The 59687-nt window shown below is 43.2% G+C and overlaps 1 protein-coding gene across 2 annotated transcripts; it reads left to right on the top strand.

The window, feature by feature from the left end:
* Positions 1-10635: 10635 nt before the first annotated feature.
* mob4 (MOB family member 4, phocein) lies at positions 10636-44060 on the top strand. 2 transcript variants are annotated; one of them, XM_069906349.1, is made up of 8 exons: positions 10636-10733; positions 28512-28574; positions 33980-34080; positions 34639-34681; positions 34892-34978; positions 39599-39678; positions 40597-40708; positions 41136-44060. In XM_069906349.1, the coding sequence occupies exons 1-8, from the start codon at positions 10683-10685 to the stop codon at positions 41265-41267; spliced, it is 669 nt and encodes a 222-aa protein (XP_069762450.1). In that variant the 5' UTR covers positions 10636-10682; the 3' UTR covers positions 41268-44060. The 2 variants fall into 2 exon arrangements, with proteins under 2 accessions (XP_069762450.1, XP_069762449.1); XM_069906348.1 differs by lacking the exon at positions 10636-10733 and adding an exon at positions 10832-10953.
* The last annotated feature ends 15627 nt before the right edge of the window (positions 44061-59687 follow it).

Genomic DNA, 59687 nt, shown 5'->3' with positions numbered 1-59687 from the left:
CATGTCATTGTCCTTATTCATGAATCTGCCTTTGCCCTTATTCACACATGTCAACCCCCAGGACTTACTAATTCTATATGCAGAACTTGCTAATTCTTTCTATCACTATAAAACCCTTATTCTATTATACTTGCCCAACCCTTCCTCACACTCTTATCGGAATTCATCCCTATTCAGCACTTACTTAACTTCCTCTAGTCCAGTCCAGTATTCCTTATTTCATTCATACTAGCTTTACTTCCTATATTTTATTATCTCTCACAATCCACACTTTTTCTTTAGCTACGCTTAGTAAATTCTCAACTGGAAGCTTGGTCTTTTTCCCAGCAAGTCAGCAAACGAACTGCAATCTCAGCATCATCAGACGGAGCTTGGGAAACATATATCCTTTTGGTTGTAGTGATCTGACGAAGGGTCTGTTGAATTAAACACTGCACACAAGTCATTAGGCAGGGAAGTATCATGATGGCTAAAATAACGAGTCCAACTGCTATAAGTCACCAGTAAAAAGTTCAACCGCCTGACCATTGTGACCGTTGTCATCAATCAATCTTCCACAAACGCCGCCCTAAGCAGCCAACAAGTAATCGAGAGCCAGGCGGTTTTGATAAGCTGTAGCTCGTATCTGTCGTTGTTCTTCAGCCAATAAATCCAAGGCCATCGCTGTCTGTTTGGTGATAATCTCCAAAACTGCCTGGAGTCTGATTAAACGGTTTAAATGCCAAACAGCTGTGGTACTCTAGAGCAGCTTGAGCCATTTACAACTGGAATCCCCCTTATAGTGAAGGCCTTTAGTCTTCCGAATGTATTTGTGACCCAAAGGATAATTTACAAGATGCCAAGTTGGTGGGGGCGGGGTTTATCATTACCTAACCTGTGAGTAGCAGCTTGTCTGCGAGCATTAGCATATATACCCCCTTTATCCCTACTCCAGGTATAGCCCTGACTAATGTTCTGCCTATCATTTTCCCACCATCTTCTTTGTACCATATTCTTAGCACTCATCTCTTTAATATCTGTAGAGGCCGGGACGCAAACCCAATCCACTCCCCAGGCAGTTCTGTTTCCCTGGTCCATGTTGGGATCCTAAATTAAACCATACTAAATAAGGTACCCCACTATGAATACACTCTATACCTGTGCCCTGTCTGCATTCTAAAGGTAAACTTGTCCATTTCTCAAAATAATTATCACCTCTGCTGCCCCTATTCCAGGAGGACTTAATACATTGTGTTCAATTGGGTGGTTTCCCAAAAATTGGGAACCAGCAGAAAAACAATACAGCAAATAATAAAAATAACATTACAGCACTTTTTCCCGGCGTAGCGTAACTTTCAGGCCAGAAGGATGCGAGACTGCATGCCAGGTGGAGGGTATATTATCAACGTCTTTATTTCGTGGATTAGCTTGTTTAATGCGTTGTATGTGAGTCCACCCCTTTTCTTTTGTTCGTACTGCAGTGTCTGTAATCAGAAGTACACAATAAGGGCCGTCCCATATCGGTTTTAGTTTATGGTCTTGCCACGCTTTTACATATACCCAATCACCAGGTTTAACAGAATGAATAGGATAGTCCAGGGGTGGGTTTTGAGCTAATAAATCCTTCTGTCTTAAGTCATACAGAGAAGTAGAAAGTCCCTGTAAATATTTAGATATGCACTGGTCATTAGCCTCAGGGGTAGAGGTATCAGTGTGGAATCCCATGTAAGGAAGACCAAACATCATTTCATATGGTGAGACAGCAAGGTCCTTACAAGTCCTAATTAAAGCAAAGGGTAAGCATTTAATCCAGGAGAGGCCAGTTTCCTCATGAAACCGAGTGAGTTGATTTTTCAGGGTCTGATTCATCCGTTCAACACGGCCTGAACTCTGGGGGTGCCATGGGGTATGTAACTGCCAATCTATTCCCAGGATTTTACACACACCCTGGAGTACCTGAGAGGTAAAATGTGTACCTCGATCTGAGTCAATGGTTTGAATAATGCCATAACGCGGAATAACAGACTCTAGTAATATCCGGATAATGGTCCTAGCACGATCATTAGGGATCGGGAAAGCCTCAACCAATCGAGTAAAATGATCCACCATCACCAGGAGGTATTTATAAGCCCCTGTCTTAGGTAATTCCGTGAAGTCAATCTTTATTTGTTGAAACGGGCGTACGGCTATATAGCGACCGCCAGGCATTACCTGGCGCATGACTTTCTTATTCACTGGCTGACAGATTGAGCACCCCCGAGTACTTTGCTTGGCTATGGTGTATATTCCCGAGCAATTAAAGGACCGTACAAAAGCATCAACAAGTGCCTGTGTTGAGGGGAGTCACGTGATGGAGTAGTGGCCGGTCGGGGAACTCCAGCCCTCTCTGGAAAAGTGAAAAAAACACAGTGAAAAAACAAAGCCACAAACACAAAAACAAAAATAAAGTGAAAATGAAGGTGTGGAGAAAATGGCAGCGAAGAAAGAAAAGCCAAAAGCAACGGGAAGAAGAGAAGAAGAAAAGACGTTGGAAGAAGAAGGTGAAGGCCTTACCTGTACGAGGAGGCCCGCCGTGGAGAGAGAAGCCTGCTCCCTAAGGTCAGTCGAAGCCCCGAACTCGGGACTACAAAAATGGCTCACGGAGCCAAACAAAAGTGCGCAACCGCGCGTGTGCAATGCGCAAGACAAAAATAATACTGACGGGAGGGGGACCAGCTGAGGAGTCGATCTCCACAGCTGAGATTGACAGCCACAACAAAGCAGCAAGAGGAAAACACAGAAAATAACGAGAGCAAGAAAGAAGAGAGTAAAAAGAAATCAAAGAAACAACAGATGACCAACCCAGAGGAAGAAGACCAGCAACACGACACTTCTAGTAAAAAGAAGAAGACCAAAAATACCCAACAAAATAAAACAAACAACCCAACAAGAAAACCAGAAGAGACAGAGGTAAAGGACACAGATCCTGGAGTGGACTCAGAAGAAGAAGAGGAAGAACAAAGAGAAACGGAAGATGAAGGGAAGGGCAAGTACATGGATATTTTTTTTTAAAGAATATATGGAATCAGTAAAAGAATGGCAATCACAAGAATTCAGTTAAATAAAAAGAAGAATAAAAAGTACAGAAGATGATCATGTCAGATATAGGAAAAAGAGTGGACAAGGTGGAAAAACGAGAAACAGCATAGAAATGGAAGTAGATGACTTAAAAAAGAAATTAGAAGAATCTGATAAAAAAGTTAAAGAGGCAAGAGCTGTTAGCTCAGAAGATAGATATAATGGAAAATTATAATAGAAGAAACAATATAAAGATAGTGGGCCTTAAGGAAGATGAAGAAGGCAAGAATATGAGAGATTTTATAAAAGAATGGATCCCCAGGGTCCTAGGAAGACCAGAATTACAGGAAGAAATGGAAATAGAAAGGGCACACAGAACATTAGCCCCTAAACCACAACCAGAACAAAAACAAGATCCATTCTAGTAAAATTCCTAAGATATACAAGAGAAAATATATTGGAGAAAGCAATGAGGAAAATAAGACAAGACAAAAAACCACTGGAATACAAAGGTCAAAAATTTTTTTTCTATCCAGATATTGAACTCCTGAAGAAGAGGAAGGAGTTTAATACAGCAAAAACGAGTATCAGTGAGGTTGTGAGTAGAAGCCAATGTGTGTGAATGAGAACATGTATTCTCTCCCTGTGCGCGAAATGTACATTGATTAGTAACATTCAGTGTGTCTATGTCAAACCATCTCTGTTGTGCTAGAGGTTTAGAACTCCTGTCGTCAATACCTATGTAGGCTGTTAACTGACTATAGCTGCTCTGTTCCTCTGGTCCGCATTGGAATGCCTTATGAAAACATATCTGTCTGAAATCTATGCCCTGTCTACACTGTAAAGTAACACAATTGTAACCTCTGCTGCCCCTATTCTAGGAGGACTTAAAACATAGCGAGTAATTAAGCGACATCAACAGTTAAAAAAAACAATACAACAATAAATGTAACATTACGGCACTTTGTCGCGGCGCAGTGTAAGTTTCAGGTCTGAAGGATGAGGAACTGCACGCCAGGTTGAGGGTTGAGTCTGTGCGTCGTGATGTTGTGGTTCGGAAGCTGGTTTGATTCTTTGAATGTGGGTCCAGCCTTTTTCTCTTGTTCGTACGGCGGTGTCTGTAATTTAAAGTACACAGTAGGGACCATCCCAGGCAGGTTTTAGTTGGACATCTTGCCATGCTTTGACATAAACCCAATCACCAGGTTTAATAGAATGTATAGGAAAGTCTAAGGGTGGAGTTTGGGCTAATAGTCCCTTTTGTTTCAAGTCGTGGATTGAAGTAGAAAGCCCTTGTAAAAATTTTGAAATGTATTGGTCATTAGTCTCGGGGATGGGAGAATCAGTGTGGAACCCCATAAATGGAAGCCCAAACATCATCTCGTACGGTGAGACTGCAAGGTCTTTACGAGAGGCTATGCGAATTCTAATCAGGGCTAATGGTAACGATTTAATCCAGGAAAGGCCAGTCTCTTCATGAAGTCGGGTGAGTTGAAGTTCCAAAGTTTGATTCATACGTTCGACTCGACCCGAACTTTGGGGATGCCATGGGGTATGTAGTTGCCAGTCTATTCCTAGTTTCTTGCAGACACCCTGGAGAATCTGAGAGGTAAAATGCGTACCTCGATCTGAATCAATGGTCTGCCTCATACCGTATCGTGGAATGACACATTCAATGAGTATTCTGATGAGAGTGTTGGCGCGATCATTCGGGGTAGGAAAAGCTTCAACCCATCGTGTAAAATGATCGACCATGACAAGGAGGAATTTGTAAATACCAATTTTAGGAAGTTCAGTGAAGTCTATTTGTATGCGCTGGAACGGGTGAACGGCAATGTCGCGACCGCCAGGTATTACTTGCCGCATCGATTTTTTATTAACCCTCTGACAAATGGGACAAGATCTAGTAGCGAGTTTAGTAATATTGTATATGCCAGGGCAGTGAAGGGAACGTTCAAAAGTATCAGCAAGTGACTGGGTTCCCCAATGTGTTTGTTGATGTAGCTGATCTATAACTTGGCGAGTTAGGGCTTTGTTAAGGACTTGCCGTCCGTCTGCTGTCCACCACAACCCGTCGGCAGTCTGGCGAAATCCCTTATCTTTCATTGAGACCTCATCTTCCCGTGAAAAGATGGGGGTCTTTTTAATCTCTATTGGTGTGGGCAGTAGCTGGTGCATGTGAATCTTTTCTGCGAGTGCCGCCTGTTTGGCAGCTGCATCACCCTGCCTGTTGCCTCTAGCTTCAGGACTGTTACCAGTCTGGTGTCCCCGCACATGTACTACGGCAATTTCGGACGGGAGTGTTAAAGCATCTAGGGATTGGATAATTAAGTGTTCATGGGCTAACTTCTGTCCTTTGCCAGTTATCATCCCTCGTTCTTTCCATATCTTACCGAAGGTATGGACTACACCGAAAGCGTACTTAGAGTCAGTGTAGATAGTTCCTACCATGTTCTCTAGTTCGTGGAGTGCTCTACAGAGGGCATATAGTTCACAGGATTGTGCTGACCAATGACCAGGGAGGCGACAGGCTTTGATCACCAGTCCTTGCTTACCATCCACTACACTATACCCACTATAGCGGGTTCCTGCAATGCAACGTGAAGAGCCGTCAATAAACAATCTTTCTCCTTCATTTAAAGGGACATCAGTTAAGTCTTCCCTAATTTTGGTTTGTAACTCGATAACTTCTAAACACACATGTTCTAAATCGTTTGAGGATTGGTCAGTAGTTGGAGAGATGAGGAAGGCTGCTGGGTTGAGAGTTTTAGTTGTAAGTAAGGTCAAATCGTTGCTATCCATTAGGATTGTTTCATATTTTAAAATTCTCGAGTCCGTGAGCCACCTTCCAGCCCGCTGTAAGAGAATATTGCGGACAGTATAAGGGGTGTGAACTATCATAGGGGCACCGAAAGTAATCTTTCGCCCTGTCTCAACTAAAATTGCAGTGGCTGCGATGGCTTGTACACATTCTGGCCAGCCGCGACAAACGGGGTCTAAAAGCTTTGACAGGAAAGCCACTGGTTGTCTATAGCCTGCCCTGTTTTGGGTAAGCACTCCTGTGGCTGCCCCAGCTTTGGTATTAGTATATAAGTCAAAAGGTTTGTTTAAGTCGGGTATCACTAAAACTGGGGCACGCGTAAGGCAATGTTTAACGAAGTTAAAATCTTTGATCTCTTCATCCGTCCAGTCAAGAGGTTCGGTTCCTATACTGGGAAGTTTATCATAAAGGAATTTGACCAGGTTAGAATAATTTTCCATCCAGATTCTACAGAATCCCACTAACCCAAGGAATTTCCTGAGTTCCTGGGAATTTTTGGGAGGGGAATCTGAATAATACCAGTTATTCTCTCTGGGCTAATTTTCCTGGTTCCCTGACTCACTAGATGTCCTAAGTATTTAACTTCGGATTGCACAAATTGTAGTTTGGACTCGCTGACTCTCCGACCTTTCTTCTCTAGAAAATTTAAAAGTGCAACAGTAAAATCTTTAGCTAATTCATAAGTTCTCGCTGTAATTAACAAGTCATCAACGTATTGTATGAGTTGGCAATTTTCTCTCCGAGGAGCCTCATCTAATATCTGTTCTAGGACCTGACCGAATAAATTGGGTGATTCTGTAAAGCCCTGAGGAAGGACAGTCCACCGGTATTGGTTTTTACGGCCAGTAAAGGGGTTTTCCCATTCAAAGGCAAACATGTCTCTGCTCTCTGTAGCTAATGGACAAGTCCAAAATGCATCCTTGAGATCAATGACACTAAACCATTGATTATGGGGATCAATTTTACTCATAATGGTATAGGGGTTAGGTACAACCGGGTGACGGGCAAGAATGAATTTGTTAAGCTCCCTCAAGTCCTGTACTAAGCGGTAGGTGCTGTCTGGTTTTTGAACAGGTAAAATCGGGGTATTAAAGGGAGACATATAGGGTTCGAGTATGCCATCCTGAATCAACTGGTCAATTACGGGCTGTAAACCTTTTCGGCCAGCCATCGGAATCGGGTACTGTTTCTGTCTAACAATTTGTTGAGTATCCTTTAAAGTGACTTGTAGTGGAGGAATGTCGAGGATTCCTCTATTGCCTTTTTCTGCCCATACTCTCGGATTTATAAGTTTTCGATCCTCCTTGCTCAAAACATAGAATTGTACTCCAATGCCTGATTGTAAAGGTCTGGTACCGATAGCCAATTGGTCCTGTAAGTCTCTTCCTAGCAAGCATACTCCGGCTTGGGGAAGTAATAGAAGATCCTCGATTATGATCTTATCTCCCATTTGGATTCTGACCTCTCGCAATACCGGGACTGTAAAGTCTCGTCCTCCCACCCCTGAAACTATAACTGTCCCTTCTATTCTTACCCCCTTGGGTTGGTGTAGAATGCTAGATCAGGCGGCTCCAGAATCGACTAAAAATATCATTTGTCACTGTGGGGTCCTATGCATAAATTAACTAATGGTTCTCCGTGCAGCCCCACGGTGTGTATTGGCTGAGAACCGTGACCCCCCTATTCGTAATCAGCTTCCATCAGGCCATAGGAGCGTGTGTCCATTGCTCGCAGTGGGCATTCCTTTTTAAAGTGTCCTTCCTTTTTACAATGGAAACAAATAAGAGGTCCTGTTTCTCAATCTCTCCCAACGTTTCTAGGGGGCACCCGTCGTCCCCGGAATCCTCCTCTACTCCTCCACCTGCTGGGGTCCTCACTTCCCCACCCGTGGCTCCCCTCACCGCGTACAGAGGTTGGCCCGTAATCCCTACCTTTTTTGTGATGCTCATCTACTATGACTGCTTGCATTAAAATTTTCGCTTTCCCTTTCTGTTTATCTTCCGCCCTCTGGACAAATGCTTTCTGAGCAATCTGTAGTAGCTGGGTAATTCCTTGCTCGTGCCAATTTTCTGTCTTTTGTAATTTTCTTCTGATGTCTGGGGCTGAGTTGGTAACAAAACCCGTTAGAACCAATTGTTCCCCTGCTGGAGATTCTATGTCGAGACCCCCATATTGTTGAATTGCCGTGCGCAATCTATTGAGAAATGCAGAGGGGGTCTCCTCGGGACCTTGGGGAACCTCAAAGGCTTTTTTGAAATTCTGTCCTTTGGGGACAGATTCTCTGATTCCTTTGATCAAATTAATCCTGTATTCTTCCATCAGTGTGCGACCACCACTAGTATTTTTGTCCCAATTAGGTTTTGTGAGGGGAAATTTGGCTTCTCCAGGTATCGCCTCGTGTCCCCCTTGGTGTTCCTTATCCCAGACTCTAATGCCTGCCTGTCGGATCATTCCCCGCTCATCTAAGGTAAACAGAGTCTTAAAGATGGATGTTAATTCCTCCCAAGTATACAGGTTTGGTCCCAAAAATTGGTCTAACTGTTCGGCACATCCCTGGCGATCTTCTATCAGGGAGGTCAATTCTTTCTTAAAGTTACGCACTTCAGTGCTGGTCAGGGGCACATTTACGAACCCAAGACCCTCTCCCACGGGAACCTCCCGCAGGGGTCGCATCCAGCTGGTTTCTGGTTTATTAGATTTGAGTTCCTGCTCCCTGGGAAATGAATCGAAGGGTTCTGCCCTTTCTTCCTGAAGGATCTCACACTGTTCTAAATTACAATGATCTCTCTCTCCTGTCAACGGAGATGGTAATCGAGCGCTTTGTGAGCGAGTCACCATACCACTCCGGTTCTCTTCTTTCTTCTCTAGTGGTGGGGGAGGAGGGGGAGGTGCAGAAGGGTAGGTCATAGGAGGGGAAGGAAAGATAGGAGCCGGCATAGGAGGAACATAAGGTGGAGGGAGGGAATGTAGCACATCCCACCCCTGTGATTCAGGGACAAAAGGTTCCTCCTCTCTCTTATCCCTGAGTTCTTTCTCGTTCAAAACCAGTTGGTCAATCGATCCCTTGAGCCAGCAGGCTGCATATTCCCTGCTCTCAACATTGTCCCTCTGGTTTTGATAGAGCCAGATGTTCAAAGCTTGACACATCCAGTCTTCCTCGGATCCGAACTTTGGCCAGTACACGGAGCTCCCTTTAACCGGGCTTTTAACCCATTCAATACAACAATACCTGACCATTGTCAGTTTGTCTTTCCCACGGGTCCTTCCCGTGCCCCACTCAGATAACATCAACCCAAGCGGGCTGTACGTAGCTATCTGGTTTTCACATCCTTTACCAGGACTCTCTTCCTTGCTACTCATACTTCCCATACTGATAGGCAATTAAAATTCCTCTTACCGGGTTCCAGTAGCAATGTTCTAGCGCGCTTCCTCCCGTCGTTTGTTCTCAATGCCTCTTCTCGGATAACACTCGCTTCTTCCACTGACCAGCCACCCGTCGTCTGTGAGTCCAGCTGAATCAGCTGGGGTGCACCTACTCTCGTCGTCGGGCACTCTGTCAGTGGAGGGAGTGTGATCCCAGACGAGCCCCCATTTGTTAGAAACAGAATTACCTTTAAAGAAATTGCTCGAGACAAAAATTGAGAACAAAGAACATTTATTATAACAACAATGCAAAGTTGGGTGCTTCCCCTTACCCTGAGAATACACACATACACTGGGGCTCACCCAAGTTTTATACAGTAAATTTCAGTATCAGAATACCCTCCCCCTTACATTCTTCTGCCCCCTGGATGGGTTTGGCATAGGCAATCCTTCCTGCCTACGTGCAGTTTCAGTATACTTGGAGGACCAGGGGGGGTATCCTGTCGGTGTCCCTTCATGTTATTGTCCTTATTCACACCTTCCTGATTCTCGGAGCTACAGTCTCTTGGTATGCAGAGTTGGCTCATCCTGTCTAGGGTTGACTAATTTAATATGTATAACTTTGTAAATCTGTGTAAGGTTAACTAATTAGATATGTAGAACTTGGTACTTCTGTCTAGGGCTAGGAGACCCTTATCTGATCCAGACTACCTCAACTTCCTACATTCTATTGTTCCTTACCACTCCTTATCTTAGTCTTATGGTGGCTCATTGATCTTGTCACAAAGACTAGAAGATTCTTATGGTAATCGTGCTGACTCTGCTTTCCTGCATCCTAATTCCCAAGCTCATCCTGTTTGTACTGGTTACAGCCATTAACTGATGTATGAATTTTAGTTTCCTTCATGTTCATAATTTTAGATCAGTTTTCCCATCTCTCACAGAGGTGACATCAGAGGTGTATGAGATTATGAAGGGTGTAGGTAGAGTGGACAGACAGCATCCTTTTATTCCCCAGTACCAGAGGATACCTATTTATAGTAAGGGGAGGGAAGTTAAGGAGAGATATCAGGAGTAAGCTTTTGTTTGACACAGAGAGTGCTGGGTGCCTGGAATGCAATGTGGAGGCGGTGGAGGCTGCTACAATATGAACATTTAAAAGAATCTTAGACAGGCACATGGATGTAAGAAAAATGGAGCGATATGGGTGTGAAGTGGGGAAGGTTTTCATTATTGTTGAGTAGCTTTACGAAGGTTAGTACAATGTCATGGGCCAAAGGGCCTGTATTGGATGCTTATTAACATTTGGGGACATAACAATGTACACAGATACATCTTCCTGCCCATCGCTGCACTTTCCTTCAAGACCATCTAATTTATTCTTTGCCGATATCATTTTGAGCCGGAAGGGGCAGCGCCTTTAATTACATCCGGGTTCTCGTTAAGCGGCGCTTCGCTGAAGATGGCGGCCACTGTTCTCCTGAGGAGAAACAGACCGGGAACGAAAGGCCAGGTGAGAGGCTGACGAATGACGGCTGTCGATGGCCGAAATCCGCGCTTGGGTCCAGGTGTGCAGAGGCTAAACTGGCTGCTGTGACCGTGGGCTCGGTTACGGACGAGGGCGACAGACTGAGCTGATGGCGGCTGCCGCAAGCCTGGCCTCCCATGTCTGCGCCCGTTCACCGTCTCTCCTCATTGGTCGCTTTGGCGACGAGGTGCCTGCTGATTGGATGGTAACGCTGTACATCACTAACGTCGCCTATTTCCCCCTTTCATCACACCTCTGCCCCCTTGGATCGGCCTCACCCGTCCCGCCTCAGGGACCCCCCCTCATCCGTCCCATCACATCCCAGGGACCCGTCCCACCGCAGGGGCACCCTCACCCTTCTCACCTCACCACAGAAGCCACCTACCCCAGGGATACAATCCCCCATCTCATCCCAGGGGCTCCTCATCCTCATTCTACCCTAGGGACCCCCTCACGCCCACCCCCGCATCCCCCAACCCCTCACAAGAAGCCGAATATAGGGTATAAAAGTAATAAGGTAGAAGGGCTAAAGTGCCTGTACTTGAATGCAAAAAGCATCAGGAATAAGGGTGTTGAACTGATAGCTTGTATATACATACGTGGAACAGGAACCTGACTGGCACCAGGGCAGGAATGGATTCTGAATATTCCTAGATTTCAGTGTTTTAAAAAGGATCAAAATGGGGAGAAGGGGAGGAGAGCTGGTATTGATATTGAGTAATGAGGCATTGAACAAATATTTTGTGTCAGTCTTCACGGTGGAAGTCACGTCCAGCATGCCAAAGAGTTGTGATAGGGATGCAAAGGGAGGTTAGGGCCTCGATTAAATAATTGTTACAAAAGAGATAGTGATAGGCAAACTAATGGGATTGAAAGCAGACAAATCCCCTGGTACTGAGGGAAATGGCGGGAGTTATAGTTGATGTGTTGGTAGTCATTTACCAAAATTCTCTGGATTCTGGGCGGCAGATTGGAAGACAGCAAATATCACCACTTTTTAAAAAGGGATGTAGGCAGAAGATGGTTAACTATCGGCTAGTTAGCTTGACATCTGTAGTCAGGAAAATGCTTGAAGGTGTCATTAAGGATGAAATAGCGAGTCATTTAGAATGAAGGGGTTCCATCAAGTAGACACAGCATTGATTCAGAAAGGGTAGGTCTTGTTGGACAAACTTGCTGGAGTTCTTTGAGGATATAATGGGTGCAGTAGATAGAGGGGAACAGATTGATGTATATTAGGATTTACAGAAGGCGTTTGATAAGAACCGCACAAGAGACTCATCAATAAGATACAAATGAGGAGGAGTCATGTGATGGAGTAGTGGCCGGTCGGGGAACTCCAGCCCTCTCCAGAAAAGTTTAAAAAAAAGATAGAGAAAAAGCAAAGGCACAAACATAAAAACCAAAACAAAGTGAAAGTAAAAGTGTGGAGAAAATGGCAGCGAAGAAAGAAAAGCCAAAAACAACAGGAAGAAAAGAAGAAGGAAAGACGTCAGAAGAAGAAGGTGAAGGCCTTACCTGTAAGAGGAGGCCCGCCGTGGAGAGAGAAACCGGCTCCCTGAGGTCAGTCGAAGCCCTGAACTCGGGACTACAAAAATGGCTCACGGAGCCAAACAAAAGTGCGCAACCGCGCATGCGCGATATGCAAGACAAAAATAACACGGACAGGAGGGGGGACCAGCTGAGGAGTCGATCTCCACAGCTGAAACAGACAACTACAACACAACAGCAAGAGGAAAACATAGAAAATAACGAGAGCAAGAAAGGAGTAAAAATAAGAAATCAAAGAAACAACAGATGACCAACCCAGAGGAAGAAGACCAACATCAAGACACTTCTAATAAAAATAAGAAGACCAAAAATACCCAACAAAATAAAACAAACAACCCAACAAGAAAACCAGAAGAGACAGAGGTAAAGGACACAGATCCTGGAGTGGACTCAAAAGAAGAAGAGGAAGAACACAGAGAAATGGAAGATGAAGGGAAGGGCAAGTACATGGATATTTTTTTTAAAGAATATAATGAAACAGTAAAAGAATGGCAGTCACAAGAATTCAGTGAAATAAAAAGAAGAATAAAAAGTGAATAGATTAGAGATGATCACGTCAGATATAGGAAAAAGAGTAGACAAGGTGGAAGATCGAAAAACAGCCATAGAAATGGAAGTAGATGACTTAAAAAAGAAATTAGAAGAATCTGATTAAAAAAAAGTTAAAGAGATACAAGAGCTGTTAGCTCAGAAGATAGATATAATGGAAAATTATAATAGAAGAAACAATATAAAGATAGTGGGCCTTAAGGAAGATGAAGAAGGCAAAAATATGAAAGAATTTATAAAAGAATGGATCCCCAGGGTCCTAGGAAGACCAGAATTACAGGAAGAAATGGAAATAGAATGAGCACACAGAACATTAGCCCCTAAACCATATCCACAACAAAAACCAAGATCCATTCTAGTAAAATTCCTAAGATATACAACAAGAGAAAATATATTGGAGAAGGCAATGAAGAAAATAAGAGAAGACAAAAAACCACTGGAATACAAGGGTCAAAAAATTTGTTACTATCCAAATATAAGTTTTGAACACCTGAAGAAGAGGCAGGAGTTTAATGCAGCAAAAACGACCCTATGGAAAAAAGGTTATAAATTTATGTTAAAATACCCAGCAGTACTTAAACTAGTTATTCCGGGGCAGCAAAACAGACTATTCTCGGATCCGGAAGAAGCACAAAAATTTGCAGAACAACTACAAAACAGACAGAGAGATGAAGAGATGTAACAAGAACAAAAATGACCACAAACTATATGTATGTGTGTATGTAGGTATATATATATATATATATATATATATATATGGATGTTGAGGATGGAGCGGAGATAAGGCAAAGGAGGAAAAACTCAACACCCAACCCCAACCAACCAATTTTCCCCTGCAGCCGCTGCAACCGTGTCTGCCTGTCCCGCATCGGACTTGTCAGCCACAAACGAGCCTGCAGCTGACGTGGACTTTTTACCCCCTCCATAAATCTTCGTCCGCGAAGCCAAGCCAAAGAAGAAGATATGTGTGTATGTATATATATATATAAAAAATAGAGTATAGGTAAGAACTAAGAAGGGAAAGAAAGGGAAGAAAGGAAGTAAGGAGGGAATTAAGAGAGTGACCTTTGTTAAATATGAAGATTAAAATCTTTTCTGGGGGGGTCGGCTGGGTGGGGAAGAATTACAGTCACTGCGAAATCAGTTTACGCTTGCGAGTGAATTCGCAAATCCAAATGGAGAGGGGAGATGTGGTTGCCCGACAAGGGACAAAGGGCAACTCAGGAAGGGGAGGGACTATTGGTGTTAAAGGAATTTTAGATATGAGAATAGTGGAAATATTTTATGTTTTAGAAATGTTGTCTTATAATGTGTTCAAAAAAAAAAGCAGAAATGGATAAGAAGGAAAGGTGATGATGAGGAAACGGAAAGGAAAGATAAGCAAAGTATGAAATGGCTATGTTGAACTATATGACTTTAAATATTAATGGAATACATAACCAAATCAAAAGGAAGAAACTGTTAAGTTTACTGAAAAAAGAAAAAAAATTGATATAGCATTCGTACAAGAAACACATCTAACTGAAGTGGAACACAAGAAATTAAAGAGAGATTGGATAGGACATGTAACAGCAGCATCATATAATTCAAAAGCCAGAGGAGTAACTATATTAATCAATAAAAATGTACCAATCAAAATAGAATAGGAAATAATAGATCCAACAGGGAGATATGTAATGATAAAATGTCAGATATATTCAGAATTTTGGAATTTACTCAATGTATATTCACCTAATGAAGAAGATCAAAAATTTATGCAAGATATCTTTTTGAAGATAGCAGATACGCAAGGGAACATACTAATAGGAGGGGATTTTAACCTTAATTTGGATTCAAACATGGATAAAACTGAAAAAAAAAACTAACAGAAAGAACAAAGTAACCAAATTTATAATTAAATCGATGCAAGAAATGCAACTTTTGGATATATGGAGGAAACAACACCCAAAGGAAAAGGAGTATTCATATTATTCGGGCAGACATAAAACATATTCAAGGATAGACCTATTCCTGTTATCAGCGCACATTCAAAGGAGAGTTAGGAAAACGGAATATAAAGCTAGACTGTTATCGGACCACTCACCCCTATTATTTGCAATAGAACTAGAGGACATCCCACCAAGAATGTATAGATAGAGGTTAAACTCCATGCTACTTAAAAGACAGGATTTTAGAGAATTCATTGAACGACAAATTAAAATGTACTTTGAAATAAATACGGAATCAGTGAAAGATAAGTTTATACTATGGGACGCAATGAAAGCGTTCATTAGAGGGCAAATAATAAGTTATGTAACCAAGATGAAGAAGGACTACAATCAGGAAACAGCAGTTGGAAAGGGAAATAGTAAATATAGAAAAAGAATTAGCAATAAAGGAAGATACAACTAAAACAAGAGAATTGGCAGACAAAAAAATAAAATATGAAACACTACAAACATATAAGGTGGAGAAGAACATAATGAAGACAAAACAGAAATATTATGAACTAGGAGAAAAAACACACAAAATTCGAGCGTGGCTGCTTAAGACAGAACAAACTAAAAGAATGGTATTGGCATTAAGGAAAAAGGACAAGCAAATTACATATAATCCAACGGAGATCAATGAAAACTTCAGGGAATTCTACGATCAACTATATCAAACTGAAAACGAAGGGAAAGAAAACAAAATAGATGAATTTCTAACTAAAATTGAACTACCGAAATTACAAAGAGAGGAGCAAAATAAATTAATAAAACCATTTGAAATAGAAGAATTACAGGAGATAAAAAAAAACTACCGAACAATAAAACACCAGGAGAGGATAGATTCCCAATAGAATTCTATAAAACATTTAAAGATTTATTAATTCCTCCCCTCCTGGAAGTAATCAACCAGATAGATAAAACACAAAGCTTACCAGATTCATGCAAAACAGCAATAATTACAGTAATACCAAAGACAGGAAAAGAATCACTCGCACCAGCGTCATATAGACCAATATCTTCACTAAACACAGATTATAAGATAATAGCTAAACTATTAGCAAACAGATTAGCCGACTATGTACCAAAAATAGTAAATCTAGACCAAACTGGATTTATTAAAAAAAGACGAACAACAGACAATATCTGTAAATTTATTAACTTAATTCATGCAGTAGAAGGAAATAAAACTCCAAAAGTCGCGGTTGCTTTAGACGCAGAGAAGGCCTTTGACAGAGTAGAATGGAATTATTTATTCAAAGTACTACAAAAATTCAGCTTACCAGAGAAATATATTAATTGGATTAAAGCATTATATAAGGGACCATTGGTGAAAGTGACAGTAAATGGATATATATCAAAACAATTTAAATTAAGCAGATCAACAAGGCAGGGATGTCCACTATCTCCCTCACTGTTCACGTTAGCTATAGAACATTAGCAGAACTGATAAGAACAGAAAATAAAATAAAAGGGATAAAAATAAAAGAGAAGGAATATAAAATCAGTTTATTTGCCGATGATGTTATAATAAACTTAACAGAACCAGAAATATCAATAAAAGAATTACATGGGAAATTGAAGAAATATGGAGAAGTGTCGGGGTACAAGATCAACGCAAATAAAAGTGAAGCAATGCCAATGAATAATGCGGATTTCTCAAAATTTAAGTAGGAATTACCATTCAGATGGCAAACACAAGCAATGCGATACCTAGGTATACAAATAAATAAAAACCTCGGCCATCAATATAAACTCAATTATTATCCCCTAATGAAAAAATTACAGGACGACTTAGAGCATTGGAAAGACTTACCAGTAACACTAATAGGAAGGATAAACTGTATTAAAATGAACATTTTCCTAAGGATACAATACCTATTTCAGACATTGCCAATACACTTGACATAGAAATTCTTCAAGGAGTTAAAGAAAATAATAAGGAAATTTCTATGGAAAGGGGGGAAACCGAGGATAGCACTAGATAAATTAACATAATGGTATAAACAAGGAGGCTTACAACTGCCAAACTTTAAAAATTATTATAGAGCCGCACAATTAAGATACCTATCAGATTTTTATCAAACAAGGAAAAAGCCAGATTGGACTAGATTAGAACTAGATAAAATAGGGGAGAAGATACCCAAACATATATTATATAAATGGGATGAAAAATTGGTACAACGTAAGAATTCTCCAGTATTACATCATCTGCTCAATATTTGGAAGAAGATTCATGTAGAAAGGAATAAAACAAATTACCAACTACCAAAACTAATACTGACGCAAAATCAGCTAATCCCTTTTACAATAGATGACCTTTCCTTTGGAGAATGGGAGAGAAAAGGGATGAAAAGAATAGAAAATTGCTTTTCGGGAAATAAATTATTATCCTTTGAACAAATGAAGGATAAATATAACATAACTCACGATACAATGTTTGCATACTACCAACTGAAAAGCTACTTGAAGGACAAATTGGGAAACAGTCTGAGGTTACCAGAAGGAAGCAATTTTGAATATGTGATTACAGACACAATGATAATCAAAAAATTTGTAACAAACATGTACATCAAACTGCAAGAAAAGGAGAACGAGGAAACAAATGGTAAAACTAAACAAAAATGGGAACAAGATCTAAACATAAAGATAAAGAATGAAACATGGGAGAAGCTATGCTCCGGAACTATGAGAAATACAATAAACACGAGGTTACGTATGATACAATATAACTGGATACACAGGCTGTATATTACACCTCAAAAGTTAAATAAATGGGACCCAACAGTATCAGACAGATGTTTTCGCTGTAAAAAGGAAACGGGAACAACAATTCATGCAATTTGGACATGTGAGAAAGTGGAAAAATTTTGGGAAGATCTAAACCAGATATTAAATAAAATCACAAAAAGCAATATACCAAAAAACCCAGAAATCTTCCTCCTAAGTAATATAAGAAAGAAAGAATTTGGACTCGATTTGGATGGAGCACAAAAAAGATTTGTTATGATAGCCCTAGCTGGAGCAAAAAAATGTATTATGTCAGCCTGGAAATTAGAAGATAACTTGAGAATACAACAATGGTACATAGAAATGAATAAATGTATTCCATTAGAAAAAATAACATCTCTTCTTTGGCTTGGCTTCGCGGACGAAGATTTATGGAGGGGGTAAAAGTCCACGTCAGCTGCAGGCTCGTTTGTGGCTGACAAGTCCGATGCGGGACAGGCAGACACGGTTGCAGCGGCTGCAGGGGAAAATTGGTTGGTTGGGGTTGGGTGTTGGGTTTTTCCTCCTTTGCCTTTTGTCAGTGAGGTGGGCTCTGTGGTCTTCTTCAAAGGAGGTTGCTGCCCGCCAAACTGTGAGGTGCCAAGATGCACGGTTTGAGGCGATATCAGCCCACTGGCGGTGGTCAATGGTATTCCATTAGAAAAAATAACATATAATTTAAGAAATAACTTTATTACAATATTCGAACAAATATGGGAGCCATATATGAAACACAATAGAGAAATCCTACCGTGGACATCTACCACCTAAAATGACAGAAGGAGAAGATAATGAAAAGAACTGACTCAGTGGAATTTCTTGTTTATTTTTATTAAGTGACAACATTGTTTAACGGGTTTGATGTATCTTATAGATTGAACTTGAAATAAATGGGAAAGGGAGTGAGGGAGGTAGGGAAAGGAGGGGGGGAAAGGGGGAGAAAACGACACAGTATATATTTAAGAAGAAAAATGTCTATGTATCTTGGTCTATATGGTTTATAGTGTGAAAAATAAAAAAAATTAATAAGATACAAATGAATGGAGTCGGCGGAAGTATATTGACATGGATTGAGGATTGGTTAACTGACAAAATACAGAGAGTAGGGATAAATGGGCAGACATTGGGAAGTGGGGAGCCACAGGGGTCGGTGCTGAGCCCACAGCTGTTCACCATTTACATTGATGATTTGGAAGAGGGGACAGAGTGTAGTGTAGCCAAATTTGTGGATGATACTAAATTGAGTGGAAAAACAAATTTTACAGAGGATGTGGAGAGGTTGTAGAAGGATATAATTAAGTTAGGTGAGTGGGCAAAGGTCTGGCAGATGGAGTACAACATTAGTAAATGTGAGGTCATCCACTTTGGTAGAAAAAAAATAGAAGAGCAGATTATTATTTAAATGGTGAAAAACTGCAGCATGTTGTAGTGCAGAAGGACTTGTGCATGAATTGTAAAAAGTTGGGTTGCAGGTACAACAGGTTATTAAGAAGGCAAATGGAATTTTGGCCTTCATCGCTAGAGGAATTGAATTCAAGAGCAGGGAGGACATACTGCAACTGTACAAGGTACTGGTGAGGCTGCACCTTGAGTACTGTGTGCAGTTCTAGCCTTCTAACTTGAGGAAGGGTAGACTGACCTTGGAGGCAGCCCAGAGGAGGTTCGCCAGGTTGATCCCGGAGAGGAGGGGGTTGACCTACGATGAGCGACTAAATCGTTTGGGATTTGCTCACTTGAATTCAGAAGATTGAGAGGAGATCTTATAGAAACATAAAATTATGAAAGGAATAGATAAGATACAGACAGGAAAATTGTTTTCAATGGGAGGTGAGATTAGATCTATGGGACACAGCCTCACGATTCAGGGGAGTAGATTTAAGACAGAGATAAGGAAAAATTGTTTTTACCAGAGAGTAGTGAATCTGTGGAATTCTCTGCCCAGGGACACAGTTGAGGTGACTTCATTAAATATATTTAAGGTTCAGTTAGATTTTTACGTTAAAAAAAAATTGAGGGATATGGGGAAAAGGCAGGTAGGTGGAGTTGGGCCATGATCTTATTGAATGGTGGAGCAGGCTCGATGGGCCGGATGGCCTACTTCTGCTCCTATTTCTTATGTTATTACTGGTAAGGGATACTATTAGAGCTGCAGAAAGGGTGGATAATGTATCAGGATCCTCTTGAGTCAGTATGGGTGGAAGTTAGGAACAGGAAGGAAACAGTTACTCTATTGGGAGTATTCTGTAGGCCCCACCGGTAGCAGCAGGGATAACAAGGAGCAGATGGAGAGGCACATTTTGGAAAGGTGCAAAAATAACAGGGTTGTTATCATAGGTAACTTCAACTTCCCTAATATTGACTGGCACCTGCTTCGTGCCAAAGGTTTAGATAGGACAGAGTTTGTTAAGTGTGTCCAGGATGTTGACCGGCCAACTAGGGGAATGCCATATTAGATCTAGTATTTGGAAATGAACTGGGTCAGCCACAGATCTCTCAGTGGATGAACATTTGGGGGACAGTAACAACCGCTCCCTGGCCTTCAACATTGTCATGGACAAGGAGAGAGTCAAAGAGAGCAGGAAAATATTTAATTGGGGAAGGGCAAACTATGAGGCTATAAGGCTAGATCTTGCAGATGTGAATTAGGATGACATTTTTGCAGGGAAATGTACTCTGGAGATCTTTTGCAGGATGTTAGGGATAAAATTGCCCTGGTGAGGCAGAGAAAGGACGGTAGGGTGAAGGAACCATGGGGTTGATTAGAGATGTGGAAAATCTAGTCAGGTGGAAGAAGGCAGCACACATGAGGTTTAGGCAGCAAGGATCAGATATGTCACTTGAAGAATATCGGGTAGCAAGAAAGGAGCTTAAGAGGGGACTGTGGAGAACAAGAAGGGGACATGAGAAGGCTTTGGCGAGTAGAGCTAAGAAAAACCCCAAGGCATTCTTCACATGTGAAGAACAGAAGGATGACAGGGGTGAAGGTAGGACCAATTAGAGATAAAGGTGGGAAGATGTGCCTGGAGGCTGTGGAAGTGGGTGAGGTCCTCAATTAATACTCTTCAGTATTCACCAAGAAGAAGGGCCTTGAAGACGGTGAGGTCATTATGGGTGGGGTAAATATTCTAGAGCATGTTGATATTAAGAGGGAGAATGTGTGGGAGCAGATAAAATTCATTAGGACAGACAATTCCCTGGGGCCTGACGGAATATTCCCCAGGCTGCTCCACAAGGTGAGGGAGGAGATTTGTGTCCTCGTTATCCATGGGAATGGTACTAGAGGATAAGTATGACAAATGTCCCCTTGTTCAAAAAAGGTCGTGGGGAAAGTCTAGGTAATTTATAGACCAGTGAGCCCTATGTCTGTGGTGGGCAAACTGTTGAAAGGATCCTTAGAGATAGGATCTGTGGGCATTTAGAGAATCATGGTCTGATCAGGAACAGTCAGCATGGCTTTGTGAAGGGCAGATCATGTCTCACAAGACATATTGATGAGGGTAGTGCGGTGGATGTGGTCTTCATGGATTTTAGTAAGGCATTTGACAAGGTTCCATATGGTAGGCTTATTCAGAAAGTCAGAAGCCATGGGATATGGGAAAGTTTGGCTAAGTGGATTCAGAATTGGCTTACCTGTAGACAGCAGAGGGTTGTGGTGGAGGGAATACATACGGATTGGAAGGTTGTGTCTTATTTTTTTTAATTGATGGATGAGGGGGTAGAAGGGTGGATTGTCAAGTTTGCAGATGACACAAAGGTGGGTGGTGTTATGGATAGTGTGGAAGATTGTAGAAGATTGCAGAGGGACATTGATAGGCTGCAGAACTGGGCTGAGAAGTGGCAGATGGAGTTCAATATGGAGAAGTGTGAGGTGGCACACTTTGGAAGGACAAACTCCAAGGCAGAGTACAAAGTTATTGGCAGGATTCTTGGTTGTATGGAAGAGCAGAGGGATTTGGGGGTCCATGTCCACAGATCCCTGAAAGTTGCCTCACAGGAAGACATGGTAGTTAAGAAAGCTATTGGGAGAGGAGTCATGTGATGGAGTAGTGGCCAGTAGGGGAATACCAGCCCTCTCCAGAAAAGAAGAAATAAAGTGAAGAAAATACAAAGTTCAAGAAATACAAAACATAACAAATAAAAGATAAAGTTGTAGAGAAAAGAAAGAAAATGGCACCCAAGAAGGAAAAAGTAAAAACAATGGGAAAAAAAGAAGAAAAGACGCCGGAAGAGACAGGACAAGGCCTTACCTGCATGGAGAAACAGGGAGTCGTCGTGGAGAAGAGAGCCCGTTCTCCGAGGTTGGTGACGACCCCGCGGAGTCGCGACCCCCCCGACCGCTAGACTACAAAAATATCTCTCTGAGCCAAACAAAAGTGCGCAGTGCGCTTACTAAGGAGAAGGAGAACACCGACGGGATGGTGGCTCACCCGAGGAGCGGGCAAACACAATGTGACCAGCTGAGGGATGCCTGACACCAGGACTCTCAGCTGGAAGAAGAGGAAAGTGACAGGAAAGGGAGTGAAAGGAAAGAAGAGCAGCAGCAGGAGGCCCAACAGATGCCAGCCCAGAAGAAGAGGACCAACAGCAAGAAGCCAAACAAGAAGAAGCACAGCAAAATGAGACAAGCAACTCATTAGGAAAGTCAGAAGAGACACAGATACAAGAAAGAGAAGAAAAAGTAACAAACACAGGTACGGACACAGAAGAAGAGGAAAAAGAAGACCAAGATCTGCACAGAAAAATAGAAGGTAAAATAGATGGACAGAATATAGATAAAGTTTTTTTTCAAGAACAAATGAGAGCATTAAAAGAATGGTTGACATTAGAATTTAGTGAAATTAAAAGAAAAATGAGAAGTACAGAAGATAAAGTGAATAGATTAGAGCTGGTCATGACAGAAATAGAGAAAAGATTAGAAAATGTGGAAGAACGAGAAACGGCTGGAGAAATGGAAGTGAATGACTTAAGAAGAAAATTGGAAGAAAGTGATAAAAAAATTTAAAAGAGTCACCAGAGTTATTAGCTCACAAAATTGATATGTTGGAAAATTATAGTAGGCAAAACAACATAAAAACAGTGGGTCTAAAGGAAGATGAAGAAGACACAGATAGGAAGGAATTTATAAAAGAATGGATCCCAAAGGTCCTGGGAATGACAGAAATACAGAAAGGAATGGAAATAGAAAGGGCACACAGAACACTAGCTCCGAAACCACAGACACATCAAAAACCAAGATCCATTTTAGTAAAATTTTTGAGATATACAAGAAGAGAAAATATACTGGAGCGGGCAAGGAATAAAATTAGAGAAGACAATAAATATTGGAATACAAGGGTCAAAAAATATTTTTTTACCCAGACATAAGTTTTGAACTCATAAAGAAGAGGAAGGAGTTTTATACAGCAAAATCGATCCTATGGAAAAAAAGGTTATAAATTTATGTTAAGACATCCAGCTGTGCTTAAAATATTTATCCTTGGGGAGCAAAACAGACTGTTCTCGGATCCGGAGGAAGCACGAGAATTTGCAGAACACCTGCAGGTCAGAAGGAGAGATGAAGAATTGTAACAAGAATAAAGAATGGCGATAAAATATATATGTAAAGATGTAAAAATAATGTATATGTAAGAACTAAAGAAGGGAAAGAGAAGGGAAGAAAGGAAGTAAGGGGGAAAAAAGGGTGAACTTTGTTATATGTGCAAAAAAAAAAGTATTTTCGGGGGGGGTTGGGTGGGAGAGCATAACCGTCACTGCAAAATCAGTTGACGCTTGTGAGCGGGTTCGCAATCCAAATGGAGAGGGGAGTTGTGGTTGCCCGGCAAGGGATAAGGGGAAACTCAGAGGGGAGGGGGGACATTTGGGGGTAAGGGAATATTGGATGTGGGAGTTGTTGAAGTATTTTATGTTTTAAATATGTTGTCGTACATTGAGTTTAAAAAGGGAAAACAGAGATGAAAATGGGGAAAAGGGGGATGGTGGTGGTGAGGAAGCAGAAATGAGGTGTAAGCAGGATATGAGATGGCCATGTTGAATTATATGACTATAAATATTAATGGAATACATAACCAAATTAAACAGAAGAGGCGATTAAATTTATTGAAAAAAGAAAAAAATAAACATAGCATTTGTGCAGGAAACGCATCTAACTGAAGTGGAACATAATAAACTAAAGAGAGACTGGGTAGGGCATGTACCGGCAGCATCGTATAATTCAAAAGCTAGAGGTGTAGCCATATTAATTGATAAAAATGTACCAATCAAAATAGAGGAAGAAATAATAGATCCAGCAGGGAGGTATGTAATGATAAAGTGTCAGATATATTCAGAATTTTGGAATTTGCTCAATATATATGCACCTAATGAAGAGGATCAAAAGTTTATGGAAGATATTTTTTTTCAAGATTGTAGATACACAAGGGAATATATTGATAGGAGGGGATTTTAACCTTAATTTGGATCCAATGTTGGATAAAACTGGACAAAAGACTAGCAAAAAGAATAAAGTGGCCAAATTTATGGTTAAATCAATGCAGGAAATGAAACTTATGGATATATGGAGGAGGCAGCACCCAAGAGAGAAGGAATACTCATATTATTCGAGTAGGCATAAAACATACTCAAGGATTGATATGTTTTTGTTCTCGGCCCATATTCAAGGGAGAATTAGGAAAACTGAATAAAAAGCTAGATTGCTATCTGATCATTCACCCCTATTATTAGCAATAGAACTGGAGGACATCCCACCAAGAACATATAGATGGAGGTTAAACTCCATGCTACTTAAAAGGCAAGAATTTGGAGAGTTTATTGAACTCCAAATTAAAACATACTTTGAAATAAATACAGAATCAGTGAAAGATAAATTTATATTATGGGATGCAATGAAAACTTTCATTAGAGGGCAGATAATAAGTTATGTAACTAAGATGAAAAAGGACTACAATCGGGAAATAAAACAATTGGAAAGGGAAATATTAAGTACAGAAAAGGAACTAGCAACAGGGGACGATATAACAAAAAGAAGAGAGTTGGCGGACAAAAAAATAAAATACAAAACATTACAAACTTATAAGGTGGAGAAGAACATAATGAAAATAAAGCAAAAGTATTATGAACTAAGAGAAAAAACACAAAATATTAGCCTGGCAACAAAACAGAACAAGCTAAAAGAACTGTATTGGCATCAAGGAAAAAGGACAAACAAATTACATATAACCCAACGGAGATTAATGAGAACATTAAGGAATTTTATGAACAATTATACCAAACTGAGAACGAGGGGAAAGATGATAAAATATAAGTTTTTAGCTAAAATTGAACTGCTGAAATTGCAAGAAGAGGAACAAAACAAACCGATAAAACCATTTGAAATAGAGGAAGTGCAGGATGTATTAAAAAAAGCTGCAGAACAATAAAAGTCCTGGAGAGGATAGATTCCCAATAGAATTCTATTAAACATTTAAAGAGTTATTAATTTCTCCTCTTCTGGAAGTAATGAACCAGATAGAAGAAACACAAAACTTGCCAGATTCATGTAAGACAGCAATAATTACAGTAATAACAAAGACGGGAAAGGATCCACTAACACCAGCATCATATAGACCAATATCTCTACTTAATTCAGATTCTAAGATAATAGCAAAATTATTAGCAAACAGATTGTCCGACTGTGTACCAAAAATAGTAAAACAAGATCAAACTGGATTTATTAAGAAAAGACAAACAGCAGATAATGTCTGTAAATTTATTAATTTAATCCATGCAGTTCAAAGAAATAAGATGCCAACAGTGGCTGTTGCTTTAGATGCAGAAAAAGCCTTTGACAGGGTAGAATGGAATTATTTATTCAAAGTATTACAGAGGTTCAATCTACCAGAAAAATATATTAATTGGATTAAAGCATTATATAACGGACCATTGGCGAAGGTAACAGTAAATGGATATGTATCGAATCAATTTAAATTAAGTAGGTCAACTAGGCAGGGATGTCCATTATCTCCCTCACTGTTCGCTTTAGCAATAGAACCATTGGCAGAACTGATAAGAACAGAAAATAAAATAAAAGGGATAAAAATAAAGGAGGAGTATAAAATCAGTTTATTTGCAGATGACGACATAGTATACTTAACAGAACCAGAAATATCAATAAAAGAACTACATAAGAAATTGAAGGAGTATGGAGAAATATTGGGGTACAAGATCAACGGAAATAAAAGTGAAGTGATGCCAATGAGTAATGCGGATTATACAGAATTTAAAAAAGAATCACCATTTAAATGGCAAACACAGCAATCCGATACCTAGATATTAGGTTAGATAATAATTTAAGCCACTTGTACAAATTAAATTATCAGCCACTAATAAAGAAATTGCAGGAAGACTTAGAACATTGGAAAGAATTACCGCTAACGTTGATAAGGAGGGTAAATTGCATTAAAATGAACGTCTTCCCAAGGATACAATGCTTATTTCAGTCGTTACCAATTCCCTTAACAGAGAAATTCTTTAATGAACTAAAGAGAATAATAAGGAAATTTTTATGAAAAGGGGGGAAACCGAGGATAGCGCTAGATAAATTAACAGAATGGTACAAACAAGGTGGTTTGCAGTTACCAAACTTTAAAAATTATTATAGAGCAGCACAATTAAGGTATTTATCAGATTTTTATCAGACAAGGGAAAAACCAGATTGGACTAAGATGGAGCTCGATAAAATAGGGGAGAAGGTACCGGAACATATACTTGATAAGCGGGATGAAAAGCTGGTATGAAATAAAAGCTCACCAGTATTGCATCATTTACTCAATATATGGAAGGAGATTCACTTAGAAAGGAAAAAACAAATTTCCAAATACCAAAATTATTATTGACACGAAAATCAGCTAATCCCTTTTACAATAGATAACTTTTCCTTTAGAGAATGGTAGATAAAAATAATTAAAAGAATAGAAAATTGTTTTTGGGAAATAATTTATTAACATTTGAACAATTGAAGTACAAATAATGGAATAACTCATGGTACAATGTTTGCATACCATCAACTGAAAGCTTACTTAAAGGATAAATTGGGAAACAGACTGAGATTACCAGAAGGAAACAACTTTGAATATGTGATTACAGACACGATGATAATTAAAAGATTTATAACGAACATGTACATCAAGATGCAAGATAAGGAAAATGATGAAATAAGCTGTAAACCCAAACAAAAGTGGGAAAAGGATTTAAACATAAAGATAAAAAATGAAACATGGGAAAAGTTATGTTCTGGAACTATGAAGAATATAATAAACACGAAGTTACGCATGATACAGTATAATTGGTTACACAGGTTATATATCACGCCCCAAAAGTTAAAAAAATGGGATCCAACATTATCAGATAGATGTTTTCGCTGTAAGAAGGAAATGGGAACAACAGTACATGTAATTTGGGCATGTAAGAAAGTGAAAAGTTTTGGGAAGATCTAAATCAGATATTAAATAAAATCACAAAAAGCAACATACCCAAAATCCAGAGATCTTTCTTCTAAGTAATATAAGAAGTAAAGAATTAGGCCTCAAACTGGATGAAGTGCAAAAAAGATTTATTATGATAGCCTTAGCAGTAGCAAAAAAATGTATAATGTCAACTTGGAAATCGGAAGAGAGCCTGAGAATACAGCAATGGTACATGGAAATGAATAAATGTATTTCATTGGAAAAAATAACATATAATTTAAAAAATAAAGTCACATTATTTGAACAAATTTGGTAACCGTATATGGAACATAACAGACAGGGCTTGCCTCGGACTTCTACCCCCCTAAAATGATAAGAAGACAAAATGACTTGATCCAGTATGTAAAAGTAGATGACACATTTTTCTGTTTTATTTTTCATTGTGTGGTGATCTTGTTTAATGGTTTTATTGTATTGTACAGTTGAATATTTATTGGTTTTGTAAGGGGGGGGGACAAGGGGAGAAAATGCCACTGTGTATATTTAAGAGGGAAATGTTTGTATGTATTTTGGTTGATATGGTTCACAGTGTGAAAAATAAAAAAAAAATTAAAAAAAGAAAGCTTATTGGGTGTTAGCTTTCATAAATCAAGGGATTGAGTTTAAGAGCCGGGAGGTAATGGTGCAGCTCTACAAAACTCTGGTTAGACCACACTTGGAATACTGTGTCCAGTTCTGGTCACCTCATTATAGGAAAGACATGGAAGCATTGGAAAGGGTGCAGAGGAGATTTACCAGGATGCTACCTGGTTTAGAGAGTATGTATTATGAGCAGAGATTAAGAGAGCTTGGGCTTTACTCTTTGGAGAAAAGGAGGATGAGAGGAGACATGTTAGAGGTATACAAGATAATAAGAGGAATAGGTAGAGTGGACAACCAGCGCCTCCTTCCCAGGGCACCACTGCTCAATAAAAGAGGGCCAGGCTTTAAGGTAATGGGTGGGAAGTTCAACGGAGATATTAGAGGAAGGTTTTTTACCCAGAGAGTGGTTGGTGCGTAGAATGCACCTGGGTCAGTAGTGGAGGCACGTACATTGGTGAATACTAGACAAGCATATGGAGGAATGTAAAGTGGAGAGTTATGTGGGACGCAGAGTCTAAAGTTCAGCACAAAATTGTGGGCTGAAGGGCCTGTACTGTGCTATACTGTTCTATGTTCAACCCTACCCCACCCCTCTTTATAATTGCCCTCCATTTGGCCAACACCACCCTCATGCCCTTCTGCTTGCCCATTCGCCCTGACAGCCCTTCACTTGCCTCTGCTCACCTTCTGCCATGCACACTTACGCTCACCCACCACCTCCCTCCAATCATCATTCACTTGTCGTCCCATCGTACAATGCCCATCCTGCCTTGCTCGTTCCCTCCATTCCCTTCAGCTGGCTCCACGAGCCCACCTAATTGTGTTTCCTTCACTGCCTCCACTAGGACTTCTACAACTGGCCCGATGAGTCCCTGGATGAGATGGATAGCACGCTAGCAGTACAGCAGGTGAGGAATCTGACTATGAGCACCCTGCCAGTTGGATTGTGCAAGATTTCAAAGTCTGCTGGATCTCCACAAAGTGCTGGGAGAGAGCTGTCTTGTTGTAGCTGGCATTCTGGGCACCTCGCTCAACCCAGAGCTCTTCTATAAATCCCATTGAAGTGATTCAGCCTTCCCCCCCCCCCCCCCCCCCCCTTTAGGAGGGGGAAGGGAGAAGTTGGATATGCAGTGAATTCCAGTGGTTCACCAATTCCCCTCCCTCTATCACCCTCCAGGGAATCCCAGCATTGCTCCTCCCTCTGGCACCCTCCGGGGCATCCCAGCGATGCCCCTCCCTCTGGTATCCTCTGGGAGAGAGCTTTCCATAGATTCCTCTCTCTGATGGAAAAAAATTCCCACCAACCTCAGTTTTAAATAACTGTCTTGTAACTCATTTCAGTTCATGTTTATTGTCTATATGCCCCAAGGTGCTGTGAGAATATTTGTTTTGGGAGCATTTTAGTGAGACATCAGAATTCTGGAACATTGGGATCTCTTCTGGGGAAACTATCATCTGTGCAAAAGGGACAGGTTATACTTGACATTCAAGTGGACAAATGTCCTTGTGGGCAGGTTTGCTCGAACTCTTCAGTTGGTTTAAACTAGCCGGGCAGGGGGATAGGTCAGATGATCATGCCATTGGGGAAAGGTAGATGTTCTGTGCAGTGAGATTGTGAGCAAGGACAGGCAGTGGATGAAGCATAAATGCAGTCAGCTGGATGGGATTAAATGTGTGTATTTTAATACAAGAAGTATTAGGAATAAGGGTGATCAACTTTGAGCATGGAATTATGATGTTGTGCCCATTACAGAGTCTCGGATAATGCAGGTACAGGATTGGCTGATGTAGGTTCTGGGATTTAGATTTTTCAAAAGGGGTCAGGTGGGAGGTAAATGGCAGGGGGTTGGGGGGGGGGGGAAATGGCATGGCTAATCAGGGATAGTATCACTGCTGCAGAAAGGGACAATGTTCTGGAGGGATTGTGTAGGTGGAAGTCAGAAATGGGAAAGGAGTGATCACTCTAATGGGAGTATTCGAAAGGCCCCAAATAGTCACTGGGACACTGAGAAGCAGAGAATTTAAATTTAGATATACAGCATGGTAACAGGCTCTTTCAGCTCACAAGGCCATGCTGCCCAATTGACTTGCAACCCCCAGTATGTTTTGAAGGATGGGGAGGAAACAGGAGCCCCAGGGAAAACCCACACAAACACAGGGAGAACGTACAACCTCCTTACAGAGAGCGTGGGATTCGAACCCCATTCCCAGTCATTGGCGCTGTAACAGCGTGGCACTAACTGCTATGCTAACCATGACGCCCGAAGTTGTCAGATTTAGGAAAGGTGCCAAAATAACAGAGTTGTTGTCATGGGAGACTTCAACTTCCCAAATACTCACTGGCACTTCCTTAGTGCAAAATGTTCAGATGGGGCAGAAGTTGTCAGGTGTGTCCAAGAAGGATTACTGATAGTATGTGGTCAAGCCAACTAGAGGTAAGGCCTTTCTGGATGCCAGTGATGAGCTAACATATTGGGATAAAAGTAAAAACCCACTGCTGGAGAAACTCAGCAGGTCAAACAAGGTATCTTATACATAATGTATATATAATCAATGTTTTGGTCTTGAGCCCTTCGTTAATATGAGCAAAATGTAGGCAGGTGCCTGAACAAAATGGTGGGGGAGAGGGGCAGAGAGCGGAGCACAGTCCCACAGGCAGGAGGTAATAGGAGCATAAGGGAGGGTACAGCAGCAAACAGGGGGGAGGGGGATGGCTCTGTAAATGTAAAAACTCCTGTGCTCCTCTCCCCTACCCCCCAACATTTTGTTTGGGGGCTTGTCTACATTTTGGTCATACCTTGATGAATGGCTCAAGCCCGAAAAATTGGTTATGTATAAAGTACACTGCTTGACCTCCTGAGCTTCTCCAGCATTTGTGTTAACCACAAGGTACTATTGGGATACTTAGGGGCATGATTTATGAGCATTTAAAGAATCATAGTCTTCTCAAGGATGGTCAGCATGACTTTGTGAGAGGCAGGTCATGCTTCACATGCCTAATTGTGTCTTTTGAGAAGGTAAAGGATATTGATGAAAGTAAAACCATGGATGTGGTGCATATGGATTTCAGTAAGGTGTTTTACCAAATTCCTCATGGTAGGCTCATCCAGAAAGTCATGAGGCATGGGGTCCAAGGAAACCTGGCTGCTTGGATTCCTAATTGGCTTGCCTGGAGAAGGTAGAGGGTAGTAGTAGATGGAGTGTATTCTTCCTGGAGTTCAGTGACCAGTGTGCTCCACAGGGATCTGTTCTGGAAACCTACTCTTTGGGATTTTTATAAATGACTTTGATGAAGAGGTGGAGGGGTGGGTCAGTAAGTTTGCAGATGACACCAAGGTTGGAGGTGTTGTGGATTATGTTGAAGGTTGTCGTGGGTTACAACAGGATATAGACAGGGTGCAGAGTTGGGCAAAATGGCAGATGGAGTTCAATCTGGATAAGTGTGAAGTAATACATTTTCGAGGGTCAAACGTGAAGGTGGGGTACGTGGTTAATAGTGTGGAGGAACTGAGGGATCTAGGTCCATAGATCCCTCAAGGTTGCTGCGCAGTTAATTAAGAAGGCTTTTGGTATGCTGGTCTTCATTAGTTGGGAGATTGAGTTCAAGAGTTGTGAGGTAATGTTGCAGCTGTAGCGGCGGCTACACTGCTCCTGCAATAACACACACAACCAGACGGGTTAAGCTCAGTGAGCAGACTAGTTTATTGCAGGCTGCTGGGCTGCACTTGTACTCCCAGCCCAGATCTGGCTGAGAACCGCACTGGAGGGCGCTGACGTCACCTGGGAGTCACATGGTCCCCAAGCGCGGGTTTCTGAGCCCCGAGCTGGAAGGAAGGGAAACCCCTGACGGCACCATTTTGGCCAGCTTCCCCGCCACGTGGCTTACAAGCGAGGCCGGTTCGCCTGCCTTGTGGTGAGCCGCCACACAGGCCCCCCCCCCACCAGAACCGGCGCCAATGTCCTTTTTGCTGGGCGGCCTCGCTTCTTGGGCTGGGTGGGATCGAGGTGCACTGGCTTCAGCCTGTCCATGGTAAAGAACTCATTCCTGACGCCCAAGTCCAGTGTGAACGTCGAGCCGGAACGCTGTATAACCCAGTATAGCCCCTCGTACAGTCGCTGCAGAGGTGCCGCGGTCGGGCCCCGCCGAATGAAAACGAATTCCGCGGAAAGCAACTCGCCAGGAACGTGAGTCAGGCAGGTGCCATGCCTGGGCGGCGGAGGGGGTTCGAAGGAGTCCAAGTGTGCCCTGAGGTGAGGAAATATTTCATGCGGCGACTGCTGGGGATTATGAGGTGCGTTGACGAACTCACCAGGTAGTACCAGTAGTGCACCGTAGACCAGCTCAGCTGATGACGCCTGCAGATCATGCTTGGGAGGGGAGCGGATGCCCAAGGCAGTTCGTCCGTCCAGTCGGGACCGGTGAGGCGATCTATTTAATCTTATCGCATTATCATTGGTCACTGATTATAGTACTATAAAGCTTTTTACTTGTCCCTGTTCTGAAATAGCAACCAGTACTCTGCTTCTGAGGTCAGCAGAAATTACCAGAATCGAATGAGTCCAACACAGAGGACTGGTGAATATTTGTGTTTATCTCATCGACTGCTTGTGTGCTGTTCACAATATTGCCTGGTCTTTAACCCTAACATTCGTTTGGTGAGAAGGCCCCTCTCACAAAATACTTTTTTTTACTGTCAGTGAGGGGGTTGTGCCTTCTCTCCATGTTTTCCTCCACATTGTATGCAGCTTGTATGTTTGAGGGACAGTGGAGGAAAGCAGCTACAAGAAGCCAGATGGAAACATTAAAAGTCTTAACAGCACCTGTTTCGTGCTGCACTGCAGAGCTCTGGTCAGGAAAAAGGAGGAGGTATCGTATATACTTGTGTAATAGTCGAATTTTGGGGGCCAATTTTTCGGGTCAAATTTGAGGGGTTGACTTTTACATGGGTCATATAGAAAACATACGATTTTTGGGCCAAAAAAGGGGGTCAACTATTACACAGGATCAACCATTACACGAGTATATACAGTATATGTCAAAGTATGAAAGGAACTGGCTTGAATTTGGAAGTTTGTGTCTTCAAGCTTGTATCTTTTGCCCAGAAGGAAAGGGAGAGAAGAGAGTGTGACTGGGGTGCAATAAGTCCTTTTACACACTGGCAGTGTTCCCGAGGCAGCTGGAGGTACTGGTAGAGGCAAAGGAGGGGAGGTCGACGTCAATAAGGTCATCCCTCACTTGTTCTTCCTATGTCCATAGAATAGTGTGTTTTCCAGAGTAGGGCTGTCTAAAACAGGAGGGCCCTGGTTTAAGGTGAGAGGGAGGAGGTTGAAAGAGGATTTGAAAGGTAAATTTTCACACAGAGAAGTGTTGAATGAGCTGCTGGAGAAGGGAGGAACAGGAACAACATGGAAGAGACATCTAATGTATCTTAGATTCTGTACTTTAAATGAATGGGAGGGGAGGTAGGGAGGGTGGGATGGGAAGAGGGAGGGGGGGAGAAAACGACACTGTATATATTTGGAAAAGAAAAATGTATGTATCTTGATCAATGTGGTTTATAGTGTGAAAAATAAAAAAAAATTAACAAAAAATAAGAGACATCTAGAGAGTGAGTTGAATGAGCAGGAAATAGAGGGATATGAAGTTAATGGAGGCATGAGATTAATGTGGACAGGTATGGTGGTCATTATGGCAGTGTGGGTTGAAAACCTGCTTCTGTCCCAATTGCTCCTCCCAGCAATTACCTTGTAAAAGGAGTAGTGGGGAAGGAGAGTTGATATTTGATTGGAAACACCAGGCACAGTTGGAAGAGGTATGGGGGGTGGGGGGAGGGGAAGACCAGAGGTGACCTGGAGGAGGGCAGTCAGGAAATTGCAGCTTATAAAACCACAAGGGATGCTGGGCTTTATAGACCAAGCTTGTGGGCTCAAGGACAAGGAACTGAACTGTCTAGGTGCTGTGGATCACTCTGGGTGTGCGGAAGGGAGAGAATCTGGGGATCAGTGTCAATGGGTTGAATCAAACAGTGAGCCAAAGGGCCCGTTTCCAGGCTCTGTCACTCCGACGGCTGGGCCCAGCTGGAAAGAGGGAGGCCAGCATTCCCCCTCCTAGTCTCTGTGACTGAAGTATGCCCCTATTGTGAATGGTTAGCAACATCGATTTGCAGCAACAAGTTTGGGAAGGCTATCAAGTCCAGACTGCCAAACAGAGACAACCAGAATAGAGGGGGTTGCTGTGATTTGCCTGGTTTATGAGCAAACCTAATGGATGATTGTGTGTGACGACCCACCCTCTGCTCCCTGCCCACCCCAGTACATCCAGCAGAGTATTCGGGAGGATGCAGCAGAAATTGAGAAGATCCTGGAGCCACCGGAAGGACAGGATGAGGGTGTGTGGAAATACGAACACCTCAGGTGAGGTCTTCCAGGGAGACAGTGCCACCTGATAGCAGCTTGAGGCCAGAATCTGGTTGGTGGAGTTGTCCTGGGGGGGAGTGGGGGAAGCAGTATCTGAACCCACTGTTCACGCTGTCCCTGCCTTTGGTATGTGTCAGTGAACAGTCAGGTGAATGGGATGGTGTGGGGACAGTGAACAGTCGGGGTAAATGGGACATTGTGGGGACGGTGAATAGTCAGGGTGAACAGGACAGTGTGGGAACGGTGAACAGGTGGGATGAATGGAACGGTGTGGGGACGGTGAACAGGACAGTGTGGGGACGGTGAACAGGTGGGATGAATGGAATGGTGTGGGGACGGTGAACAGTCAGGGTGAACGGGATGGTATGGGGACGGTAAAGAGTCGGAGTGAACGGGATGATGTGGGGACAGTGAAGAGTTGGGGTGAACAGGATAGTGAACAGGCGGATTGAGAAGGATGGTGTGGGTACGGTGAACAAGCAGGGTGAACGAGATGCTGTTCATTGTATATTTCGTCTCACCCATTCAAAAGATGAAGTGTTGACTTTCTTTCAGGCAATTCTGCCTCGAACTAAATGACCTGGCTGTCAAGCTGCAAGTGAGTAAAATCTTGAGAAAGTACTAAAATTTTTACTCTACTGAGATCACTTTTGTATGTTGGTCTGTTATTTCTCTCCTCTTAACCCTGACCGCACCCCCCCCCCCACCCAGCCCCCCACCTCTCCGCCTCCTCCTCCCCAACACCCCTCTCCTCTTCGCTTCTTCCTTTCTCTGTGACCTTATTTGCCTGTGTGTCTGCTCCCCACAGAGTGAGTGCCACTCGGATACTTGCACGCAAATGACGGCCACGGAACAGTGGATCTTTTTGTGCGCTGCACACAAGACTCCAAAAGAGGTGGGCAAGCTGAGGGAGGGGTGCTGGTTCAGGGAGGGAGGGTTGAATCGTCCCCAATGGCCTCATGCTGTGGGCTACTCCTGGAGAGTGCTAGGAGCAGCCACAGGCTCCCCAGTCTCCTCACTCATTCAGTAATGGTCAAATCTCCCTCAACTTCAGCACCTCCCACAAACTCCTAAATCCACGGGCTCCTTAGCTTCATCCAATTTGCCTGCACTTGGTCCATATCCTTCATCACCCATCCTGGCCACACTGCTGTCCAAATGTCTTTTGAATATTGAGATTTTAGCTGGTTTTATAATTTCTTCTTGCAGCTTGTTCCAGATACAAGCCACCCTTGGATTGGAAAATTGTCCCCTTAAATTTCTTTCCTCTCATCCTAATTGATATTCTAGAATTGTTTTTCCTGGGAAAGGACTGAGTATTCACCTTATCCACGGCCATCATGATGTTGTAAACTTCTACAAGGTCCCCACTCAGCCTCCTACCCTCCAAGACCAAACTATCTAACCGCTCCCTGTAACTCAAGCCCTCCAGTCCTGGGAACAGCCTGGTGAATCTCCTCTTTACCCCTTCCAACTTATTGATAACCTGGGCAACCAAATCTGCACCCAGTATTCCAAGTGCAGCCTCACTTGTAACATGAAGTCCCTGCTCCTGTACTCAATATCCTCCCAATGAAGGCAAGCATTCCAAACTTGTTCATCACCTTGACCACCTGTGTTACCACTTTCAAGGAACTATGCACCTATACCTCTCATTCAACTTATTTAAAGATATTTCTGGTCTCGTTAAATATTCTATAACATCATCAGCAAATAAACTAATTTTATGTTCCTTATTACCTACTTTAAATTCTGTAATTTCATTATCAGTTCTAATTATTTCTGCTAATAGCTCAATCGCTAATGAAAATAAAAAGGGTAATAATGGACAACATTGTCTAGAAGACCTTTTTAGCAAAAAAGGTTGTGAGGTTTGTTTATTTGTAATCACTTTTGCTTTTGGTTGATCAATATACAATGCCTTTATCCAATTTATAAAAGTATTTGCAATCCAAAAAGCATTAAGTGTCTCAAATTTAAAAAATCCCATTCCAATCAATCAAATGCTTTCTCTGCATCTAATGCTACCTTGGGAATCTTTCTATTTTGTGCTATATTTATCAAACTTAAAAATTTAACTATATTATTTAACAATTACAGTACAGAAACAGGCCACGTCGGCCCTTCTAGTCTGCACCAATTTAAGTGAACTCCACTAGTTCCACCTACCTGCTCCCTGCCCATATCCCTCCAACCCTCTCACACCCATGTACTCATCCAACCTCCTCTTAACTGACATAATTGACCCTGCTGCAACCACCTCTTCCGGAAGGTCATTCCACTCAGCCACCACTCTCTGAGTGAAGAAGCTTCCTCTTATGTTACTTCTAAAGTTTTGCCCCCTAACCCTTAACTTATGACCCCTCTTTCCAATCTCTCCTACCATCAAGGGGAAGAGCGTATTTACATCTACCCTATCTATTCCCCTCATAATTTTATAGACCTCTATCAAATCCCCCCTCCACCTTCTACACTGCAATGAATAAAGACCTGGTCTACTCAATATTTCTCCGTATTCTAGATACTGCAATCCAAGCAACATTTTAGTAAATCTACTCTGCACCCTCTCTACCTTATTGATATCCTTCCTATAATTTGGAAACCAGAACTGCACACAATATTCCAAACTTGGCCTCACCAATGCCTTGAACAGACTCAACATCACCTCCCAGCTCCTATATTCTATGCTATAATTTATAAAGGCCAGCATACCAAAAGCCTTCTTCAACACCCTATCTACATGAGAATCCACTTTCAAAGAACGATGAACCATAATTCCAAGATCTCTGTTCCTCTGCATTCCTCAATGCCCTCCCTTCACTGCATACATCCTGTTTTGATTATTCTTCCCAAAATGAAGCACTTCACACTTATCTACATTAAATTCCATCTGCCACCTTTCAGCCCACTCTTCTGTGCAGTCCACAAAAACCATCCTCACTATCCACAACTTCCCCCTATTTTTGTATTGTCTGCATATTTACTCACCCAAATTTACCACTCCATCATCCAACAGGGACCCAACACCGTTCCCTGAGGCACACCGCTCGTTACTGGTCTCCATCCTGACAGATAGTTGTCCACCATGACTCTCTGGTGCCTATCTTCTAGCCACCATTGAATCCATTTGACAATCTCAGCATTCATCCATATTGTCTGCTGCTTTTCTATTTTTAATAAAACCAGTTTGATCTTAACTTTGGCAAAAGTTCAACTAATCTATTCGCTAACAATTTTGATTCAATTTTATAGTCTCTATTCAATAATGATATAGGTCTATATGAGGAAGATTGTAGACAATCTTACCCTTTTTGCAATTACAGTTATTAATGCTGTTTTAAAAGATTCTGGTAAATCATGAACCTTTTTTATTTGACTTAATACCTCCATCAATGCAGGTATTAATAACTCCTTGTAAAATTCTGGTGGAAAACCATCTTCATCTGGCACCTTATTATTCTGCAATGACATTAGGGTCTCATAAACTTCTATTTCTGAAAAATCTGAGACAGTCTTAACTTTTCATCCTCCTTTAACATTGGTAATTTAACTTGTCTCAAATAATCTCTTATTATCTTTCATAGATTCTGAATGACAAAGTTTAGCATAAAATTCTTCAAAATTATCATTTATTTCTTGCATTTTTTAAGTTATCTGTCCTGATGATTTCTTAGTTGCTATTATCATTCCAGAAATTTGTTCCATTTTTAATTGCCATGCTAAAACTTTATGAACCCTTTCACCCAACTCATAATCAATGTATGTGCACCAAATGTAGATGATAGCAAATTTGTGCAAGATGTTTTTATGAATTTATCAAATACCAAGGGGAAAGTTATATTGGGAGGGGATTTTAATTTTGCTTTGAACCTTAAATTAGATAGAGCGGGAGATAGAATGGTGAAAAATAAGGTAGCAAAAATGGTAACAGATTTGATGAAAGATGTGCATTCACCCAAATGAGAGATTATTCTTTTTATTCTTTTCGATTTAAAACATATTCACGGATAGATATGTTTTTAATTTCTGCACAATTTCAATATAGAGTACAAAGAGTGGAATGTCAAGCACGGGTTTTATCACCCTTTAATTTTGTCTATTTCATTGGAAGAAGAACAAAAGGTAGGTTATAGATGGAGGTTAAATACAACTTTGTTGAAAAAAAGGGAATTTTGTGATTATATGAAGCAACAGATAACTTTTTAGATACTAATAAAGATTCAGTTGCGAGTAAGTTTATATTATGGGATTCTATGAAGGCATATTTGAGAGGTCAAATAAGAAGTTATACTTCAAAAATAAAGAAAGAATATATGAAAGAAGTAATTCAATTATAGAAGGAAATTCAAGTACATAAAGATAAGAGAAAATTGGTAGAGTTGAGGAAATTAATATTTAATTCTGTGCAGGCTTAGAGTCGAGAGAGACATAATTAGATCATGACAAAAATATTATAAGTTGGGTGAAAAGGCTCACCTATACCTCTGATCTATAACACTCTCTGGCCTGATCATCTACAGTACATTCTATCGTGGTTTGACTTGCCAAAGTACACTTGTTGGAGTACCTTCAGCTTCACTTTGTTTGCTCAGCATCTCAGGATCTGAGATGTTTCAATAAAATCACCCCTCATTCTTCTGAACTCCAAAGAACACAGTCCAAATCTTCAGGATATAAAGGAGAGACTGCTGAGGGTAACACACATTCCACTGGAGGAACACAACGGGTCAAGCAGCATCGGTTGGAGAACAAGAACGGTCGATGTTTTGGTCTGGAACACTTCATAACGACTCCTGATGAAGGATTGCAGCCTGAAATCATGTCCATTTGTTTTCTCCCATTGACACTGCTCAAACCAATTTTCTTCACCCTTTTCTGACAAGACCATGCTCTCACCCATGGATGATCCTGGTCATTCTCCAATGTGTCCAATGGCAGTATATCCTTCCTGTTAAAATAGAAACCCTAGACACTGTGATTGTAGTTTACACAAAAATGTTGGAGAAAGACCATCAGACATTGGAGCAGAAATAGGCTATTCAGCCCATCATCTGCCCTGCTATTTAATCATGAACTGCTGCATATTCCCACTCAGCCCCACTGCCTGGCCTTCTCCCCATGACCCTTGATGCCCTGGCTAATCAAGAACCTGTCAATCTCCTCCTCATGCCCCTCTGCCTACCATTTTATTCAGGTGCCTGTCTGCATTTTTTCATACCTTGATGAAGGGCTCAGGCCCAAAATGTTGGTTATGTATCTTTATCTTTGCTGGATAAAGAACACTGGATGAGTTTCTCCAGCATTTTTGTGTAAACATTCTTCTGTGTAGCTTACTCCAGGAAAGACCTCACCAACATCCTGAAACAACCCTCACCAATTCCTAAAGTCCAACCCATTTCAGTAAAGGCTCAACTGCCATTGGCCTTCCTGACTGGCAGCTGCAGTTGCCTGGGAATGTTTTTTGTGTCTGAGCACCAGGTTCTGCCCTTAGCTCATTCTAAGTCTCTGGTTTCAGTGTCCAGCGATCGACTACACCAGACACACGCTGGATGGGGCTGCTTGCCTGCTCAACAGCAACAAGTACTTTCCCAGCAGGTAGGTCCTGGGGACTGGTGAGTCTATAGAGATATTAGAGGGGGGATGTAGAGGAGAGCATCTTAGGCTCAGGCTCAAACCAGTGGGTAGGTGGGCTGAGTGGTGTCTGCAGTATGATGATCACAAGCTGCAGAGCTCCCTGTACTTCCCTCCAAAACCCTACTCACTGACCACTCTGTACCTGACCCCCTAACAAAGTCCCCCTCCCTGTTTATCTGTGCTCGAAATGTGTAAACACAGCTCTCCCCTTTCTCACATTCTCCCCAACCCACAGGTCCTTCCTCAACCACACTTCCCATCACCCCATACATTGGTGGTGTCTTCATTTGAATGGATCCCTCACTGATAAACAATGTCCCTGCACTGATCACCCCACATCTGCATCTCATGTCCCATTGTAACACTACAACCCACTGTCACCCCACACCTGCACCCTGTGACTCACTGTAACCCCACAGGTGCACCCCATGACCCACTAACACCACAACCCACTGTAGCTCCACATGTGCACCCCATTATTCACTGTAACACCACACCATGCACTCTGTGACTCACTGTAGCACCGCACTCTGTGACCCACTGTAACACCACACTCTGTGACCCATTGTAACACCATGCCCTGCTCTCTGTGACCCACTGTAACACCCCGCCCTGCACTATACCTTGCCTTTCACTGTATCACTGCACTCCTGTTCCTATTTTAATGTTGCATGACATGTTGTACTTCAGTATGTTTGACCTGTGTGGATAGCACACAAATGTTTTCACTGTATCTGTGTACAGGTGACACCCTGCTGATCAATCCTCCACTCCCTGTCCCCACCCCAGAGTAATTCCTGCCCTCCATCTCCAGAACCACCACTCCCCACACGCCATGGGTGTCTTCCTGAGCTAATGCTACCCTTGTTGGCCCAACAGGGTGAGTATCAAGGAGTCCTCTGTGGCCAAACTGGGCTCAGTCTGCCGAAGAATTTACCGTATCTTCTCACACGCTTATTTCCATCACCGACAGATCTTCGATGATTATGAGGTTAGTTGTAGCTCGGGTGGAGGAAAAGTGTCAGGTGAGAGGTGACCTGTCACCTTGGCTGATCCACTGGTCTTCCCTCCAATATGTGGCCACTGTCTTGGGCACAGCAATTCCATTGGATGTCCAGGATAGATTGTCAGATGTCAGCCCGTTCATCTTCAGTGGAGTTGAGTGTTACTATGGGATTGACCACCATTTATTGCCTTCAGTGGGGGGGGGAGGGAATTGCTACAGACACTGTGTACCGGGGGTGGGGGGGAATCACTACAGTCACTGTGTACCGGTGGGGGAGGGAAAATTGCTACAGTTAATATCTACTGGTGGGAGTCGACATAACGTCGTCTCTGGAGAGGGTACCTGCCTGCCTGGCTGGAAATTGTCATGGACCGAAATGTGCAGTAATTCTCCCTCCTCTCCTCCACAACAGAACGAGACCTTCCTGTGTCATCGATTCACCAAGTTTGTCATCAAGTACAACCTGATGTCAAAGGACAACCTCATCGTTCCCATCCTGGAGGAGGAAGTTCAGAACACCCCAGCTGGGGAGAGCGAGGCCTGACTCTGGGGTATAGGCCCCCTGGCCCTACCACACCCAAAAGTTCAGGCTACACTTGGTGAGCAATAATGAAGCTCGAGGAGTCATCGAGGAGTCATCCCCTCTCTATCTGTCTTCCCACCATCCAGATCCATCTGTAGCCCATAAAGCCACTTCCTCCCCCTTCCAGCAATGACCCCATCAGCACACCACCCCCCACTTGCCCCATCTCCTTTCCATAAAGACCATTTTATGGAGATCAACAATGTGCTGGACATCACAATCTCACTGCCTCCTGGAAAGAGAAGCCAAGTTCATGGTCCCAGAGACAAAGCATTGACTGAGGTTTGTCTCACCACACATGGTGACTGACCTGCTGAGTGGCTCCAACAGTGTGTACCTATTGCTCAATCTACTGGTGGGAATACTGGGTGTGAGTGGAGGAACATACCTGACCTCTGGTTCTGGAAGAAGCTGGGTGCAGCCAGGGTATTGCAATTCCCCCGTTTGTGAGGCCTGCTGTTCAATGTAGAGGGCCAGTTTATCACCATAACAGAAAGCAGGTGGTCTGTTGTCCACAGGAACGTGTACAGGCAGACAGCTTCCCCAGCAGAACGTGAAAGCTTGCTGTCCAACTGTGATTTCACCTCCATCCCTCTGTGCCTGCGCTCCAGGAACCAGTGTCACCATGGCCAAAGATCCAGACACCGATGGCTGCAGTGTATTCTCAAGATGGTGCAGTACCTGTTGAAAATCTGCTCCCCCCCCCCACCCCAAACACCACAGGAAAAGGGAAGAAGGTGCCGAGGTGCAGGATCGACAGGACCGCCCTCCATCATCTCTTTATTTCAGTAAACACTCCATGCTGCTCTGCCTGGTCACAGCACCCAGTGACAAGGTGGTTGCTTTTTTAGGTCAGTTTCACTCTGTTCCAGCCTGTGTTCCACAGCTTGCTGCCCCCAGCTGCCCTCCTGGTGATGGGCATGGGTCAAGAGTTCATCGTGGAGTGTGTGGTCACAGAGATCTGAATGAGATGAGGAATTATTGTTACATACACATGTACAGATGCAACCTTCCCAGCATGTAAAACAAGCAAACAACGATTGAGATGCCACAAAGAGTAAAATTAGTAAAGAAAGATCACACTTGGTTGGTAGTGCAATAAAATGTTGCCAGTAGTGCAGTCAGGTGATATAGAGATCCCAGAGTAGTTTGTGGGTAGAGGAGGTTCAGGAGCCACATTGCTGTGGAGAGAATCTATTCTGGAACTGGAGGTGCCACCATCGGGCTTCTGTACCTTCTGCCAAAGGGAGCAGTGAGAAGAGGTGGTGACCAGGATGATGGAGGATCTTGATGACATTGGCTGCCTTCTTGAGGCAATGCCTCATGCAGATGTCTTCAGTGAATGGGAGGTCAGAGCCAGTGGTGGAGTGGTTTGCCTCTGTCTGCAGCCTCCTGGGCACTTGAGATCCAAACCAGTTAGTATACTTTCCCAAGTGATACACACAAATACAGAGCATCATAATTTCACCTTGCTACAGCCACACAGCTACAACACACGCTACCATATGATGCTGATGGTAAATATTCACAACTGCAGGTAGTTGACTGGGGCAGAGTAAGGTGAACCTTGCCCGGTTTTAGGCCAAGGTATAGGTGAGACTACCATGACCTTCCTGACTGCTTGCTGCAGAGTCTATCCTTTGTGTTGGATTCCTGGGAGAAAGGAACTCAGTGAACTCGTGCTCAGTGACTTTCTCAAACTGTCGGAGGCTTCGGAATGGAGAAGGATGTACTTGAATCCTGGAAACTTCCAAGCTCTGGGAATGCTAGTAAAATTCCAGCAGGAATCTTCCCATCAGAGGGGTAGGTGGAACCCTCTCCTTTCCTCACTCCTGGCCTGACCCTTTCCCTGGGGAGAACATTCCCAACAGGTCTCTTCTCCCCCATTCCTTCCACCACAGTTTCACCTTTACACCAGATTTTTGCATCCCCTGTCTGGACCCAACTGTAGTCCAACTATCTGGAGCTGGGCCCCACTCCAGGTTAGCTGTAGTCCGACTATCCAGAGCTGACCCACCCCAGGTCAGCTGTAGCCTGACTGTCTGGAGTTGGGCCTTGCCCCCTGGTCAGCTGTATTTCAACTGGAGCTGGGCCTCACTCCTGAATCAGCTGTACTCTGACTGTCTGGAGATTGGCCCCACCCCAGGTCAACTGTAGTTCGACTGTCTGGAGGTTAGCCCCACCCAAGGTCAGCTGTAGCCCGACCATCTGGAGCTGAGCCTCGCTGCCCCCCCTCCCCAGTCAATACACATTAGTAGAAGTGGTGACAAATGCTCGAATCTGTGTATTCCCTGTCATCCAACATCCGCTCACATACCAAGTCCAGGAACTTCTGCAAAAAAAGCCTCAAATTCGCTCTTGGGCCCCTGGAGAGGGGGTTGGGGGAGAGGAATGTATGTGTGGCCCCACATTGTCTCTCACTGGTGGGGGGGGGGGGGAGTGTCTGTGTCTGGCCTCACACCTCAGTCCATCACTGGAGGGGGCTGTGTCTGAGTGGCCTCAAACCCCACACTGTCCCTCACTGGAAGTGGGGTGTATGATGTGTGCCTGCGTAGCCCCACATCGTCCCTCACGGGAGGAGGCGGGGTGGTTGAGGTGTGTATTTGTGACACCACGTCGTTCCTCACTGTGGGGGGTTTGACACTAACCTATTGCACTAGCTGTTGAACTTCAGTACAAATGGTCTTTCCTGCATGGCAAAGACAGGCTTTCACTGTATCCCAGTACATGTGACATTAAAGACTTTGTTGTGGAGTTGGTCCAGCCTCGTGTCTGGGAGAGGGAGGGAAGGTGTGGAGGTGGGGGGAGAGTTAATGACTGCTGGAATTCCAGGGTTCAGACAGCACAAGGTTCTACCAAGGGAAGAGGAGTCACGGGAAGCTGGATGGGTGGTTCTTCTGGTTTGAGATGACAAAGCTGAGGGGGCAGGGGAGCATGTGGCCACGATAGGAGTCAAGGCGGGGCTCCAATGGAGCAATGGGGAGGGCTTACCAGCACCAGGAAAGGTGGGCCTGTGGTTTCCCTCAGCATACGTTGCCAATAAACATGGCTCTGATCAACAGGAAAACTTCCAGAAAACCATGGCCAGTGACACAGAGGGTACAGTGGGAAACAACCCCTATGGTAATATCACACAAAACATGCAACACAAAGTAACAAAATGAAGCACAGGAGCAGTAAATTGTAAACCCTGGAAGTGCTAGACCAACCCAGCTGAAAACAGGCAGGGTTCGGCCCTTACAATGTGAGTGTCCGTGAGCCGTGGTCGGTGACGTGCCTGTAGGCCCCTCAATGCCCAGTAGTGGGAGGAGGAAGTACAGACCCAGTCTACATATCCCTGGGTGGGGGCTTCTCCTGGTCTCGGCCCCATAATGGGAGGATTCTAGACTGTGGTCCCTCATGTTGGCTGTGCCAAGCCTCAGTGCAATCCTCATCACATACTCCTGCAGCTTGGAATGTGCCAGTCGGCAGTACCAAAATGACCTTCACTCACATCAGCAAAGTGGTGTAACAGCAATTCCAAAGTCTGTAGGTTTAAAACATATGTTGACTTCAAAATTTTCTAACATTTTAAGACTCAATCCAATTCATCCAATCTTGTGCGATGGAATCTGATATAACTTTATCCCATTCAAAGTTTTTTCTGCACAATTCTTGCAGAATTTTATTGGCTATTAATACTACCAGTGCCATTATTCCCAAAGGATCGTATATTGAGCTTACAATTGGAAGAATACCTCTTCTTGTCAAAGGCCGTTCTTTCAAAACAATTTTGAATTTTAAAGCATCAGATTGAATACACTATTGCACTCCTAGAATTCTTTCGACAGGTAGAACGTCACAATCCAAGTGAAGATGTTTTTATCTCCTTTGCTCTTTCTTCCTCAGGAATAACAGCCAACACATCTCGACTGTTGCTAATCCATTTCGTGAGAAAGAAACCTCCTTTTCTACAGATCTCCTTTAACTCTTGATAAAGATCTATTGCTTATTTTTCTGAACCCACTGATGGAAGACAGTCATCAACATAGAAATTATTCCTGATGATGTTTATAGCTGGAGAACGAAATTGCTCTTCATTATCTTCAGCACATTTCCTGAGAACAAAATTAGCCCAACTCGGTGACAAATTGCTCCAAATAGATGAACTGTCATTCTGTATTCAATCATATCTTTACTGTAATCTCCATTAGGCCACTGAAACAATCGTAGAAAATCATGATCTTCTGATGTACTTTCACTTGATGAAACATCGCTTGAATATCTGCAGCAATTACAAAAGGCTCTTTATAAAATCTTATCAGAACACCTATTAAAGTACTGGTTAAGTCTGGACCTACAAGTTGAGAATTCAATGAAACTCCTTGAAATGATGCTCCAAAATCAAATATGTGTAGTTTCTCCTTTTGCGGATGTATAACTCCACGATGAGGAGTTACATTCCAAGATATCTTCTGATGCTTTTTCTACATAACCCTTGGTTATCATGCCCAATGTAACATTGGTATATTCCAAATGAAAGGAAGAATTTCTCTTGAATTTTTTCTTCAAATTCAGCATACACTGTTCTGCAATTATTTTTTTGTCTGGCATACAGATTTCTCTTCAAATGTAATGCTATACAGTAATGACCATCAACATGTTTAACAGAATTTTAAACCAAATCCAGAAACTGTTTGTCCTCCTTCAAAGGTTCTCGAATATCTTTGAGACATTCAGGGAAATCAGTTTTAAATTTTAAATAGATCATTAAGTTTGACAACTGAAATTCTGTTGACATTTACATTCGACATCTCCTGATCATTATTCATTTTTCCTCCTAATGGTCTGTTAATTTTCCATCCAAGCAATGTTCTCACAGCATAAGGTCCATCATTTTGACTCATTACTTCTAGAGGTTCAAGAGCTTTTGGTACATCTAATCCAATTAACATCTCAATCTTGGCATTAATCTTGGGTAAGTAAACATTCTTTAGAAGCGCCCACTGTTTGATATCATCCTGATATTCTCCTTATTCACAGGCATAATCTTCTGACTATATACACTTGGAAGATTGCAAAATTCATTACTATTCAATCCAGCAATCTGTAAACCTGAAACTAAATTAGTTTCAATGTTCCTTTCATCATGCATTGTCTTCACTAAGATCCGTGATCTTTTTCCATGAAGATTAAGTGCATTCATTAATTCAACAGTACAAAATGATGCGGTACTTCCTGGATCAAGAAATGAGTAGGTCTTCAGTATGAAGCTCCATTTTTTAGTTTTAACCTGCACAGGAATTATTGAGAGGCCTGCAGTGCTTTGACAGAGTCATCTTCTTGTTTGCTAGTTGAAACTGTTTTGTTTTTGGCTCTTGCCAAGCATTGTTGGTCTGCCTTGCTGGCCCAACTCACAACAAAATAGTTCTTTGAGAGGAGCTGTTTGCTCTAGGTCTTTAGCCTGATGAAACTTCTTATCCATCTTGGGTTCTTCACACTGCAACCTGGCTTCTCCTGGTTCCTGGGAACTGTAAACAAATTTTATATCTTGGTCCCTTTAAAAGAGTTCCTGCTGGCTAGAATTGTCTCTGTGATTCTGCACACAAGTTTTTTTATGTGTTTGTTATAATAACATCTTCCTTCCAATTCTGCTACCAAAGCTCTGGCTTATCTTTTCAAGGTCACAGGTGTCTGGCCAGACCTTGGCTCAATTTCAAACTGAGCAATTCACAGACATGTTCCCAAAGACTTCTGGGAATATTCTATTATTATAGCGTGGATGTCTATTCACTTTAAATCAAGTTGTTAAAATTTTCTAGACAAATTTTATGAGCCTTTCTTCCAAACAAAGTTGACAATTAAAACATTTTCTTTGAATCAAAATATAGACTGTAGTGGCCGTGTAGCGGGCCAAGTGGGTGCACAGCGTGGTATCGCAAACTGTCGCCAGCTCGTTTCTTCAGTGGGCACGTGGAGCTGTAGGCCAAACCGCTGGGTACTCAACCGGTTAATGGACCGCACGCATGTGGTGCTGTGTTCCAATTAACAGCACATTAGTTTGCTGTGCTTCCTGCTAGAAGGTGTTGGGCCCCCACTGTGTTTAATTTAAACCTGCCAGCCCCGTGGATCGGTGATAAACCCATAGTGATATCACCACCCCAGTCCCGTGGAGCCTGGGGTGGGAGGGATATAAAAGCATGTAAAGCCCAAATAACCAGGCTTGTGTTGACTAACCTGGTGTGTGTGTGTATTGCTTTAGTAGCTCTACTGAAGTAGACGCTACAATTGGTGACCATGACTGCAAGATTCAGCCGAAGCTTGAATCTACAGTTATCATGGACACAACTACAGCAGCAGTTAATGTGGTGGGACTTCACTTGCCTCCATTCTGGACCCATCAACCTCGGGTATGGCTTAATCAGGCTGAAACCCAGTTTTGTCTTTGTGGCATAACAGCAGAGCACACAAAATTCTGGCACGTTGTAGGTGCGTTGGATGCTACTACGGCAGCTAAAGTAAGTGAATTTATTGCCAATCCCCAGCAGACAACCAGTACACCAGGTTCCGCCAAGTTCTCCTGGATACGCTGGAATTGACTAGACATGAGCGCGGCATGTGACTTTTGAATATGGAGGGACTGGGTGACAGGAATTCATCTGATCTAATGAATGAGATACATTAGTGGTGGTCATTCTCATTGCTTGCTTTTAGAGATTCTATTCCTGTTGAAACTCCCAGGTCGTGTCTCAATACCAATAGCTAACATGGATTTCTGCCATCCCTGTGACGTGGCCTGGGAGGCTGACAGACTCTATCGTACTCCAACACAAGAGTCTGCTCACATACAGCCTGTTTTCACAGCAGATATATCTCCCATGTCCTATGAGCCTCCTGTGTCTGTGGTTGAGACAAAGAAGGAGGAATGTGCTGACGGGCAGCGAGAATGATGTTTTTACCATCACCGTTGGGGATAAAATGCCCGTAGATGCATTCTACCATGTAGCTACCACAGCACAAAGGCGGGAAACGACAAAGCCGGCTGTCAGTAGTGGTCTCCTGTATCTTCAAGATAATACTGGTAAACAAGTTTCTCGTAGATACGGGTGGTGAGGTCAGTTTGCTCTCACCAATGTATTTTGAGAAGATACATAAGCAACAACACCTGGCTCTTCAAGCAGCAAATGAGACTTCTATTCCCAGCTTTGGCACACGACGCATCACGATTTGGATAGGAAGGGGTGACATTCCATTCTTGCGATCCCATGACTTGCTATTGTAGCGGAGGGAATTGGTTAATGCCACCACTTTCCAAACATACCTGTTGGTATGCAGCAAAGGGAGAATTTCCCAACTCGGGGTTCATACCCTGCACAAAGATGCCTATGCTGCCCTGCTTAATAAATTTCCCGGTATTCTCTCTCCTAATTTTAATACCTCTAAAACAGCCCATGGTGTGTCCCAATACAGTGACACCTCAGGCCCTCCGATTTACGCCAGGGCTCATTGTCTTCCACCTGATAAACTGCGCAGGCAAGGGCAGAGTTTACTGCAGTGGAGAAATTGGGTATCATTTGGCATTCCAACAGTCCTTGGGCATCGCTGTTACGCATGGTACCCAGGAAAATAGGTGGATGGAGACTCTGTGGCGATTACCATAGGTTCAATAATATAACTACACCCGACAGATACTCGATCCCTCATATACAAGATTTCGCTGCCCATCAGCACAATTTTTGTGCTTTCTACAAAGTTGATCTTGTCAAGGGATACCATCATATCTCGGTCCATAAGAATGACATTCCTAAAACGGCGATTATTACTCTTTTCGGGCTTTTTGAATTCCTTAGGATGCCATTTGGGTTGAAGAATGCTGCTCAAACATTCCAGCAGCTTATGGATGGACCCTTTGGGTAGGGATTTAGAGTTCACTTATATCTACTTAGATGACATCCTCATTGCTAGTCAGAATGAGCAGGATCACCACCTGCACTTATACCGCCTGTTCCAACGAATTCGGACTTACCATCAACCCTAGCAAATGTCAACTTGGCAAGTCAACCATCGACTTCCTGGGGCACAGGATCACAGCCAACAATGTCTTTCCCTTATCCGGCAAAGTAGACGCAGTCCGTGCTTTTCTGAAGCCTACCATGATTAAAGGACTGCAGAAATTCTTGGGCATGATAAACTTCTATCACCAGTTCATTCCAGCAGCCGGTGACATTCTGACCAGTTTCAGCTCCTCACCACGAAGCACAGAGAGATTAACTGGACAACAGAGGCAGAGCTTGCGTTCACAACTGTCAAAGATGCTTTGGCCAATGCAGTGATGCTCACACATCCTAATCCCAGTGCTGCACTGGCACTCACCACTGATGCTGTGGACACGCCATGGGTGCAGTTCTTCAGCAGTCAGTCAATGCTCATTGCCAACACCTAGCATTCTTTAGCCGATACCTACGACCATCGGAGATAAAATAAAGTGCATTTGATTGAGAACTGTTGGCATTGTATCCAGCCATACGACACTTCCGATATGTTTTGGAGGGTCAGCATTTCACTGATTTTATGGACCATAAGCCACTCATTTTTTCCTTCAGCAAAATAACGGACCCATGGTCGGCCAGGCAGCAGCATCACTTGTCATACATTTCTGAATTCACGACGGATGTGCATCATGTCTCATGGAAAAATCAATCTCGTTGCTGACATGCTGTCCAGGCCAACCATGTTCAGGGTGCCATTGATATTCCTGAATTGGCCAATGCACAGGCCATGGACCCCGATGTTCAGGCGTACAGTACTGCCATTACTAACCTGGACATACAGCAGGTGGCACCCCAACTGGGCAGCCCAACCCTACTTTGTGACATGTCTTTAGACTACCCTGGACCGGTGATTCCGGCATCTTGGAGGTGACGCCTTTTTGACCAGGTACACAACTTGTCTCGTCCGTCCATCAGAACAACCATCAAGCTCATGTCGAATAAATACGTATGGCATGGACTGAAAAAGGACGTTGCACAGGTACCTCCTGCCAGACTTCAAAAATTCAGCGGCATACCAAGGTGCCTCTCCAACCTTTCCCGGCCATACCCCGGCATTTTGATCATGTGCATGTGGACCTGGTTGGACCATAGACAGTATCTCAAGATATGAGTTCATTCATAACAGTTGTAAACCATTTCACGCGCTGGCCAGAGACCATCCTGTTGCCATCCAGTGACAGTGAGACATGCGCCAGAGCATTCATTGTCAATTGGGTCTGTAGATTTGGTGTCCTGACACACATAACTTCAGATTGTGGAGTGCAATTCACCTCTGTGTTGTGGATTTCTCTTGCGTGCTTTTGTGGCACACCTCTACATCACACTATAGCATACCACCCGCAGTCCAACGGCCTTGTGGAATGTTTCCACCAACAACTCAAGTACGCATTTGAGGCCTGACTCACTGGTTCCAATTGGGTCAATTAGTTACCATGGGTTCTACTGGAAGTGTGCACTGATCCGAAGGAAGACTAGCCTGCATCATCCACAGAGATGGTTTATGGTACAGTCCTCTCGGTTCCAGGGGACATTCACTTCGCATCCAACTCTGACCTAGATGTCCTTCAGCAGCTTCGATGTGGTGTTGCAGTCAGCAAACATATTCCAAATAAATGGCATGACGCTGACTCTGTCTTTGTGCACAGATGGGTCCCAAGAGCACCATTGCAATGGCTGTATGAGGGCCCTTTCCGCATGATTAAGAAGGATGGGGTTGTATATACTTTGGACATTGGGGGGGCATTCACAACTGTTCAGTGTGGACAGATTCAATCCTGCCCATGTAGATCCTACTTCACCCATCCACCTAAGTTGCATGCGGCTGGTATATTAGTTTTGGGTGATGATTCTGGGGGGGTGGTGTAGCAGCCATGTAGCGGGCTCAGTGGATGCACAGTGCAGGCTCACGAACTGTCACTGGTGCGGTTCTTCGGAGGGTGCATGGAGCCATAGGCCAGACCACTGGGTACTCAACCGGTTAATGGACCACATGTGTGCGATGCTGCATGCCAAGTAACAGCACATTGGTTTGCTGTGCCTCCTGCAAGAAGGCGCGGGGCCCCCACTGTATTTAGTTTAAACCTGCTGGCCCCGTGGATCTGTGGGAAACCCATAGTGATGTCACCACGTCATCCCATGGAGCCTGTGATGGGAGGGATATAAAAGAAGCATGTAAAGCCCAAATAAACAGTCTTGTGTTGACTAACTTGATGTGTGTGTGTATTGCTTTAGTAGCTCTACCGAAGTAGTCGCTACAAGACTACACTTTCCTTATTCTAATATATACTAATTTCAAAGTATCCTCTTCTAAGGTGTGAGCTGTGATATTCTGAATTTTGATCTCTTTAATCAAATTCTGTTACTTTATATAGCTTTAATTAGTTGATAAAACAGATAAACATTTTGCATAACTTTGCATTAAGACTTTCATAATGATGAATAATAAAGTATATAGAGATACTCAAACTTTAAAGGGACACATAACGCTATTTAAAGAGATGCAAAAAATTCAAAGAAAAATGGGACACCGACAGGATACCCCCTGGTCCTCCAAGTTCACAGAAACAGCACGAAGGCAGACAGGATTGCCTAATGCCAAACTCATCCAGGAGGCAGAAGAATGTAAGGGGGAGGGTACTTCTATACTGAAATCAACTGTATAAAAGTTGGGTGAGCCCCAGAATGTGTTTATATTCTGAAGCTAAGGGGAAGCACCAACTTTGCATTGTTGTATAATAAATGTTCTTTGTTCTCAGTTTTTGTCTCGAGCAAATTCTGTGAAGGTACTTTTGTTTCTAACAAATTGTTTGTAGTGTTACCATAGTGACTATGATGTAACATGTCATAATATCCATTCAAACTAAAGGCTTACATTCTTCTGCCTCCTGGATGAGTTTGGCATTAGGCAATCCTGTCTGCCTACGTGCTGTTTCTGTGAACTTGGAGGACCAGGGGGTATCCTGTCGGTGTCCCATCATGTCATTGTCCTTTGTGATAGTACAGATCTATCACCAATGTACATAGTGTATATAGTTACTGTATCTAGACTGTGCTTACAGCGATTGGCTGAGAGCTAAGCCACGCCTATTGTCTGGGCCTTAACGGGTTGTGTCCCTAGCCAGGTCAGATCATTCCGGACTGGTCGGCCACCTGTGAAGAGCTCCTGTCTTTTGCTAATAAAAGCCTTGGTTTGGATCAACAAGTCTTTGGTTCTTTTAAGGCTAGAAGACCCTTATCTTATTCAGACTAACTTTACTTCCTACATTGTAATATCTATTCTTATCCTATTCATACTGGCTTTATTCATTTACCCATATATCGATATTAGTTTCCTCATCTTCATATTTTTATATCAGTTTTACTCATCTCTCAGAATCCTCATTTTTCTTTTAGCTACGCTTCGTGACTTCTCAACTGGAATGTATTACTTGCAAACTTGGTCTTTTTCCCAGCTGCTCAGTAAACGAACTGCAGTTTCAGTATCATTAGACAGAATTAGGGAAACATACATTCTTTGGGTTATACTGTTCTGACGAGGGGTTCGATGAATTAAATACTGCACACAAGTCTTGAGGCAGGGGAGCACCATAATGGCCAGAATAGCGAGTCCAGCTGCTATAAGGGCTGTGGGTATCAGACTCCAGTTACCAATAAAAAGTCTAGTCCATCCCACACCAGACCAAGGTTGCCAAGTCTGAACCTGGGCATGGGAAGATTTTCGAACTCCTGAAGAAGTGTCTTTAACCGCCTGACCATTGTGAGCATTGTCCTTAACCAGTCTTTCACAAAAGCTGCCTTCAGCAGCCAACGAATAAACGAGAGCCAGGCGGTTTTGTTGAACTGTGGCTCGTATCTGTCGTCTTTCTTCAGCCCATAAATTCAGGGCTATCACTGTCTGTTCGGTGATGATCTCCAAGCCAGAAGTCTGATTAAATGATTTAAATGCCAAGTAGCTGTGGTGTTCTGGAGCAGCTTACGTCATTTACAACTGGAACTCCCCTTACAGTGGTGGTTCTTAACATTCCGAATGTCTGTGTGACCCAAAGGTTGATTTACAGGAGACCAAGTTGGGGAGGGGTGTTTCTTGTCACTTAACCTGTGAGTTGTAGCTTGTCTGCGAACATTAGCATAAGTATTCACTCTATCTCTGCTACATGTACAATCCTGACTAACATTCTGTCTGTCTTTGTCCCACCATCTCCTTTGTGCTATCCCTTTAAAACTCCTCTCTTTAATACCTGTAGAGGCCAAAATACAAATCAAATCTACTCCTCTAGAGCTGTTCTGTTCCCCTGGTCCATGTTGGGATCCTATATTAACCCATACCCCACTATGACTATACTTTATATCTGTGCCCTGTCTATATTCTAAAGGTAAATAATTGTCACCTCTGCTGCCCCTATTCCAGGAGGACTTAATACATTGTGAGCAATTTGGTGATTTCCCAAAAATTGGGAACCAACAAGTAAACGAAACAGCAAATGGTAAAAACAACATTACAGCACTTTTTCCCGGCGTCGTGTAACTTTCAGATCAGAAGGATGAAGGACTGCACATTAGGTGGAGGGTAGATTATTAATGTCGTTAGTCTGTGGTTCAGCAGCTCGTTTAATTCGTTGGATGTGGCTCCATCCCTTTCGTTCGCACGGCAGTGTCTGTAATCAAAAGTACACAATAGGGGCCATCCCAGACAGGTTTTAGTTGGTGATCTTGCCATGCTTTTACATATACCCAATCACCAGGTTTAATAGAATGAATAGGATACTCCAGGGGTGGGCAGTAACAGCTGCATGTCTATTTTCTCCGTGAGCACAGCCTGTTTGGCAGCTGCATCTGCCTGTCTGTTCCCCTGTGCTTCAGGACTGTCACCACTTTGATGGCTCCGTACATGAACTACAGCTATTTCCTCAGGTAATGTAAGAGCATCTAGAGATTGGACAATTAAGTTTTCATGGATCAACTTTTGTCCTTTTCCAGTTATCATTCCCCGCTCTTTCCAGATCTTCCCAAAGGTGTGCACTACACCAAAAGCATACTCTGAGTCTGTGTAGATTGTGCCCACCTTGTTCTCTAGACCCTGGAGAGCTCTACAGAGGGCATACAATTCACAAGATTGTGCTGACCAATGACCGGGAAGGTGACCAGCTTCAATCACCACTCCTTCTTTCCCATCCACTACACTATACCCGCTATAGCGAGTGCCATCAATGCAACGAGAAGATCCATCAATAAACCACCTTTCACCCTCCTGTAAAGGCTCATCACTTAAATCCTCTCTAATTTTGGTCTGTAAATCTATTACCTCTAAACATACATGCTCTAACTCATTTATGGTATTGTCAGAATTTGGAGAAACCAAGAAAGCTGCTGGATTGTGTTCTTTATTCGTAATCAGGGTCAAATCATCCCTATCCATTAGGATCGCTTCATATTTTAAAATTCTAGAGTCTGTGAGCCACCTTCCAGCACGTTGTAAAAGAATATTGCGGACTGTGTGAGGGGTGTGAACTATCATCGGGGCACCAAACGTAATCTTTCGTCCTTCCTCAACTAAAATAGCAGTGGCTGCGATGGCTTGCACACATTCTGGCCAACCACGACAAACAGGGTCTAAAACTTTTGACAGAAAAGCAACTGGCTGTCTACAGCCTGCCCTCTCTTGTGTTAGTACTCCGGTGGCTACACCTCCTTTCGCATTGGTATATAGGTCAAATGGCTTATTTAGGTTGGGTAAAGCCAACACTGGGGCACTCATAAGGCGCTGTTTCACCAAGTTAAAATCTTTAATCTCTTCCTCTGTCCAGACAACAGCTTCGCCCCCTAGAATCATGAGTTTGTCATAGAGAAATCTGACCAGGCTAGAATAATTTTCAATCCAGTTTCTACAGTATCCTACTAAACCAAGGAATTTCCTAAGTTCTTGGGCATTCTTGGGAGGTGGGATCTGTAGAATACCACGTATCCTCTCTGGACTTATTTTCCTAGTTCCCTGACTTACCAGATGACCTAAGTATTTAACTTCTGATTGAATAAATTGTAATTTGGATTCGCTCACTCTGAGACCCTTATTCTCCAGAAAATTCAAAAGTTCAACAGTATACTGTTTAACTAATTCGTACGTTTTTTCCGTAATTAAAAAATCATCAACATATTGTATCAACTGACAATTTTCTCTCCTAGGAGCCTCATCTAATATTTGTTCTAAGACCTGGCCGAATAAATTTGGTGATTCTGTAAAGCCCTGGGGAAGGACCGTCCACCGGTATTGATTCTTGCGTCCAGTAAAAGGATTTTCCCATTCAAAGGCAAACATGTCTCTGCTCTCTGTTGCTAACGGACAGGTCCAGAAAGCATCTTTGAGGTCAATCACACTAAACCATTTACTATGGGGATCGATTTTACCCATTATTGTATAGGGATTAGGTACAACCGGGTGACGGGTGAGAATAATTTTGTTCAGCTCCCTCAAGTCCTCCACTAATCGATAGGTACCGTCTGGTTTTTGGACAGGTAAAATTGGGGTATTAAAAGGTGAAATACAAGGTTCGAGTATACCATCTTTCACCAACTGGCCAATTACTGGCTGCAGCCCCTTTCGGCCAGCCATAGAGATTGGATACTGTTTTCGTCTAATTACTTGTTCAGAATCTTCTAAAGTAACTTCCAGGGGAGGAATATCTAACACTCCTCTATTGCCTCTTTCTGCCCATACTCCAGGATTTATTAGTTCTCGATCTTACTCGCTTAATACATACAATTGAACCCCGATACCTGATTCCTGTGGTCTGGTGCCGTTAGCCAATTGGTCCTGTAAATCTCGTCATAACAAACAAACTCCAGCTTGGGGAATTAGTAAAATATCCTCTGTTATTACCTTTTCTCCCATTTGTATTCTTACATCTCTTAATACAGGGACCGTAAAGTCTCTTCCTCCTACTCCCGAAATCATCACTGTCCCCTCTATCTTAACACCCTCGGGTGGTTGTAAAATACTAGACCGGGCTGCCCCAGAATCTACTAAATATACCATCTTGTCACTGTGGGGTCCTATGCTTAAATTGACCAATGGTTCTCCGTGCAGCCCCACGGTGTGTATTGACTGAGAACCGTGACCCCCCCCCCACCCCCATTCATAATCTGCTTCCATCTGTCGGACTCTGGCTTTGCCCTACCCTTAATTTAGTCTATGTGTCGTCTGAGTCCAGCGTGTTCGTTAAATGAAGTGATAGGAGAATCAGCTTATTACACAGCATAAGAATAAATCTTAACAGAGCTCTGGTTCCGTCATTAGTTCATAGGTCACCTGCACAGTGAGCTATTCCCCAAGACTGACCTCTACTGTCCAGTCTCTACAGTTTATATCGCTCAACCTTATACAGAACAAAAGTTGGCTTTCTTTGCTAGATTTCTTGCATAAGATTTATCACGCAATTTCCTGCTCTGCAGTTATCTGGGGAGTGGAGCTCCCATCTTAATCCTCAAGGTCAGAATATCCTGTTGTTTGATCAGAAATCAATTCATACCCCAGATATTTCTAATTATTTCTTTGTTCTCATCTGGCCATATTCTTCTGTTCTACTCAACACCTCATCCAGGGTGGGAACCTCATCCAGCTCTAGCCTTAGGGGCTGTTGAGGGAGCTGGAGCAGGGCGGAATCTTGGACTGAGCGGTTGGTACTGAAAAGAGATTGGAAGTGTTCTGACCATCGGTTGAGGATGGAGATCTTGTCGCTGAGGAGGACTTTGCCGTCTGAGCTGCGCAGCGGGCTTTGGACTTGGGGTGAGGGGCCGTACACAGCCTTTAGAGCCTCGTAGAAACCCCTGAAGTCGCCAATGTCCGCGCTGAGCTGTGTTCGTTTGGCGAGGCTAGTCCACCACTCATTTTGGATCTCCCGGAGTTTGCGCTGAAGATGGCTGCATGCGCGACGGAAGGCTTGTTTCTTCTCTGGACAGGACGGCTTTGTAAGGTGAGCCTGGTGGGCAGCTCGCTTCTTTGCCAGCAGCTCCTGGATTTCCTGGCTGTTTTCGTCAAACCAGTCCTTGTTTTTCCTGGAGGAGAAGCCCAGTACCTCTTCAGTGGATTGCAGTATGGTAGTCTTCAACTGATCCCAGAGGGTTTCAGGGGACGGGTCCGTGAGGCGGGTTGCAACGTCGAGCTTTGCTTTGAGGTTTGCCTGGAAGTTTCCTCTCGCTTCGTCTGACTGCAGTTTTCCAACATTGAACCTCTTTCTGGGGGCTTTATTGTTCCTGGGCTTTGGCTTGAAGTGAAGGTTGAGCTTGCAGCGAACCAGCCGGTGGTCAGTGTGGCATTCCGCGCTAGGCATGACCCTGGTGTGGAGCACATCTCGTTTGTCACTTTCTCGCACCAGGATGTAGTCCAGGAGGTGCCAGTGTTTGGATCGGGGATGCATCCAGGTGGTCTTAAGGCTGTCCCTCTGCTGAAAAAGGGTGTTTGTAATGACAAGCCGCTGTTCTGCGCAGAGCTCCAACAGGAGGCGCCCATTGTCGTTGCACTTGCCGACGCCATGCTTGCCCAGGATTCCTGGCCAGGTTTCTGAGTCTTTGCCGACACGAGCGTTGAAGTCGCCCAGGATGACAACCTTGTCGGCTGTAGGGGTACGTTGGATGAGGTTGCGCAGGTCGGTGTAGAACTTGTTCTTTTCTGCTGGTTCCGCCTGGAGGGTTGGAGCATAGACACTGATGAGGGTGATGTGACGCTTGTTTTGAAGGGGGAGTCGCATGGACATGATTCGGTCCGAGAGGCCTGTCGGAAGGTTTTCGAGTTTGGAGGCAATGAAGCTCTTGACCATGAAGCCTACACCAGATAGGCGTCGTTCATCCGAAGGCTTGCCAGACCAGTAGAGTGTGTAGCCCGCGCCGCGTTCTTGGAAGCTGCCTACATCTGCCAGGCGGACTTCACTGAGAGCGGCTATGTCGATGTCAAGTCTGAGGAGTTCATGTGCAATGAGGGCAGACCGACGTTCAGGTCGATGGCTGTCAGTCTTATCTAGCATGGTTCTGATGTTCCAGCATGCTAGCTTGAGTTTGTGAGCATCTTTTGAGGGGGAGGACGTGGAGGGGGAGGACGTGGAGGGGGAGGACGTGGAGGGGATGAGACATATAAGGCAATCGAACAACTGAAAAGTGGCAAAGCAGCAGGTATGGATGGAATCCCCCCAGAAGTCTGGAAGGCTGGCGGCAAAACTCTGCATGCCAAACTGCATGAGTTTTTCAAGCTTTGTTGGGACCAAGGTAAACTGCCTCAGGATCTTCGTGATGCCACCATCATCACCCTGTACAAAAACAAAGGCGAGAAATCAGACTGCTCAAACTACAGGGGAATCACGTTGCTCTCCATTGCAGGCAAAATCTTCGCTAGGATTCTACTAAATAGAATAATACCTAGTGTCGCTGAGAATATTCTCCCAGAATCACAGTGCGGCTTTCGCGCTAACAGAGGAACCACTGACATGGTCTTTGCCCTCAGACAGCTCCAAGAAAAGTGTAGAGAACAAAACAAAGGACTCTACATCACCTTTGTTGACCTCACCAAAGCCTTCGACACCGTGAGCAGGAAAGGGCTTTGGCAAATACTAGAGCGCATCGGATGTCCCCCAAAGTTCCTCAACATGATTATCCAACTGCACGAAAACCAACAAGGTCGGGTCAGATACAGCAATGAGCTCTCTGAACCCTTCTCCATTAACAATGGCGTGAAGCAAGGCTGTGTTCTCGCACCAACCCTCTTTTCAATCTTCTTCAGCATGATGCTGAACCAAGCCATGAAAGACCCCAACAATGAAGACGCTGTTTACATCCGGTACCGCACGGATGGCAGTCTCTTCAATCTGAGGCGCCTGCAAGCTCACACCAAGACACAAGAGAAACTTGTCCGTGAACTACTCTTTGCAGATGATGCCGCTTTAGTTGCCCATTCAGAGCCAGCTCTTCAGCGCTTGACGTCCTGCTTTGCGGAAACTGCCAAAATGTTTGGCCTGGAAGTCAGCCTGAAGAAAACTGAGGTCCTCCATCAGCCAGCTCCCCACCATGACTACCAGCCCCCCCACATCTCCATCGGGCACACAAAACTCAAAACGGTCAACCAGTTTACCTATCTCGGCTGCACCATTTCATCAGATGCAAGGATCGACAATGAGATAGACAACAGACTCGCCAAGGCAAATAGCGCCTTTGGAAGACTACACAAAAGAGTCTGGAAAAACAACCAACTGAAAAACCTCACAAAGATAAGCGTATACAGAGCCGTTGTCATACCCACACTCCTGTTCGGCTCCGAATCATGGGTCCTCTACCGGCACCATCTACGGCTCCTAGAACGCTTCCACCAGCG

Source organism: Narcine bancroftii, chromosome 12, assembly GCF_036971445.1.
Source record: "Narcine bancroftii isolate sNarBan1 chromosome 12, sNarBan1.hap1, whole genome shotgun sequence".
Taxonomy (NCBI): Eukaryota; Metazoa; Chordata; class Chondrichthyes; order Torpediniformes; family Narcinidae; genus Narcine; species Narcine bancroftii.
This window is presented reverse-complemented; position numbering and strand designations above follow the sequence as displayed.

Coding starts and splice junctions, on each gene's coding strand:
- mob4 (XM_069906348.1), top strand. CDS start 10,858: ATGGCGGCTGCCGCAAGCCTGGCCTCCCATGTCTGCGCCCGTTCACCG. Junction 34,081..34,638: donor TGGAAATACGAACACCTCAG/GTGAGGTCTTCC, acceptor ACTTTCTTTCAG/GCAATTCTGCCTCGAACTAA. Junction 34,682..34,891: donor ACCTGGCTGTCAAGCTGCAA/GTGAGTAAAATC, acceptor TGCTCCCCACAG/AGTGAGTGCCACTCGGATAC.